Source organism: Sardina pilchardus, chromosome 2 (assembly GCF_963854185.1).
Source record: "Sardina pilchardus chromosome 2, fSarPil1.1, whole genome shotgun sequence".
NCBI classification, from domain to species: domain Eukaryota; kingdom Metazoa; phylum Chordata; class Actinopteri; order Clupeiformes; family Clupeidae; genus Sardina; species Sardina pilchardus.
In genome coordinates, this window is record NC_084995.1 from 11,899,855 (window position 1) to 11,971,943 (window position 72,089).

A 72,089-nucleotide genomic window follows, 5' to 3' on the forward strand; every position below is an offset into this window, starting at 1 on the left:
ACCAGCGCGGTGTCCTCGGGTTTTTCCATGAGCCGAACCTTCATATTATTAGGGCGGTCTATGTTGCCCCCTTGCGGTTGCAGTTTTCCCGATGCTTCGGGAGTCCCGATGTGCGGGAAAGAAAGGAGCATTCTCAACCCGTACCATCTGTAGTATGTGCTTACTAACCCCAAATGAGTTCAACGTTCTCAAAAGATACTTTTGCTGCTGACATTTCTTGAGAATGTCCTCTGTGTTGGAATTAAATTTCAGGAAATTATCAAATAATGTGACCAAGTACCTGTATTCCACCACTAATTCTACTGGTTCCCCGTGGATAGTGGTCTTAGCAGCCTCTGCTGTTGTCCTTAGTGAGTTGGAAAAAGTCACTACCATGTCCTTAGTCTTGTTGACATTTAGTTCCAGATGATTATTATCGCACCAATCCACAAACTCTTGGAGAGCTGGGCCATGATGTAAAGAAGGGCCAGAGAGGAGTGATAGGAGAACTGTATCATCCGCAAATTTAACTAAGTGACAGTTTGGCTGGGTGGTTCTGCAGTCATCAGTGTAGAGAATAAAACGCAGTGGAGATAGCACACAACCCTGGGGGGACCCTGTAGACATGTAGGTGAGATCAGAGAGTGTTTGGTTAACACGCACTCTCTGTGACCTGTTAGTCAGAAAGTTAATTATCCACTGGATCAGCTGATCATCCAGGTGAAAAAAGGATGTAAGCTTCTGGGCCAGGACGTTAGGCTGCAGGGTGTTGAACGCAGATGAAAAATCAGCAAATAAAAGTCTGGCTATAGAATTGGGAGTTTCCAGGTGTTTTTGAATCACTTCACTCATGAAAAGCTTAGCATCATCAGTTCCTCTACCAGTGCGATAAGCAAACTGGAGTGAGTCCATTTTTGAGTCCAATGACCCAGTGATGTAATGTTTGATGATCCTCTCCATTGCCTTCATCACAAGGGAAGTGAGGGCTATTGGTCTCAGATCGTTCAGGACAGTGATGTTGCTCTTCTTAGGTATAGGCACCACTGTAGAGTGTTTCCACACCTGTGGGACCCTACCACTGTCCAGAGAGCTTTGGAACAGGAGCTGGAATACATCTGCTAGCTGCTCTGCACAGTCTTTGAGGGTACAACCATTGATGTTATCAGGCCCAGGTGCAGAGTTCTGCTTAGTCCTCTTAAGAGAGCACACCACCTCTTCCCTGCTTATCAAGACGGGAGATTGCCCAGGTTTCAGTGATGACAGAATGGCATCTATTTGATTGCTGTTATTTGTTTCAAATCTAGAGTAGAAGGAGTTCAGGTCATTGGGGAGGGCGGCTAAGCTGATGTTGGGGACCTGTATGAGTTTGTGAGTGGTGGGGACAGTATTTACAGCAGCCATGTTCTTAAGGCCTTGCCAAGCTGAGCGGAGATTTCCTTCAGAAAAAGATTGTTCCATGTTATGACCTATCCTTACTGACAATATTTTTTTGGGCACGAATGAATGGGTTTGCCCTTAGTTTACAGTTTTTTTCTGATTGGTTAAGCACTTTTTTTGTAACTATTGGCTATTTTTGCAAAACTCTACACACAAATAGCAAAACCTTTCACCAAATTATCAAAACATTGTAGTTCTCTTGCAAAAGCGAACACAGCTAGATTAACTCTTCACACCTTTGTAAAAATGGTGTTTCTGTATCAATCAGTAAACACAAGCCATCATCTACTAAGCACACATTGTGTCAACTACACACTGATGGTATAAATACACATCTGGCTTTTGCTTTCTCTGTGCACAAGGTAGGCTACAGTATGTCAGTTTGAGGTCATACTTTTGTCATAGTTCTGTGAACATATAGGAATCCAAACTTCAAGTATTGGTGTTCACACTCATCAAAGCAAATACAAAGTCAAAACACAAAATAGTAATTTCACTGAGACAAAAAAAAAAAAAAATCATGACATCTCTCTGGGTACGGCCACAAAATTTCATCTACAGTACATTGCATGCAATGTCCTCCTGTCCAAGGCACCGGGCTCCTTGTCCTTGTCGTCCTCTCCCTCTCGCTCCTTCACCTCCACGTCCTCTTCCTAGGCCTCCTCTAATTCTCACTCTTCCTGCTCCTTCCATGTACTCCACACGGATATCTTACCTGTGCCTTATTTACACTGCTTAGGCTGATTGCAAAGTGAACTAATGATCTAAAGCAGTTTTCACATGTGAAAATGTGCCAAGACAGTTGGCAAAATAGTGTTAACACTAGAAGCGCCGGGCCGTTCTGACCCACTTATACCTAGAAGCGCCGCGCCCCGGTCATTTGACCGCTTTGACGACCTACTAGAAGCGCCGTGCTGGTGTGAACTATTTACATGTAAAGCGCGGTGAGGCGGTCAAATGACCGCTGAGTCCTTAGACTGGGGCGCTGTCACTTACACATAATGATAGCTAGATGGCGCTTCGTGCACGAATCAAATCGTTTGGTCATAGATTCAGTTTGCACTAAGCCATGTCTCATTCGTGTCAAACCGTGTTGATAGTCTGTAGTTGTTTCATTATGACATACAGCACGTTTGAGGTAGACTATCTGTTCATTTATTTGTGTTGTTTGAGGTAGAAACTCTGGAAGAGTTCTTGAACAAACCTTAAGCAAACTTGACTTTTTCGTAGTATTTTTTTTATATAGGCCTATTTCGTTTTTAATAAATATGAGTATTAGTTTTTAATATTTTGGAGATTGTTATAAAGATGATTAAATCAATGTCACACACGGTAGTTTGAGTGCAGTTAATCTACGAATAGGCTATAACATTCAGTTATCGGCTGAAAATAATCAAGTCGTTGCACCTAGTCATTAGGCTACCGTCAGAACGATCCAAAAAAGTGCTGAAACGTTGACCATTGTGATTCAAAATTGACTTGCCTATTGCTGTGACAGATAACAGTTTTGTTTTGGAGTGGTGGGAGAGAGAAGTAGCGGGCTTCTGCGATGTTTTCCGAGGGAATAGTGCTTTGGAAGGCTAATAATAAGGTTAATAATTCCTCCCAATAATATCAAGCTTTACACATGCAGTTTAATAAAAACAACTATCTAATCGTAAATTGTTTTTGAACGACAGTTGTAACTGGCAGCTTTAGACCTTTAGACACTCTTTAGGGGAGTCTAACAACAAAGTCTACCTCCCTGCCCCCACTGAAGTTTCGCTTGCCGTTAATGTTTTGGCCAAAACTTCGAATTTCAGCTGCAAATAATTTTTACACACGTAGGCTGTGTAAAAATCTTGTAGGGATCTTGTAGGGTCTAGCTACCTCGGAGGGGGGGAGATAGAGAGAGCAGCTTGTGCTGAGCAGGAGACTTAAAAATGATGAGTGAAAGATAATATCCGTTTGGGAATGTGTAGGCTATGTTTCGATGTCTGCTGAAAAAAAGCTATAGGCCTAGTTTCTACAATGTACGCTACTTCTATGTGAATTCGTGATTCGGGATTGAGTTGACTCACTGGTTAGAGCTTCAGCCCCCACGCCCACGGGCTGCTGGTTCGATCCTCGACCTGTGTATGGCATTAGTCCTTTTGAGCAAGGCATCAATAAAATATATTCTATTCTATTATTTTCTATTCACACAACTACACGCACGCTGGCGAATTCGAACATTCTGAAACGCGCATATGCGATGAAACATGATTGCGCATTCTTCCACGAGTTGCATGTAAACAACAAACCTACAGCCTGCACGGGGCAGAGAGAGGGGGTGGGGAGGCAGTGATGTCTGTAGCCTAAGATCATGTCCACACGTAGCAAAACGATCCCCCCCCCCCCCTCCGTGAACTGGTTAGACGTGTATGGGGGAGGGGGAATAATCGGTTTCCTGCAGCCGCCAAAGTTTTCATGGCTGATAATGGCTTTAGTTGTCACTTCATGTACAGAACATGCAACTGAGTCCTGTGTAGCCTATCGTAGCAACGAGCACAATACTGATGTGGTGTAGCCTATCCAGTGGGAATCGTTTATAGGCTATCGTTTATTTTTCGCGTGTGTCTCTATGATATAATTATTTTTAGATGCAAAAAGTCTAACTGACTTGGCCAAAGTTTGTCAGATGGCGGCTGAATTTGGATTAGAAAATGATTGGCTGATCCTACAGCCAGAGTATATGTTGGGGGATGTAGCTCTGAGTTGTTTGACATAAGACGGGGCACGAGACAGGGAGACCCTCTGTCTCCTTTACTTTTTACATTATCTATAGAACCCCTGGCACACTTAGTTAGAAATTCTCCCATAATCTCTCCTATTACAATTGGCTCTACATCACATTCAATATCACTTTATGCTGATGACATCTTGATCTATTTGGCAAATGTTCAGCATACGCTTCCTTGTGTCTTGACAGTACTGGAGAAATTTGGATACCTTTCAGGGTATAAAGTAAATCTTTCCAAATCTGCCCTTATGCTCATCAATACAGATCCAAATAAGGTATCTCTACCAGTTCAGATTAATGTCATGAAAGAGGTCTTATACCTGGGGGTTAGAATAACTAGTTCCCCTAACTCTGTGGCGAATGTAAACTACTCTTAATCTCAAAAATATTGAGGAGGATATAAACAGATGGAAACATTTACCAAGCTCAGTACCTGCTCGTATCTCAGTAATCAAAATGAACATTTTACCCCGCATTAACTTTGTAAGTTCAATGATCCCACTTGCACCACCAGCTGGATACTGGACAAAACTAGAGGCTATGTTAAGAAAGTATGTGTGGAATGGTAAGCGACCGCAATTACAGTTTTTTACGATTGTTTACACACTAAAATTATTTTTTTCACACAATTAGCAAAATTTTACTCCAAGGAGCAAAACACCTCCACAGATTTGCACAACATTACACACAATGTCTGCTTCACCCTTTTTGCAAAACATTACACACAGTGATTTGTAAAACTCTACACACATTTCCACACCTTAGACACAGATAAGGACTGTGAGGTTACTTCCTTGTCATTACAAAGCCCCGGATTGCCAATGACTACACTAATGAACAAATTGGATAATCACATCCATCAGGTGTGTAAGCACACATGTGCAAAATTGAAAACGCAGCACTCAGGTGTGCTATACAGTCTTGCTGCTTTTGCAGTAGTTGCTCTTCAGAGTCAAAGTGTGTGTACTTTATGCAGTAGTTTTTATTTGTCTACAGATTTTATTTGTTCAATTGATTTCATTGTTGGTTGATTACTGTAACTGATTATGGTTAGAAATACTGTAAGTATTGAAAGAAATACTTGAAATATTCAGTCTACAGCAGTCTTCAGTGTTGTACAGTGCAAGTGCAAGTTTATAGACCTATTTATGTACACTTTCCCTATGTCGAACTAATCATGAAGAATGTTGTGGGTTTGTCACTATTTTTTGGACATCTAAATGATCCCTTACATAACAATGTCTGGGCAAAAATCTAGCACATGCTATTTCCTAATTTTTCTTTTTACAAATGCGTTTTGCATTTATCACTGCAGTGTGAAACTGGCTGCAATAGTGTCTGATCATTGAGGACTGTGTTTGTCTAATGACAACTAATAGCATTTTTACAAATATGTGTATATGTTTTGACTGAAGTGTGTATGTTTTGACTGAAGTGTGTTTGTTTTGACTGAAGGGTTTCATTTTGCAAAGAATCTAGGAATTATGCAAACTGAGTGTGGCGTTTGGATACCTGTGCTTAAATTTTGTTAAAAAGAACTCGGTTTGAAAAATTGTGTGTAAGCAATTGAAAAAACTGTAATTCACCACATGATAAAATACTGTCATATAGCTTGACGCCCAGCAGCCTATGGTAGTCTATGCCTATCTCTGAATCAACATGAACATGCATACGATACATACGTTGCTAGAAACTTATTTTGCGGAGCTAGGCCTGCTAGTCGATGATTACAATGCAGGGTTTCCCCCAGAATTTTTTTTAGTTAAGGTGGTGTCTGTCCAGGGGAAGGGGGCGTCGCCGTAGCGTCCCCGCCGCATCGCCGCCACTGCCCTACGATTGGGGGGGGGGGGGGGGGGGAGAGACCGAGTGACAACGGCCGAGACCGAGTGACAACGGCCGAAGCAAGTCTGAGTCGAGACCGAGTCTTAAAGGAGTCAAGGCCGCATCAAGACCAACCAAAGAAAGGGGTTTTCATAATTTACATCACCAAGGATCATAACAGTTCAATTCCCAAAGGGTAGAGAGGGGATTGTAGGCTACAGGAGCAGTCTAGCACACACTTGTCTAAATAACTTCTTTTCTGATTTACTTTAAGACAAGGAGGTCAGCTGAAGTAAAAATTTAGTAGGCTGTCAGCATTTCATTAATGTTGAAAATGTTGAATTTTGACACTAATGACAGCAATATACCTGGATTTGACATTCATTGTATTAGATTTAATTGTATCAGCAACCAATTAAACATCATTAACACAATTTAGACAATATTATACCTTAAAAGTGTAAGTTTACAACTCCAATACAGGGCCTTTTGTATCTTTCAAAACGTTTGCACTGCTCAGCATAGCACCATAGGATATATTTTAAAGCCAGTCAATATTATAATATTCTATTAAAACCAAGAATATTTGTAATGGTGGATATTTTAGAATATACCATGAAATAAAGATGAAACTGTATGAAAATGTAACATTGCGACTGTATGGTAAAGTTAGTGAATTGTGATTTAGTAGCCTAAAGCTGCAATTCTTTGATTTAAGCTGTATATTGTGCGTGCCTGTTGCTCATATAGCCTAAGAGAGCCGAAAGGTTTTTAATGCTTTTTAAAACATAATTAGCGAGATCGTACCGCATTGAACGCTAATATTTTGTCACTAGCAACCAAATCTGTCATCTGTCAAATACAGTTGCATGTTATCTCCAAGCTGGACTACTGTAATTCTTTGTTAGCTGGCCTACCTGCTTGTGTATTAAGACCACTACAGTTGATTCAGAATGCTGCAGCACGACTGGTCTTCAATCAGCCAAAGAGGACACATGTAACCCCTCTCCTAGTTACTCTCCACTGGCTCCCTATAGTAGCCAGAATTAAATTTAAATCTCTCACTCTGGCCTATAGGACACTGACTGGATCTGCTCCCAGCTACTTCAGTTCTTTAATCACGATGTACATTCCCAACCGCCCATTGCGATCTTCTGAGGAGCGTCTGTTATGTCGACCAACCATACATGCTAGGTCAAATTCTTCAGTGGTTCCGTGTTGGTGGAATGAGTTGCCCAGTGCTCTCCGTTCCAGCAACAGCTTTGGATCTTTTAAGAGGGGTCTTAAGGCATATTTGTTCAATATGCACTTAGTCCTTTGAGTTTGTGATGTGTTATGGTTTGTATAATAGTATTGTTTTGTTATAATTTGTCCATTGATAGAATTTGACATTTATTTTGCTATTGTCCTTAAATTTAGCCATACCTTGCTTTAGTTATTATTATTATATATAATTAACTGAGTGACTTATGTGATTGCTATTCTCATTTCACTGTTTTTATTTCTCATTAGGTTAGTGCTTAAAATTATTGTTTTACTGATAATATTACTATTCTCCCTATTGTAATTGTTCACTGTTAATTTAATTTGTACTGTTATTTATTTGTATGTCGCTTTGGACAAAGGCGTCTGCTAAATAACCATAACCATAACCATAACCATAACCATGTTCAGCTCTGAACAAAAACATTCGGGAATTATTTCTACAAAACGTAAACGTGCGTCCCGCCCGGTCGGGATGAATGAAACTGGCATGGGAGACAAGAGGCTACAGTTTAAAGTTTAAACTAGCCTGTGTAAACCTCAGACAATTTCAGTATTTTACAACACGTGAATGAATAGCCGTCACAAGTTGTTGTTAGCTGTAGGCTAGATGGCACAAGTGTTTGTCACAACAAAATTACAAGATGCAGTGGGCTATGCATTCATAGTAGACGAGTGATTAAAAAAAAAGATAAAGCGCTCAAAAGTGTTATGCCGCTCATCCCACACATTTGGTAGATTCAACAGAGAACGATTCCTGTGAGAGTCGTCAAATCTAGCTAGGTTTAGGCTATTTGTGTTCGCAGTCACTCTGAGATATTCGTGGCAGTAGTGGCACCTGACCTGATATCAAATACTCATGCTGAATGAGCGCGTCGCCTGTGTGCATAGGCCAAATCGATTTGAAAAAGTTTATTTTTTTAATGCGTTCTATAGAGAAGGGAGACTAGCGGCTACGGTTTGGAATGACATGGAGAAAACATGACAGAGTAATACGGCGAATATCACTATACATAATATATTTATTTATTTATTTATTTATTTATTTATTAAAGACGCTAGTTAAGGTGGCAGCCCTGTGTTGTTAAGGCGGGCGCCTTAGCAGGAAAGCGCTGCGGGAAACCCTGCAATGAATCACCCTCACTGCCCTATCGCATATCTGACCATCCATTGTTACAATGTTACAAAATGCGCGATCTTCTCCATGCATGTAGCCTACGGTTATAAGTAAAGTGACAAGCATAGGCATAAAGAGATTTCTGTTAAATACATTTTATTTCAGTCATCAAAAGTGGTGGGGACAAAATCTGTGATAACAAGTGCTGGGTACATGTAGGCTACCCAGCGTCGCCGGTTAAAATGAACATGCCTCCGTTTTAAAATAGCCTATACACATTTCTAAGTATTCCTAGCATGTAAATGTAGCCAAAATGTCCATCTTGTCCATCTCTTTCGTCTTCGCCTTGACATTGACAATAATAGCCTATTCACGGAATGCGGTATTGTAACCGTAATGAATTCATGAATTAATCTAAGGTGGCCTTTCGAGTATTTCAGGTTGAATTGAAGGCTATTTCCTTCTGATAGGCCTATAGGCGATTTTCTAAAACCATTTTCATTCATTTCAACAATGGTTTATTGAAACGTCGTTTGATTAATTTCGCCAGTCATCACTTTCATTTTAATGATTACAGTTTTTTCCAATTGCTTACACACAATTTTTCAAACCGAGTTCTTTTTAACAAAATTTCAGCACAGGTATCCAAACACCACACTCAGTTTGCATAATTCCTAGATTCTTTGCAAAATGAAACACTTCAGTCAAAACAAACACACTTCAGTCAAAACATACACACTTCAGTCAAAACATACACACTTCAGTCAAAACATATACACATAATTGTAAAAATGCTATTAGTTGTCATTTAACAAACACAGTCCTCAATTATCAGACACTATTGCAGCCAGTTTCACACTGCAGTGATAAATGCAAAACGCATTTGTAAAAAGAAAAATTAGGAAATAGCATGTGCTAGATTTTTGCCCAGACATTGTTATGTAAGGGATCATTTAGATGTCCAAAAAATAGTGACAAACCCACAACATTCTTCATGATTAGTTCGACATAGGGAAAGTGTACATAAATAGGTCTATGAACTTGCACTTGCACTGTACAACACTGAAGACTGCTGTAGACTGAATATTTCAAGTATTTCTTTCAATACTTACAGTATTTCTAACCATAATCAGTTACAGTAATCAACTAACAATGAAATGCATTGAACAAATAAAATCTGTAGACAAACAAAAACTATTGCATAAAGTACATACACTTTGACTCTGAAGAGCAACTACTGCAAAAGCAACAAGACTGTATAGCACACCTGAGTGCTGCGTTTTCAATTTTGCACATGTGTGCTTACACCCCTGGTGGATGTGATTATCCAATTCGTTCATTAGTGTAGTCATTGGCAATCCAGGGCTTTGTAATGACAAGGAAGTAACGTCACAATACTTATCTGTGTCTAAGGTGTGGAAATGTGTGTAGAGTTTTACAAATCACTGTGTGTAATGTTTTGCAAAAAGGGTGAAGCAGACATTGTGTGTAATGTTGTGCAAATCTGTGGAGGTGTTTTGCTCCTTGGAGTAAAATTTTGCTAATTGTGTGAAAAAAAATATTTTAGTGTGTAAACAATCGTAAAAAACTGTAAATGAGACGGATATGCGGAGCATTTCTCTCCCTCTCCAATGACCAAAACGTTGCTCTGGCATCTCTGCTGGACTGACTGAGTTATAGGCTACGTCGAGTGAGAGAGCTGTGAGGTAGGCTGTAAAACATTCGAAAACTCTGCAACTGCAATCTAACATGCCGAGCGTCATGTCTCTTTTCTCCGCTTGTCACCAGCGCTGCGTCCTCTGGTTTTTCCATGAGCCGAACCTTCATATTATTAGGGCGGTCCATGTTGCCCCCTTGCGGTTGCAGTTTTAATTACAAAGTCCCGATGCTTCGGGATTCCCGATGTGCGGGAAAGAATGGAGCATTCTCAACCCGTACCATCTGTAATTATTCTCTTTTGGGTTACTTACCTGGGGGTAGGGGCGCTCCACCTGATTCAGCTAGACTTGGATAGAGTAGGGGTGAGTGTAAAATACATACATCTCATACACCACATTCCCTTCAGGCAGCCACTGGACACTCCTTACATCCTGAAGCCCACTGTAACCAGTCTATTAAGCCTGCATTTAGTCGGGGCTGCTGAACAGGACACAACTTGCTCGTGCATACACGGACATTGGGGCTGTAGCTATTGGGTGTGGGGGACCTAGATCCTGGCCCACTCAAGGCTCCCTAGGCAAAGTACTATACTATCCCCTACAAGGTGGCGGCAATAACTCCGACCGCCACAAGTAGTATGCCCAGTATGCCCAGAGAAAGAACAATGAGGACAGAGTCACATGACACTGTCCTCATTGTTCTTTCTCTGGGCATACTGTATCAGAGAGAGAGAGAGAGATAGTATGATAGTATTGCTTTCTTGTTCTGTCCTCATACATTTCTACTCATTGATGTTGACCGTCAACATTACGACTGGTAAGAAAAAAATATCAGGTTGAAATTAAAATGTTTTCAGTGGAAAATGTGTAAGATAGTGGTTTCTGGCATATTGGCAACTGTGCAACGGGCAAAAGATTGGTGGTGCTTTATTTATGATCAAAGATTATACAGTATGGGAAGCGCACTCAGTCATAGGGTGCCTTTCATTTGGGCTTTTATACGTCCTCCCTCGCTCCTCAGGACTCTACTCACTGATCTACATAAAGAATGATGGGTCAAAAACAATGGGATAGTCTATCCAGTGTTAGTTATAGATCAGTGGGAACGCCCCTTGAGGATTGCCATCTTTGTATCTTCACCATTTGTAAAGTGCCAATGACACAGTGTGTATATTTAATGACCTTATACATGTTGTTGATATTACTTAATGTCATGAATACTGCACTGAATTGATGGATAATGTAATCTGTATCTCATAGCTATGGCAGTGACCTGGATATGTCTCATTGTGCTTGTCACATGCAGAGAAACAACAGCAGGTAAATGTGCTCCATATTGTGTTCCATAGCTAAATTAGAGATCGTGCAATAGAACTGTTTATTGTCACTACAAAAAATGTCAGTCTATTATTTTGTGCTAATTGTTGTTTAGCTCATTAAAATTTGTAAGAGATTCACACAAGTTCTTGAACTGATTAGTGTTTGTCTATGTTTGTCTCTCTCCCTCTGCACTATAACAACTTTTATAACAATGGTTTCTCCTTTCTCTTTGCTCACATTGTACTCTCATGATCGTCCCACAGGATCCTTCTCCCTCCTGGTGCCGGAGGGTCCGATCTCTGCTCCATTAGGAGGTTCTGTGGTTCTGTCCTCTGTGGCTTCCTCTTCCTTTGACCCAGAGGAGGTGCGCTGGTTCCGACCCAATCAGTACAAGACCCCGGTTCTGTTGTATGAGCTTTGGAAAATGAACGAAAAGGCTGCAGACCCCCGGTATCAGGGCAGGGCGTTCTTCACAGCGGGACTAAAGAAGGGTGATGCGTCTCTGAGACTGGAGAAGCTCACACTAGCAGACAGAGGAGAGTATGTGTGCTACGTTCACAACGGAAAAGTGTATGAGGAGGTGACCATCTTTTTAACAGTCAGAGGTGAGTGGATCATTATTTATCAGGATTATCTGGATTAGTTATCAGGATTATTTGAGTAACACTGGACATGCTTTGGGAAGTTTGTTTTGTACAGTTTCCAGCTATACAGTGGGTACGGGTTGAGAATGCACCTTTTCCCGCGGGACTCCCAAAGAGATCCCGTAGGCTGTCGAGACGATTTTTTTCGAGGCTAAGGCAATGTACCCAAACAACCACCAGGTGGCAGAAAGTTTCAACCCGCATTTCAGCTGCATTTAATGACGAAGACCGCATATCCGTCTCATTTAATCACGAAGTGCCTGTATTACTCGCGAGAAACAAAAAAAAAAGACGCATTTCCTGTTTATAACGCGGAAGTGAAATGCGCGATCGCTATGCACAAATTGAAGCAGAAAAACGGCAAATGTTAAAAAACAAAGTCGTGTGTTATGAAGTCTTGGGTCTGCCATTCACCTACTCTGATTCTGAAGGAGAATATCTGCCTTTTGGAGATTATGATCGGTCGTTCATTGGCAGTGACAGTCAAGATGCGTCTGTGAATGGAGGTGGGTCTTTGCGTGTGTACGTCAATGTTTACCTGCAGCAATGTTGACCAAAGGGTTCAAATAAGCATGGTGTGCTTGGTGCCAGTGATAATCATGATGATAGTGTCTGTAATTGACATGGTACAGACAGCAGGTCTAGTAAAAATAGGGCTCTGAAGAACTACAAAGTCATCCGCGATAGGAACTGATTTGACCAGGCTACTTTATTATATAGTAACATAGGGATTGTGATAATACTAATAGTTTACTATTGTTGGTTTACATGTGGCTGTGGTCCTGTTTATTTGTTATGTCGGAGAAATTACAAAAATCAAAGTAAAACTGCTCAAATGTGTTCAACAATCAGTATTTACTGAAATGTGCATAATTTGACGCTATTGCCATCCTGTGACGTCATAATATGCAAATTAGATGAGTAAATTTACTCCCTTTATAAACTTTAGTTCATACTCAATGATTTTCACATTTACAGTAGGACTTTATCTCTGACCACTTTCAAGCCATGGCCTTTTGAATTTTTTATGCAAAAATCCAAAAAAACCCGGGCGGTTAGAGGGTTAAAATGAAGGTGATGACTGGCGAAAATAATCAAACGACGTTTCAATAAACCATTGTTGAAATGATTGAAAATGGTTTAAGAAAATCGCCTAGAGGGCTATCAGAAGGAAATAGCCTTCAATTCAACCTGAAAGACTTGACAGGCAACCTTAGATTAATTCATTAATTCATTACAGTTAGCTTACAAGACCGCATTTCCGTGAATAGGCTATTGTCAAGGCGAAGACGAAAGAGATGGCCAAGATGGACATTAGGCTACATTTATATGCCAGGAATACTTAATAATGTTTATAGGATATTTTAAAACGCAGGCATGCGTTCATTTTAACCGGCGACGCTGGGTACATGTACCCAGCACTTTTTATCACAGATTCCCCACCACTTTTGACAACTGAAAATAAAATGTATAACAGAAATCTCTTTAATACATGCCTACGCTTGTCACTTTACTTATAACCGTGTGCTACATGCACGGAGAAGATCGCGCATTTTGTAACATTGTAACAATGGATGGTCAGATATGCGATAGGGCCGTGAGGGTGATTCATTGTAGCCTAACCATCGACTATAGCCTGGGCCTAGCTCCGCAAAATAAATGTCTAGCAATTTATAGGCTATAGATTTCGGTATGCATGTTCATGTTGTTTCAGAGATAGGCATAGACTACTGTAGGCTACTGTGCGTCAAGCTATACGACAGCATTTTATCATGTGGTGAATTAATGACTAACGTCAGTTTAACATGTCAGAACGTTTGATCGGCGTTTCAAGTGCATGCCGCGAATATCAAATAAACTCGACTGGCTGAATCCCTTATATTTGTTGGCAACTGTTACTGTAATATATTCAAAGCCATGCACTGGTAGGCCTAAGGATAAACCGGATAAACGACCAATATTTAGTTTCACTGTCCTCCGCTGCTCACAGCGCAATTTCGAATAGCCACGGAGATGAAAAGATTTAAGCTTTGTAGGCTACTATTTCGTAGAGGGCCATGGTATTAACTTTGAAAAATGTCTCTGCCCCCCGCGAAAGTAGGCATATAGCCTACATTTTCATGAGGATTACTCTGCAAACTAAAGCATATTAAGTAGGCATAGGCATTACAAATAAAGGATCTTAACTGTGGCGCAAGTGATTCGGGCGCTCCCCTGCATGCCAGTGACCCGGGTTCGATTCCCGCTGTATCATCCATGCTTCAACTCACCAGAGAGAGGATAAATTTGCTCTTAAAAATATATATTTAAAAAAAATTAAAGATGTTTTAGTTTTGCGAATCTTTTTTATGTTTGCGATATCTGCTGAAAAGAGCTAGCCTATATTTTTCAGCATTCACACACCTTAGCATTCACACACATTTTCACATTTACATAATGTCAGGCTCAGTGACACGGAGGCAGTCGTCCTCAATGCACATAGGTGAAGAACTGGTTAGACGAATGTGGGGGAGGGGGAATGATCGCATAAGACAATTGCTCTTCATGAAGCTGTTACAATGGATAGTGTTATGTAGCCTACTGTAGGCCTAAAGTGCTGCGCCGACATCGGCCGTCTAGGCCTATAGGCTATACCGTCTTTAAGCGCCTTTGTCCGAATCCAATGGAGACTGAAAGTTGGTAGGCTACAAATATAACTGGGATGAAGTGGTAGGCTACAAAAGTAAATGTTTCAACACAAAGTCTATGCCACTGCTCAGGGTTATAAAAGCCTAAGGCAGCGATTCCCAAACTTTTTATTATAACGCACCAACTTCAACATCTTCATCTAGGCTTTAAGCCACACGCTAAAAAGGCAACATGGGTAAAAAGGCCCTCGTTTAAGACACGACCACACAACAACAGCATATGCTCATTCCCACACAACATTTAGAATTTATCATTACGTGAGCTAGAGCTATGAAACGTCAAGTCATGCCCTATGCGGGACATTCTAAAACGCTTAACGTGGCTTAAGGGCGGAAAACAACGGGTCAATCATCACCAAATTTCTCATGACCATATATTGTCATGGACACTTAAACCTGTCAAAAAAACTAAACCGTAATCCAACGATTATAGAAGATATCTCACATTTACGTCATCTTCTTCATTGCGCCTATGGCGAGAAAAAGGCTTTGGTTTAATGTTTCTAAACAATGATGTCCACCAAATTCTCTCTCATATTGCTCATCATAATCACTTTAAACTATAGGCTAAATATATCGAACTCAAACTCAAATTATTATGGACGTTATTATACGCTATGTCATGAAGCGTTTCTGCCCCATTGAAAGGAAACAGCTTAACGTGGTTTAATGCAACTAAACAAAGATCATTGATCACCAAATTTCTCTCATATTACTTCTGATAAGCACATCAAATTATCAAAAACTCGGACCCAAGCTCCATGGACGTTATCTGACATAAGCATAGGCCTACAAAGGAAAGTTCTCCGCGCTTCTGTTGTGCGACAATCTGGTGCAACCAGGCCAGGACAGAAGTAGGCTATACAACTATGATGAACAACTTATGTGCTATGACTCTGATGAAGACGTTTGTAATGTCGAAACGTTAGTCAATGTTTTGCACCTTTTAAATAAATAGCCTACAAAAGAAGACATCTGCTTTGCACCGGCATTCCTCTTCTTTTCATACAAAAAGGCTTAACGTGGAATAAGTTTGGAAAACAACGACCAATGATCACCAAATTTCTCTCTTATATTACTTCTCATAAGCACATGAATGTTTTAGAATGTCCCGGCAATGCTGGAGCCGATTTCACAGCGCAGCAGAGCGCGGGGTTAAATGTAACATGCACTTTTTATGTAGATGTAACACGCACAAGCCTTCTTAAACTGCATGCTTTAGAAAGTTGACGTAATGGAAATGTACAAAATAACTAGCCTACTTTTTGGCTAGCAAAGGCATCCCCGTTTATTGTCCTAAACATTGCGTTCGTTTTTGTGACTTAGCCTATGAAGCATATCCGTGATAAGTTGAGCAGACACTGCTGTTTCATTGAAAGAAGTTAGGCCTAATAAGCATTTCTCTCCCTCTCCATTGACCAGAGTGTTTTTCAGGCATGAGACAAACCTGCACGTTGTTAGGGCGGTCTATGTTGCCCCCCTGCGGTTGCAGTTTTAATTACAAAGTCCCGAACCTTCGGGATTCCCGATGTGCGGCAAAGAAAGGAGCATTCTCAACCCGTGCCATCTCTATGCATGAGCAGAGGAAGCAGGGTAGAATTTTTGAGTAGAGAGTTTCAGCCCTGTCTGAGCTGATGGTAGCGTGAGTGGTGAGCAGCCCTGTAGAAAGTGTTGTATCCCGACAAACAAACTCAAGCTTAATTCTGTGTAAGGTTCTGTGTAGGGATGTTAACCGGTGACTGTTTGACCGATGGTTGACCGTATCCACGTCAACCGATCAAAGTTTTCGCTAGTCGGTTAAAAAGAAAAAAAAAAAACGATCTCTAAATTAGGCTATTATAGACAGTGGACTAAGTGCTACCACAGCTAGCCATCTCATTCCAAGATCTTTTTTGTGTGAAGTTAACATACCTCACACTAAAATTTTCATAACTCGCCTGCTTGTAGGCTAGGCTACTTAATAAACCAATAAAAGCATTTGGCACAAGGTTTGAGCGTTCTGCCTTGGCTGACGCGTCTTTTGCAATCTGGAGGTGCCTGTTTATCCATTGGTTCGTGTTGCAATCTGGCAACTTTCCGCATAAGATGGGCTTAGATTTGGAAATACATTACATATACTGTACATTTCAGGAAGGGTCATCAATGGTAACAAATAAGGTAATGATGATGATCATTCTTTATTATTGTTAGCACTTCGTCTAACTAAGCGCCGTCTCTTCGGAGCTGTCATTTTCTTAAGTGAGCCGCGGCAATTTCTTTTTCAAATTAGCTTCTAACGCTAGACAAACGCCTTTATTTGCAACGCGATCACCTTGTACCCAAACCATTTCGAAACTATCTGTCCTCCATTTACTTGCAAGCTCCTTGGTTTGCGGGACTCATGATTCGCGCTGTAGGGGACTTTAAAAAGAGTGACGTGAGTGAAAGGACGGCGCTGGGGCTGTGTGTGAGCGAGGGACAGAGAGATGTGACAGAGTTGCGAAATTGCGTGGCTGTTATTTCAAATAGCGTAGCATATTTTAAACGAATCGGTTAACCGGTTTCAACCGGCTAATGGGGCTCGGTGGTCGGTCAAGAAAATTTGTAGTTTTCGCCATCCCTAGTTCTGTGTGTGTCCCCTGAGAACTACCCATTACATTTGTACTTTTGAAACCAGTGTGTTTCTGAATGTAAAGTTCAGTATTTAATGTTCATGATGTTTTGACTGCAGTCACAGGGTCTATTCCAGTAATGTCGGTTGACGTCACTGCAACAACAGGGCAGGTGAATGTTAGCTGTGTGTCAGATGGATGGTCACCTGAGCCCACACTCACCTGGACAGATGAAAGAGAGATCAAACTGAACTACAGTCACGTCCACTTTCATGGTACTTTCTGGTACTTTTCTCATAGAGTTTACGTGTAACTAGACATGGTAGGGTATGAACAGGACACCTACAGTACATTTTCTGAAGTGTTTGTATGACTATAGTATGTGCTTCTCTCCCAGATGATGTTGATTTGTTGAAAGTGAGTTCCTGGCTGCTCTACTCCTCCTCTGAGTCAGAGTGGCTCTCCTGCTCTGTGGGGGTGTCTGATCAGGAGAGGAGAGAGGGCCGGATCTTACCGTACATCTCCAGAGGACAGACACCAGACACAGCAGCCCAGTCCGGTAGGTGTACATTACATCATCTAGTGGTTTTAATGTTATTCTGTCAGAGTTGGGTGGTAGGTAGGATGCTGGTAGTGTCTGGACCCAAATGCACAACAAGATGCTTGCAGATTACAGTTTTTCTCAAATGCTAAAACACAAAAGCCAATCCTCTAAACCAAATGGCCAGTTGTCTAAACACATTTACTAAATCTAGCCTCAATTTTTCAATACCATAAACACATTTCACATGAAGACACAATTCACAAAACACAATCCTCCGTTCTCATAAATCTAAGCACATTTATCCTTGCTAAAACACATGTTGCAAAACATATTCTCAAATGAAAGCTCATGTGATGCAAAATGCTTGCCACAGTCAGCAATAACGGAACACAATGAACACACCTGGAGTCATTCATTACACACAGCGACTCAAAAATGAAGACACTTGTTGCTAATGCGCACAGTGACTGTGGTGTGTATGTGTGTGTGTGTGGTGTGAATGAAGAAAATAAAAGAACTTCACACCATGATCACGTTTTCTGTTGTGTACTGTTGTGTGCAATAGATTCTGTTTTTTGCATTGAGTTGTGTTACAGTAGTGTATTTGGAGAATTTTCTGTACTCTTCATATGAAACTCACAACTCTAAATGAAGAGCTCTTCTCCAAAACGCTATAAATCCATTTTATAGACATTACTGTACTGTAACAAATCATGTTACTGTATTTACAGTAATTGTGTGTTTCAGGTAATACAAATGCAGTTGTTTTTATTGAGTAAAGATAAATTACTGTAACTAAACATAACCCAATACAGTTTCACTGAGATTACTTGAAAAACAAAATTTAAAAAATATATTTATGAAAATGCATTAGTAAAATGGTGGAAATAGCATTTTGGAAAAGAACTCTTCAAATGCCTAATCCTCTGCAGTACGGAAGCCCTGAACCGCAAGTGAAGAAAAAAAAATTGAGATGCTATCTTGTTATTTCGAGATCATATCTCGTTATTTCAAGATAATATCTCATAATTTCGAGATAATACACATATGTCAAAAAAAATAAGATTTTTTTTTTCCTCTTCAGATATTATCTCGTTATTTCGAGATTATTTTACTTAGGGAAAAAAAAGTATTAAAATATATATATTTTTTTCTTACTTTCAGATATTATCTCGTTATTTCGAGATTATTTTACTTAGGAAAAAAAAAGTATTAAAATACTTTTTTTTTTCTTACTTTCAGATATTATCTCGTTATTTCGAGATACTACTGTAAGTCGTTATTTCGAGATATTATCTCGAAATAACGACTTAGTATCTCGAAATAACGAGATAATATCTGAAAGTAAAAAAAAAAGCATTTTTTTATATATATATTTTTTTTTTAAGTGTGTTATCTCGAAATAACGAGATAGTATATCGTAATTACGAGATATTATCTCGAAATAACGAGATAATATCTGAAGGAAAAAAAAAGAAAATCTTATTTTTTTTTTACATGTGTATTATCTCGAAATTATGAGATTATCTTGAAATAACGAGATATGATCTCGAAATAACAAGATAGCATCTCAAAAATAATTTTCTTCACTTGCAGTTCAGGGCTTCCGTACTGCAGAGATCTAAGAAGATCCGTTACTCTAAAGTTTTTAAAAATATGCATTGGCAGTTATGAAACGAAGAACCTTCTCACAAATTGAGCATTGTGTTTTCAATTGTTTTGCTGTAGTGTGTAATGATATTTATAGTGTTTACATTTTTGAAAGCTTCGAGCTGCTCTTTTGGTATGGAAGTTTGAGTTTTGAAGTGAGAAGGTGTGGCTGTGCTTATGTAGCTTTAGAAAAGGGTATTGTGTTTAGAGACATTGGGGAACATGGAGGAAACGTTAGTGAAATGTGTTTTAGCATTTAAAGGGACATTGTGTAAGATTCCCAATGGTTTGTTACCCAAATCAACATTTCCCATTCATAAATGTGGCCTCATTCATGTGTAATTACCACTACCACCAATTCGAAGCATTCCTATTGGCTCAGAAGTCCTCATTTGAATATTCATAGCTCAGACCCGGCTCTCCATTTGCGTGCGCCATCTTGGAATACGGGTGGGCGCTACGGACATATGCGAAATACTACAGCTCCGTCTTTGACTTCTGAAGGCAGAGACTATGTCTATGGCAGAGACCATATCTCGGATCTATCCATTTCCTACATTCAGCGATGTAAGTTATGAACCCGTTTTCAACAAGCCACCTGTCTATCTAACATTCCAACACTGAAATTGTATTTTCCAAATAAACAAATAAAGTAACTTTGATTGTGATCTGTCACTGTCTCCGCAATGGCCTTTAGTTTAGTTTAGTTTACATAGCCACTTAAAAGGCTTTCTAGACCCACAGACAGTTGATAAACTAACCTACCATAGTTTTACTAGAACTAGAAGTTCTACAAAGTTATACAAATTTGTAAACTGACTTTCGCCAGATCCTGTAGTTCGCTGTCTGCTTCACACAAGGATCTGGGACTTCTCGATAGGAGATGTATTTCTGAAGGCGGGTCCTTGTAAAACATCCTCGCATGTGATTCGATAAACCACTTGCCTGTTATCTTGAATGACGTGCTAGGCTTTTTCAAGCTCTTGCCAAACCCGGTCGGTAGAAGAGTAAAAACATCCTTGCCACCAATAAATGTCTTCAAAACTATTCTCTGTTAATCTTTTAAAGAATGAATACTCAATAGATTCGACAAAACGGTTGAAATAGCAGAATCAATGTCAGCACAAGACTCCTCGCTGCGTGCCGCCATTGTTATTTGAATCAAACACTCGCTTCGGCGCTCCTGATTGGTTGCTTATTTTTTGATCACTGGCCCAGGGGTTTGGATTGCCCTCGCGTCCAGACCCTTGTGTGGAGCTCAGCGAAACGCCTCTGGTGGAGCATGGCGGAACTACAAGGGTCTGGCGAGAGTCAGGCTAACAAATTTGCTGAACGGAGGAGGATGTTTCAGGTTAGTTGCAAAACATTCACGGGCACCATATTATTGCCCTCTTACGTGTCACAGTCATTTCTATACCAACTAAGACTGCAGATTCGTAAAGAAACGCAAGCACCCACATCATAAGTGTTTCTTAATTAGGTTTGTACCAAACATGACATTTTACCGTGACTCGAGGAGCTGTAAACAGCTGTGAGGTTGTGTACAAAACCGCTAGCTACCACTTCCCATTACGGTGCAAACGTTAGCGAGCTAGCTCAGTTAACAGGCTAAATGAAATGGTTTGTTGTGTCCAAAAGTGTGTCTTATTGGTATCACACATAAGCAATGACAATGGAGAAGTTTCGGTTTTATGTTATTTCAGGTTAGTTTGCAACAACAAGTTTAACCACAGTCCTTGGCTACCTAGCTAGCAAGCCTGACTAGCCCTTCCCATTAACTTTCTATGTAGGCCTACTGTGCTAGCTAGCTACTGTGCTAACCAGCTCGGTTAACAGGCAAAGTGAAATAATTTATTACGTATCCGAAAGTGAGTTTTATTGGCATCACACACAAGCAACGACAATAGAGAAAAGTTCTGTTTTGACTAGGAGACTGGAACTACAGATGGTACGGGTTGAGAATGCTCCTTTCTTTCCCGCGCATCGGGAAAACTGCAACCGCAAGGGGGCAACATAGACCGCCCTAATAATATGAAGGTTCGGCTCATGGAAAAACCCGAGGACACCGCGCTGGTGACAAGCGGAGAAAAGAGACATGACGCTCGGCATGTTAGATTGCAGTTGCAGAGTTTTCGAATGTCCGCATATCCGTCTCATTTAATCATTAAAATTAAAGTGATGACTGGTGAAATTAATCAAACGACGTTTCAATAAACCATTGTTGAAATGAATGAAAATGGTTTTAGAAACATATAGGCCTATCAGAAGGAAATACCCAGGTCAAAAAGAAGTATACTTAAATATACTAAAAACGTGTTTGGAATTCAAAGTAGTGTAATTGCAATACATTTGTATTTCCTTAGTACATACCTATACTGTACTTAAGTATGTAATTCTGAAGTACACTATCAGTATAGTGAAATTTAAATATATTTAATACTGCCTTTTAAAAATATGCTAAAATGTAAGCATACTTACAGTTACATTTTAGCATATTTGTATAAACCTATTTATTCAACACTTACTTATAGTTGCATTTAAGTTCATTTTATATACTTTTCTTTAACCTAAAAAGTATACTTTTAAAAAATGCAATTAAGTTCAACTTTTAGTAAGTGTTGAATAAATGTGTTTAAAAAAATATGATGAAATGTTGCTGTAAGTGTGCTAAAATTTGAGCATATTTTTAAAGGCAGTATAAAATATACTTTTTCAGTATTTTTTTTATATTCTACTGACAGTGTACTTTCTAGTTCCATAGTACAGTAGATTTTGCAAAATTTCTAAAACTTTTTTAATACAGTTAAGAGCACTTATATTCAACCTGGGATTTTAAAGGCAGACTTTTTAGGCATACTTTATTGTTGTTGTGCATTTATTATTATTTAGTAACATTTGTTCAGCACTTATTGTACTGTAGGCTACTGTAGCTAACAGGTAAAGAACAGTCGTTATTTGTACAGATATTGTATGTCCATGTCAATTCAGTATCAGAATCTCAGGACTTGGCAGTAGCCTACTCACTCTCAAAAAAATGAAATCTCACTATTGCTCATCTTACTGAATCATTTTTCGTAGGATTTACACAATAAAATTAGGTTTCTAGGTGAAATGGAGTCAGTTGTGCGAAACGCATTTGATTAGGTGTTTGGAGGAAATGTGTCCGGCAATGGTCGCCGTAGAAGCATTATTTCAAAACACACGAGGATCTCTGGCTGCCTCTTCCTAACCATGTTCCTAACTCGTGGATTGTAAGGTATGTATTTGCTATTCACACAGTCTTATTTTGAGTTTGGGGTAATTTTAGGGAGTTTAGCATAACAACAACTTAAATAATCATTCAGCAGATCTCATGTGTAAACTGTATCGATAAATATGTTAACTCGAGCAGGTAAAAAAATCATGGCGGCTAAGTTATCATCTCAGGGGGGTCATCCCTATGTTCCCCGGGTCCTATGTTCCCCAGGTCCTATGTTCCCCGCTCGGGGAACATAGGACCCTTTTTCAGAAAAAGGGTCCTATGTTCCCCATTTTTCCCCAAAAGGGTCCTATGTTCCCCGGTTGCAATACATACAGGGGATCATAGGACCCTTTCTCTGAAAAAGGGTCCTATGTTCCCCAGGTCTCTCGGGGAACATAGGACCCTTTTTTTGAAAAAGGGTTCTATGTTCCCCGCTGTGAGAAACTGAACTTTACCAGTCTCACCCACTGCATCCCTCTTTGATTGTAAAATGTTTTGTGAGTGGTAGGTGAAAGACTCTCCTGTGAGGCAGAGTAAGTGAGTATTAGATAGATAGATAGATGCTTTATTGATCCCCAAGGGGAAATTAAATTCAATTAGGCTAATACTTTAACTGTGCATTGTTTGTGCTATTTTTGTTGGTAAAATTATTATGACCGTCCTACAGCGCAGGTTTAGTCAGATTTTTTTTTTTTTTTTTTTTTCCATGCGCAATTGTCAGTCAAGGATTCCCGGGACCGGGGTGCACAAAACTTGTTGGACATGTTGGACCATATCTGAACTTTTTTTGTATGTTGGTCTTAAAGGACCATATCAACCCATCCCATAACCACTCATTTCATGTATAGAGCCACCTAGTTAAAAATGAAAAAGCAAAATTGAGGCATTGTAATTGCAGGTATCTTTGGTTGACAGGTTCAAAACTGCACAGAAAATTACGACACCCTCTGAATGTATGCCAAGTTTTGTGTAATTGAGGGACCATACAATAAATTAATGTGTGTACATTTAGCGACTGTACACTATGCACACGCATGCATAAACACATAAAGATACATGCACACACATGCAGGCACACACACACACACACACACACACACACACATACATGTACATGTATACAGTGGGGAGAATAAGTATTTGACCCCATGCTAAAGTTGACTAAAAAGAGGAATATGAAATACCCTTTTCAAAATGTATCTTAATGCCTTAATTAAACAAATGAGTACAAATCCAACCTTTAAGGACATACATTTTCTTTGTGAATGAAGAATGTATCATAAATAGATAAACACATGTTTTCCTTAAAACACAGGGGCATAAGTATTTGACTCCTATGTTAAATTCCCATAGAAGCAGGAAGATTTTACATTTGTTTTAATTTTTAAAGGCCAGTTATTTCAAGGATCAAGTTTCCCTTTGCCTTTGGAATCAAAATAGCCCCACATCACCACATAACTCATTGAGCTTAATGCAAATCAAACAGGCTAATAGGCCTAGGCTAACTGAAAAAAAACCACCATGCCAATCTCTAGGTATGGTGAAGGGTATGTGGTGATGTGGGGCTATTTTGATTCCAAAGGCAAAGTAAAACTTATCAGGATGCATAGTATCCTGGAAATAACTGGCCTTTAAAAATAAAAACATATCAAAAATCTTTCTGCTTCTATGGGAATTTAACATAGGAGTCACTATGCCCTAGCCTGACTCTCGCCAGACCCTTGTAGTTCCGCCATTCTCCACCAGAGGCTGAGCCTTGTGTGAAGCAGACAGCGAACTACAGGATCTGGCGAAAGTCAGGTTAACTATGCCCCCTGTGTTCCAAGGAAAACATTTATTTATTTACGATATATTCTTCATTCTACCCTCCTTACGGGGGTCCAGTTGAGTTGGCGACGGATCAAAACGAAAAACAATGGTTCCATGCTATGCTTGTGGGTCTACATGCGCACCAAGTTTCATGCACCCCGGTCTTTCAGTGGCCCGGGACTTCTTGACGGAAAATTGCGCATGTGAAACCCCCCCCCCCCCCCCCAAATCTGACTAAACCTGACCTACCCACCGCTTCGCTGTGTGGCGGTCATACCAATAGACTGGGGAACATAGGACCTTTTTTCAAAAAAAGGGTCCTATGTTCCCCCCTTTGTATGGGACAGGGGAACATAGGACCTTTTTTTTAAAAAAGGGTCCTATGTTCCCCCGGTCTCCTGGGGAACATAGGACCCTTTTTTGGAAAAAGGGTTCTATGTTCCCCAGTCCCATACTAAGAGGGGAACATAGGACCCCTTTTGGGAACAGTGGGGAACATAGGACCCTTTTTTAAAAAAAGGGTCCTATGTTCCCCGGTCCCATACAAAGTGGGGAACATAGGACCCGGGGAACATAGGACCCGGGGAACATAGGTACGCTCCCCATCTCAGGCTAACGTTAGAATTGTATCATGTTTCCCAGGTCAGTTTTACTCCCTGCCGAAGATGGGGATGGTTATGCCTTGATGGGATTGTTTCATAAAACATGAATGTTCATGGAAGTGACCAGGGGTGCGTTTCCCGATAACGATGGATAGACACTCTTACGAGGGTTTTCTACGATTCATCTTAAGATCGATCGTTAGGATTTGCCGACTGTTTCCCGAACATGCTCGTAGCGTGAACGCGCGTGCATTGCTCTTACGATGCTCTTAAGGGAGCTGTCCACAATAAAAGTTCTGAAATGTCCCCTAATTTGATGGTGATGTCAGGTGACTGCACGTCATAGCTAAGCCACCGTCTGAACTTCGGATCTATACATTAATTAACATCAATACGAAAATAGAAAACCTTTGACATCTGCAAGCATTCCAATTAGCCTAGGCCATATACCACACGCATACATACTTTTGTATTATTTAACATTAGATTGTTGCCCCGTTTTTATGTTTGTTGGAAGATATGTATATTAGGCTTCAGCTAGCTTATTCCTACATCGTTTATGCGAGTTCTTTGCTAACCTACTTGTGAGAGCACGGTGTGCTGCCTGTGCAATAATGTTTTGCGGTGTCACTTAAACAGACGTTTGAATAAAGAGGTTGATAAGAAAATGAGGAAATGTGTAGGCTTAAATAACATAGCCTAGCCTATAAGCTTAGATGTTGACGCAGAACAGACTATAGTCACATATTCCTTTCTCTGTTTTTACCTCATAAGCCTAATAAAAAAATAAAAAAATAAAAGGCTACACTAAAAGATAGCCTAATGGCAAACTTTTCTGGCAACGTCTCCTCTCATAACTTGTAGGCTTGTCCGGTTTTAATAACATTATGTCCATTGAATGAATGCTATTTTGCACGCTAAAATCTGAATCATCACAAGTAAATTTACAATAAAGAATGGTAACGTAAGTGGGATCATTTTATTCTTAGTTGTAATCCCCCTGCATATCCTGCTGGTGACTCCACTGAGGCATAGCGTTACGACGCTCTTAAGCAGTAACGAGAACTCTGGATCACTCGTAGATCTACGAGTGTTTTCACGATGCTCTTAAGCTACGATGGTTTCGGGAAACAGTCGGCAAATCTTAAGACGGTCGTAAGAGGGACTTTACGATCATCGTAGGCTTACGATGCTTTCGAGAAACGCACCCCAGGTCAGGATGACTCCACGTGTTTACTGTTTTATGCTAGCCGTTAACGGTCGGCTAACAAGGTAGCCACTAGCCCCGCACAAACCCAGCCTAGGTTTATGGCTTAGAATACTAATAGTTCGATTATTATCTGAAAAGTGTAATGTTTAAACGTAGGTATGGCCAGTCTGTTTGACCAAATTGTCCTTGTGTGTCATGAACAATTTGCATTGGTACAGACACAAGTTCGTCCAGAAACATTTGAATTATTTTAATGTTCGTGTAGCAAACTACATCTTGCCTAGTCTCTGATAACGTTACACAACCATTAGACTTTTCATTATTTTTGTATGAGGTGCTCAGCATTATTGTAGGCTATTGGCTCTCATTTGACTTATATATCAGTTAAAAGAGTAAAGCAAATTGCAGTTTGCCATTGAAAAGCTTTGTTGACAACCAAATATTTGGTAATTAAATAATTATAAGTTTTTCATGATCATGGGAGAGGCTGCCTACTTTAAATGTTTGAGTGATTTGTTAATCACAAACAGGCCTCAATGTAATTAAATGTTTTATTCATAGTTCTAAAATGATTCAGTAAACTAATACTATTATAGTTTTACATGGTGTAAATTTGTTGAGTTTGATATGCTTTCTTTCTCCACAGATGTGGCAGTGCAGAATGCAGAAGCATTCTTACAGACGCATCAGGTTAGCTCATGGTTACTTTGGTTGTAGACACCCATACCTATGTGCATATTCTCATTAAAAGCATGGAATGCTCTTCATAGTCACTTAAGCAGATATCATGCCAACAAAACGGTCCAAAAACCTGTTAGTCTGACTACATTAACCTGTCGTTTGAGTCACAAAAATGTACATTGCATGTTTAAGGGCTGTTTTTAAAGGAATGTTATTTGTATTCACAATTTGTTTGAATTTGAGAACACACTTAACTATTGTATTCAAGACATACCATGACACAGATCAATATTTTCTGTATGCTAATTGTTATTTTTTCTAGGTTGTTTTGTACATTCTTTCTGTCTCCTCTACCCTCGTATGATTCAAGATATGTGCAGAATTTCACACGCGTTGTGCAACTGAAGTCCAAGTTTATGCCAGAACTTGACATCATCTGCTCCAGGCTGTCTGCTGAGTGCCATAGGAAGGGAGGAGAAACAGGACATAAGATTAAGGAGATCATGGCTGCCATTGATTGGGTTAGTGAGAAGTAGTTTTGTGCCTCCCACTTTGAAAACCAATATTAGGCCATGAGCTACAGGCCGTACCATGCACCTGCCAACTAAAAATCAATGTGTTACAAAAAATCCAATCCAAGTTAACGTTGGGGGGGGTTGCACAGAAAGGCATTGTAAACATTAAGATGCTTAATTTGTAAGTGTAAGTAAAGTAGTGTTCAGTTATATTTCCCTGTTTTGCAGAATCCTATCATTGGCTCGTTGAGAGTTTGCCACCTGAAAGCACTTGTTGTGTACTTGAAGACCCAGATAAACTCATAAAGGAATACCTGGTAAGTGCAAATGAATATCCAAAAAACAGTGTAACTTCGGCGAAAATTGACCTCAGACTTCTTTTCTGCATGAAAACACATAAAATAAGCTGTGGAGATGGACAGTATTTTTCACTGATGAAGCACTACAGAGCTTGCATCGGTGTATACTATATTGCCAAAAGTATAGTGATGTCAATAGACATCCTATTCTTAATTCATAGGGTTTAATATGATGTTGGTCCACCCTTTGCAGCTATAGCAACTTCAAGTCTTCTGAGAAGGCTTTCTACAAGGTTTAGGAGTGTGTTTATGGGCATTTTTGACCATTCTTCCAGAAGCGCATTGGTGATGTTGCGCATTGGTGAGGTTACACATTGATGTTGGACGAGGAGACGGGCTCTCAGTCTCTGCTCTAATTCATCCCAAAGGTGTTTTATTGGGTTGAGGTCAGGACTGTGCAGGCCAGTCAACACTAAACTCTGTCATCCATGTCTTTGCGGATCTTGCTTTGTGCACTGGTGCACAGTCATGTTGGAACAGAAAGGGGCCATCCCCAAAACTGTTCCCACAAAGTTGGGAGCATGGAATTGTCCAAAATCTCTTTCTGTTCTAACATGACTGCATCAGTGTGCAAAACAAGGTCCATAAAGACATGGATGATAGAATTTGGTGTGGATGAACTTAACCGGCCTGCACAGAGTCCTGACCTCAACCATGACTTACGAAATTAAAATAGCCCCTCATCATCACATACATCTTCACCATACCTAGAGATTGGCATGGTGTTTTTTTCAGTTATTAGCTGGTTTGATGCTCATTGAGCTCAATGCAAATCAAACCAGCTAATAGGCTAACTGAAAAAAAAAAACATAATACCAGCCTCTAGGTATGGTGAAGGGTATGTGATTTGGGGCTATTTTAATTCCAAAGGCTGAGGAGACTTTATCAGAATGCTTAGTATCCTGGATCCATGAAATAAGTGGCTTTTAAAAATAGAAATCTTCCTGCCTCTATGGGAATTTAACATAGGGGTGCAAATACTTATGACTCCTGTATTTTAAGGAAGAACATTTATTTATTTACGATACATTACATTCACAAAGACAATTGGTGTCCTTTTTTTACTAAAGGCATTAAGATCAATTAAAAAAAATATGCTTTAGTCAACTTTAGCATGGGTTCAAATACTTATTATCTTTGCTGTATATGTTCTATTTTCTGACACAATGTGATAATTATTCTTTGTATCATAATGTGATACTGACCCTTTTTATATTGCATCCTTGATTTAGAGCTGCCAGATGGTGTCATCACTGAAAGCAGTCATAAACAACATGGCAGATTCATCCATTTCCTCCAGCCAAAGCGACTCACCACGCACTACCAGTGACACTGGCAGTGAAGACATGGAATTATGACTGAGGGACCTTAAACCGATCCCTCATTAGCATTGGTATTAGATTAACAAGAAATGTTATTTATTTTAGCTTTTGTTTGTTATTTTAGCTTTTGTGAATTGTTAGCCAGCTGGAAACCAGTATTTTTGATAATGTATTTGTTTGCCCTTTTTTTTCCATTTAAGGCGCCTAGTTTTAAAGAATATTGTGAATGCACTCATTAATATATAATAAATACTGGATTAAGATATGCTCATAAATACTGGATTAAGAGTATTTTTGGTATGTTTTAAGTGTGCTCCAAGTGTTAATAAAAACATGTTGAAAAAGAACGAGGTTGTATTGTAGCATTATTCTGAGACAACAGAAATACACTAATGTTTATGCTAATTTGCAGATTTAATGACATTTTAAATGTACTTAAACTGAAATATGATTTAAGTATAATAAATATACTTTTAGTTGTTCCATTTTAACACAAAATAGTGCATTTAATTTATAATTAAGCTGTATTTAAGAATATCTTTAAGTATGCTAATTTGCAGATCTAATGACATTTTAAATGTACTTAAACTGAGATATGATTTAAGTATGATAAATATACTTTTAGTTGTTCCATTTTAACACAAAATAGTGCATTTAATGTATAATTAAGATGTCTTAAAGAATATCTTTAAGTGCACTTAATACACTAATAGTTGTTCCAAAATAACACAATTAAGTATGTTCTTCTATAGCATGCTAAAAGTACAATAAGTATATGGCAAGAAAATACTACTTAAGTATACTTTTTTTTTACCTGGGTAGCCTTCAATTCAACCTGAAATACTCGAAAGGCAACCTTAGATTAATTCATGAATTCATTACGGTTACAAGACCGCATTTCCGTGAATAGGCTATTATTGTCAACGTCAAGGCGAAGACGAAAGAGATGGACAAGATGGACATTTTGGCAACATTTACAATACTTAGAAATGTGTAGGCTATTTTAAAACGGAGGCATGTTCATTTTAACGGCGACGCTGGGTAGCCAGCACTTGTTATCACAGATTTTGTCCCCACCACTTTTGACGACTGAAAATAAAATGTATTTAACAGAAATCTCTTTAATACATGCCTATGCTTGTCACTTTACTTATAACCGTAGGCTACATGCATGGAGAAGATCGCGCATTTTGTAACATTGTAACAATGGATGGTCAGATATGCGATAGGGCAGTGAGGGTAATTCATTGTAACCATCGACTAGCAGGCCTAGCTCTGCAAAATAAGTTTCTAGCAACGTATGTATCGTATGCATGTTCATGTTGATTCAGAGATAGGCATAGACTACCATAGGCTGCTGGGCGTCAAGCTATATGACAGCATGTTATCATGTGGTGAATTAATAACTAACGTCAGTTTAACATGTCAGAACTTTTGATCGGCGTTTCAAGTACATCTGCCGAATAAAGCCTGTTAAAGTTCACATCCAACTGTGGCGCAAGTGGTTGAAGCATAGGAGTCGTACGCCAGCGACCGGAGTTCGAAACCCAGTCGAGGCACCTCTCCGGAAATCATCAAAACAAACTGCATCGATTTATTAAAAAAAATGAAAGACTTTCTGTTTTGAGATTCATTTTATGTTTGCGATGTCTGCTGAAAAGAAAAGTTAATATGTTAATTCGTGGTTCAGCGCGCACTCACACACATTTTTACATTGACATAGTGTCGGGCTCAAGTGTCGTCCTCAGTGCCGCATATAGGCTATAATGTAGTGAACTGGTTAGACGAGTGTGGGGGAGGGGGAATGATCGCACAAGACAATTGCTCTTTATGAAATGAATCTCACAGGCGGCTGTCGATTTTTAAATGTAGCCTACTACACCACTTGCGAAATCGGACGTGGCACATAGCCTAATTATTAGGCTAGGCCTACTGCATAGCAAATCCATAGACTTTGTTATATCCTTGGCGGAGATAATAATTAGGCCTATCAAATTAAAAGCACACTACGACAGGTATACTTGTGTGATCACGCAACACAAGAGAGCATTTAGCGATGGGACAGTTGTGAATGAGTGCTTAACACCCTGGAGTCTAAATATCCCCGGGGGATTTGAAAAACTGTTCCAAACACACATCTCAATCTCTGCTTTTATCATATTATAGAAACACCATTAGAAGCCTTTAATCAACTCGTTTTCAAATATATAACCTATGTTTTAAGAGAATATGGCAATGATAATGGCACTTTCTAAAAACAATAAATTCTTAGGATTTGTCCTCTCACCTGCAGCAGGCCCATTCAAAAGCCCATCCACCTAATTTGCATTTGAAAGAGCCAATCACTAAAGTGACACATTTAGTCTAGCCTACTTTATGAGTTTTTTTTGACCCCTCTAATAAATTGCCTATAGTCCTACTACGATAATGGAGGAAGGGCTGCCTAACTGTTCCCCCTAAGAGTTTTTTCATAAGATAAAATGTTTACTCTATTTAAGTTTAGGATTTGGTAGACAAAACAACCTCGGAAAAGTTCTTCAGATAAACAATGTTTTATTGATTAAAGGAAAGAAAATGTATCGCCAGGGTTTCGGGGCTTGCGAAGGCATTCGTTGATCTTATCGATGCAGTCCTTGCGGCCACTTCTCCCCATCGTAGGAAACTTTCTGCTTAGTGTTGACAACACAAAGGTCTTGATGTTGTGTGGCAGTGCTTGCTTGCCCTTCGATCCATCCCAGTTGGTGGTTTTGCACCAGGCTCTGTAGTGCTCCTTTGTGGTGATGGCTCTGAAGAGCAGGCATCCGTATCTACCAACGTTGCCGCGACTCTGTTGGTGAATTCGAGCATGTTGTTCTGGGCCAACAGCAAGCAAAGTCACGTCATCGTGCTGAGAAGGAACTTGAATGCTGTTGTCGAATGTGGCAGAGAATACAGAAGAAGACTTTAACTATTACTTATATATTCTTATGACGAAACGCGAAGAAAAAATACGAGGACTGACCATCTCGCCTCTCCGCGTTTCCCCCAATAGGCCTACCATGGCGACAAAGAAATAAATATGATTTGACATTTTAATGTTTGTAGCGCGCCAGTTTACCCAGTGTGTGTGCATTGAGTAGTTCCTTAAAATACGGAACAAAGAGCGTCCCGTAGGCTATCTGTTCAATACAGAAGAAGACTTTAACTATTACTTATATATTTCTTATAACGAAACGCGAAGAAAAAATACGAGGACTGACCATCTCGCCTCTCCGCGTTTCCCCCAATATCATGGCGACAAAGAGAAATAAATATGATTTGACATTTTAATGTTTGTAGCGCGCCAGTTTACCCAGTGTGTGTGAATTGAGTAGTTCCTTAAAATACGGAACAAAGAGCGTCCCGTAGGCTATCTGTTTAATACAGAAGAAGACTTTAACTATTACTTATATATTTCTTATAACGAAACGCGAAGAACAAATACGAGGACTGACCATCTCGCCTCTCCGCGTTTCCCCCAATATCATGGCGACAAAGAGAAATAAATATGATTTGACATTTTAATGTTTGTAGCGCGCCAGTTTACCCAGTGTGTGTGCATTGAGTAGTTCCTTAAAATAGCCTACGGAACAAAGAGCGTCCCGTAGGCTATCTGTTTAATACGGAAGAAGACTTTAACTATTACTTATATATTTCTTATAACGCTGGCTGTAGGCGATTTCTATAACCATTTTCATTCATTTCAACAATGGTTCATTGAAGTGTCGTTTGAATAATTTCGCCAGTCATTACCTTCATTTTAAAGGAGTCATAGAACGCATTTTTTGACCATTACAAATTGATCTTTGAGCCTAAATAATGTCATATGTAAATTTGTGGGGCTGGAAACGCTCCAGGAGCACTGCTAGATCGCCTAATACAAGGTCATAAATAAGCCTTGCAATGAAACAGTTTGTTTTTCCCGCCCACTCAGCAAGTTCATGAATATTCAAATGAGATGCGCGCTGATTGGTCTATTGGCCGATATGTCCTGAAAGTTGATTGGCTCAATCCACCGGTCTGAAGCTAGAGCAAAGTGAAACTACGTTTACTGCTGGTAAATAAAGCCAAAGTCTTTGATAAAGCTATCAACAATAGATTTAAATAAGGAATACAGCCGTACATGTATAAACCGAGTCAGAAGAAGTGCAGCAGATTCCCCAACAGAATGAATGTGTTAGATTGGTAAGTTTTATCAGTACATTTCTTAGTATAGTAACTCTCCAAAGTTAGCTGTAATAACGCTAGCATTACAACGTCTCTAACATAGACCACATATCTAGATACTAGCATCGTAAGAGCAGTTTAACAAGAATTATTAATCGAAGGTATGCAAATGAGAGGGGGTGTATCTAAAGGGGGATGGGCGCCTATTACGTGTTATCTGAGCTCTGTTCAGATTGGAGCATTTCAACACGGCTGTTTCTATTTCCCAATTTGCATACGAAAGCAGGCGGGGGACGCGGTAAAGTCTTTGGTGTTGTCCTTTGGACACTGATCGCAGCCTAAATTCAACAGGAACAAGGTGAATGTGGTTTTGAATTCTAGGACTCCTTTAATGATTCAATGAGATTAAGGAGTCGACTATTGACGGATATGCGGTCTTCATCATTAAATGCAGTTGAAACTTTCTGCCACCTGGTGGTTGTTTGGGTACATTGCCTTAGCCTCGAAAAAAATCGGCTTGACGCACTGCGGGATCTCTTCGGGAGTCCCGCGGGAGAAGGTGCATTCTCAACCCGTACCCACTGTAGGGCCATTGTCTTGGTAGATTCACGACGAGATTAACATTATACTGCAACAACCCGCAACAGTTTTGTCTCGTCGCAGATCTTTGGGCATTATGTTTTTGACCTGAGAAGCTACCGTAGTCCGTATAGGCTGCGATATAATCCCTAACCGCTAGATGGGAGAATTTCACAATGAAATGTCCTCAAGCTTACACAATGTCCCTTTAAGAAAAACTGTAACTCAAGGGAATTGTACTCAACTGATAGAACTACAGAAAATCATCCTGTTTTTCAATGTCATGGGACAACAAACTTTCTATTGGAATGGCCATGTGTGCAGGCATATATGCGGGCACTGCACTAGTATTGTCTACTTCTATGAAAGTCTGATGTCTGCTGAAATCTGTATATTCACTGAATGTGTAAATGTGTTCAACATAATATCCAGAAACAGTGTTGTTATTGTCGTGTCAGGTGGTTGGACTGCTGCCGTCTTTATCACTCTGCTGCTCTTGTTGACTTTGCTGATAGGGATGATTATCCTGTTCAAAACAGGTAAAGGATTTATGTTAATTTTTTGTGATAATACTGGGTAATGAATGACACATACAGCTCTGGAAAAAAATAAGAGATGTCTTCCTATGATTGCTGAGTGAAAAATGAATTTGTTGACAGTCATTTGTAGTCAAGTTTGCATTGTAGTCTCCTAATTTTGAATATGACCCTTAACTCACTCAGCAACCGTAGGATGACATAAAGAAAATGTGCAGTGGTCTCTTAATTGTTTCCAGAGCTGTACAGTATATTTATACATAGTATGTCCTGAGAAAGTGAATAAGATACATGCCCCAGTGTCCCTTTTACTGAACTAGATCTTCAATCCTCCAGGTTTAATCAGGTTCAAGCATTCTGTCACTTTACCACCACCATTTGAGCGTTTTTGTGCCCCATGGGACAAGAGTGTTCAGAATGGTAAAGAACTTCACGGGATCAGTGGAAACAATTCTAACAATTATTATAAATATAGTTTTACATTAAATTATGAATAATGATTAATTTATATGTTTGCTCCTCCACTTGTTTTGGCTGAAGATGGCGAGAGCCCTGCATGCATTGGTGCAGGTACTGTTGATGTTGTTCTGTTCTTGTTTGTGTCTTTGTTATAACTCAAACTTGGACTGCGCGGTTAAAAGATGTCACAGATCTAATCATTTCATTGTTACTTTTTTCTTTCAGAGGAGTCTTTACTGCCTGAAGGTATTTCATCTTACTACACTGGAAATAACTTGCCTGCTTCACCTTACCGTCCTTAGAGCATATCTTGCATGGAGTCCACCGAATATTGCAACAACATTCACTGCATCACTCTTCTGATTTTAAAAGGTAACATGGAAGTGAAGCATGAAACAAGCAAGCAGACAATGAAACAAGCAGACAAAACAACAAACACAGAAGTGACAGGTAGTACTGACCAAGTTTATTTAACATATGTACTACAGTGTTGATCAAATGTTTACATGTTTCTCTCTCATACCCAGCAATGGCAGAGAAAGACACAAACACAATAGATGTCATCCTTCTGACACCAGGTGCATAATTCACCCTCTTGAGCATATCATATGTATCACAGTTAAAACTTTCATTGAATTTGAAAAGCAAATGTTGTTTTTGTGTTTTAGAATGGGACTTATTGAAATCTCATACAGGTAATTTCTTGACTAGAAACAATTAATCATTTGAGTTCAATTATATTGAGAATGTGTCTTGTCTATAAGTATCACTGCGTTACTTGTTTCAGTTAAGAGCATCAGTATGGACACCAACACTATCCCTCCCTTTCTGGAGGTGAACGATTTGGGGAAAAACAAAGAAGTAATGTGTCCTGATCCTCTGAAAGCCCAGGCCCATGTGAACAGGTCACACCATGTTCTGTGCGTGGAGAGATTCAGCTCAGGACAGCACTGCTGGGGAGTGAGGACTTGGACCGAAGGATTGATGTGGAATGATCACATCAGTGACAAGCAGTCATGGTATGTGGGGGTGTGCAGTGCCACAGCAGAGCGCTCTAAAAGAGTCCCTTTAACCCCACAGAACGGCTTCTGGGTTCTTCAGTATGAGAAAGGAATCGGACTCTTTGCCAACACTGACCCTCCAACTCCAGTGCAGGTGTCAACAATGTTTAACAAGCTGGGGGTGTTTCTGGACTGTGACAAACACACTCTCTCCTTCTATAATGTCAACACTAAATCACACCTGTGCACCTTTGAGAATGTGAGAGCTGCCAATGCTGAGACTGAATCACACCAGTGCACCTCTAAGAATGTGAGACCTCCCAACAGCCTGATTCCTCTGATCAGTCCTGGAGTCAGAGACTCTTTGGTCATGAGAATACGCAGAGATGTTGAGGAGAAAAAAGAGAAAGGTGAATAGAAGAGCAAAGCAAAGTAATGAGGACAAGGAGGAGCAAGAGGAGTACAAGGAGGGGAAAAGGAACAGAAAAAAGAGGAAAGAGAATTACTGATGACATCAGTGCTGCTATAGTGGACCATGCAATCAACCATAGAATGACCCTGCGGGAAGCTGGTCAACGGGCTCAGCCTAACTTGAGCCGAAATGTTAGTTTCAATAGGGCTTCTTTGGTCTCCAAATGGTTTACAGATCACCCACTCTTCATTGTACTCAACCTCCACTAATACTCTCCAGTCTTGAATCCAACTGAAGAGTTCTTCTCTGCCTGGTGCTGGGAGGTCTGTGACGGTCACCCCCATCAATGCATCAGTATGTAGTTGCCACATTGTGTGCTTAGTAGATGATGGCTTGTGTGCTGTTTGATACGAAAACACAATTTTTATGAAGGTGTGAAGAGTTAATCAAGCTGTGTTCGCTTTTGCAAGAGAACTACGATGTTTTGATCATTTGGTGAATAGTTTTCTTATTTGAGTTTTGAAAAAATAGCCAATAGTTAAAAAAAATGTGCTTAAGCAATCAGAAAGAACTGTAATCAGGAGAAAGAGGACAAGTAGCCAAAGGCAACATTGGGTGCCATCAGACAATCCAGAACCAGATCTCAGTGTACCTTATCACCCCATCCTACATAAATGTATCATCTGATTGATTACTTCGGCCTGTCACCAGAAAGTGAGCCTCATGGTTGAATGTTTTATGTGAAAATGTAACTGTATTCATGTCTGGTCGTTAATTGATCATGTTAGGGCAGCAGACTGAATGCATTTTCATTGCAATCTGAAGTATCTGCCACAGCTGTATAATCCAACCGGTCCTATTGTAAGCTCTGCCATGACCAGGGTTGGTGGAGGCAGATGTCATCTTGGACTATCAGGGGTACGAAGTTGGCTGGAGGCAAATGTCATCACATAAAAGAGTGTCTGCTTCCTCCTTCATCCTCTTCCTCTTACCCTCTGTTTTTTTCTCTCCTTCATGACTGATCCCTCCTATTCATCTCAGGTTTGAGTTGATGCCATTTTCAGTCTCATGCATGCAGTTTTAAAAGGTTTATGCGATGCATTTGATTTGTTGGTATCAAATTGGTTTCAATTAGTTTATTCAATTGTTTTTATTTACTGTAACTATTACCTGACGCAAAAAAAAGAACATTTAGGTTTTTAACTTTAAAATTTAAGTTGCCCATTAGTCATGTTAATAATAAGCTGTGCATTCATTATTCATTTATCTGACTCACTCCTGACATCTAACAGTTGGCCTATGCTGCTTGGTAGTCCTATAGATAATTTCAGTCCCGTAACATTCAGACACGTATTGCTAGAGCATTCAATTATTTCTTCTAAATAAACTTTCAGCACGCATACAATGTTGCCAATGCTTCATGTTAAGAACCTAATTACACATTTGATGTTGATGTTGTGTTCAGCTCTTGTCATCCCTGTAGAAGCATGCCTGGTTGCTAGCACTAATAGCGCTTTGGATGAATAGGTACAAACTGGGTACGTTCGGAATGCTTTGTGCACATGCTTTGTGTAAAATTTGAATAAAGAGTTTCCCTGTTGGGCATAAACAAGATATTAAATGTCTGAGTAAACCTGAAAGGAGCAGAATATAGCAGAACATGTTATATGCACAACACAACTGATGATCCAACCTGACTTGTCATATTTGCATGTTTAAAACCGTGTTAAATAAACTCTAAAAAGCAGATAAAATGGTAGCAGAGAAATTCCCAAAAGAGGTCTAGCCCAGTCATCATTGGCCCCCGAATTCGTGTTGTGTGTGTGTGTGTGTGTGTGTGTGCGCGTGTGTGTGTACTGTATGTGCGCACGTCTCTGTGTGTGTGTGTTTGTGTGTGTGTATGTGTGCGCGCGCGCGCGTGCGTACATGTCTCTGTGTGCGTGCGTGTGTGGGTGCATGTGTGCATAGAGCTCCAGTGGGGTCATTCTCCAGGAGTGCCTCTCATTTGGTGTTTTATACACCCTCCCTTCCTTCTTCGATCCTCGTCCTCACTGATCTAAATAGAGAATGACAATGGGATAGTCTATCCAGTATTAGTTGTAGATCAGTGGGAACGCCCCTCGAGGATCGAGGAGATTATTTGAGAGCTACCGTAGGAGTGCATGGATGTGTCCTCCTCACTCTGGCATAGAGGCCTCGGTCTGGCTGAGTGGAATCCTGCATGGAGCAGAGGATGGAGGCAGAGGCGGACTCACCTGCACCTGAAGCAGTCTGCACACAGAGACACAGAGAGGTACATCAGTGTGATGGAACTCTACCCACACAGCACATGATACCACTTTAGCACACATTAGTGCATCAACCTACTGCTAGAGGTCATCATCACCTTATTAGCACCGGCGTCATAATCAACTATGGTGGGCTGCAGAGTGCTGTAGAGGGTGGATGATGGACCCAGGGCTGGAGTTGTAGCCTGCAGCACACACACATTCAGAAAACAAGACACATGGCCACGTTTTGGGTTTATTGAGTTATACAGTGAACAATTCAACATTAAAAATATACTGTATGATGATAATGTTTTATTGTTTGATCTTGAAGTTGGAATTTCAAGATCAAATGTATCTGCTCAGTGTTCACAATATCATATCTTCATATGTTTGGTTGTGAGCAGAATGGAAACAGCTTGGTTTCCATGACTTCAGCATCTTCTGCTTGTGATAGGACTGCACCTGTAACTACACGAATATCATCATGATGAGTTATCATGCCATAGCTTTGGTGGTGTTGATGTGGTGTTGATTTTACAAATTGGACAGTTTTCATAATACCCATTAAACCATAAAGCATACGTAATCATTGCAAACACCCGGTGACAGATGAGTTTAGCAAAACATATGTATTTCATTTTAATTCTCAACTTTTAGAGGGGCAGCACTGGCCGGGGGCCCCCAGAGAGCCCCCAATAATATTATGTATTATATGCGGGGCCCAGAATGATTGTCTGGCATATGGCCCAGATGTTCTAGCACTTTTTAACCCTTGTGACCGGTACCTGTTGAATTTATTCTTATTTTCCAGACAAGCAGAATACTCCCAGTGGAACAGATACAACCAAACAGGAACAAAGGAATACTCTTAATGGTGGGAGTCACATTCAGCTCTGTAGGGACAAAGAAACGTAATATCATACATATCACAGAATATATATATATATATATATATATATATATATATATATATCCACACACACACACACACACAGAACATATAGAGGGATAGAACCTCAGTAAATACATGTATAGGGGAGCGCCGGGTCGATTGAGACATGGGGCAATTGATACACATCGATTTCCTCGAAAACCATGCAAGCTTGAGCCGTCAGATTTTGACACTACGTCCAGCACATAACACCTACCAAATCCTGGCAAAGCTCGTGAAATTACGTCACGCCATTCAAAAGTTATTAGCGGGAACCGGTTTTCGTCTACGGTAAGTAAAATCTTACATGCGGTAGTTTTTTTGTGATCAAAAGTTGTATTTTGTGTGCCATGCAATAATAATATGATCAAACAACAGATAAATTCATACTTAAACAGGCCCTAAAGTATGCAATGTCATCGTTTTGAAGTTTAGAGGCAAAACAGGTTCGATTGGTACAGCTGTTTAAATGTCCCTAACGCTAACCCGGAAGTGGCCACATTACACGATCAATATCTGTATAAATCACCGAATTAATAACTGTTTTGCAATGAACAGCAACTGATTTGAGTTAACAACAACTTATTTGAATGAACAACATATATTTTGAATGAACAAAACATGTTTATAGCAGGGGCTTGGAATCAACTGATGTTTTCTACAGTGCGCGGCTGCTTCACGGATTTTCCTTCGACCGCTTTCTGTTCCCTCATTGGTCCAGAGAAGTGACGTCTTTACAATAGAGCTAGAAAAAGCTGTTTCAATTCATTAAATTCTATTTTAAAAAGTGTGTGACTAAAGTTCATAAATTGAATACAGCATCAGCCACACTCATCCAGAGTAAAGAGCTGAACTTCTGTCTCTCCAGCACTGATCTCTCCTCTGTAGAGTCCATTGTCATTCTTCTGCAGGTTCTTCAACTCCAGAGAGAAGGTCTCCTTATTAAACTCCACTCTGCCTTCATGGGTGAATAGGAGTGTATTTGTGTGGTAGGAATTTCAACATTTTTTGTTGGCCAAAGTACCACTGTATGATATCTATACTCTCCTCCAGCTGCTGGTGCTGCTGGAACTCCAGAATGACAGATCCTCCAGTTTGGCTGAACACGGTGGTCGGCGACCCAGCTGTGAAAAGACAAGAGTTCTACAGTGTATCTTATATCTTACTCAATTTAACTAGGGTCTAGTTCAAGTATGTCTTTCTAAAAAAAATAAACAAGCTACAGTGCTTTGTCACACTAAAATGTTTCAGATAATCAAATATTAGACAAACATAATCCGAGTAAATACCATTTTTAAATGATGATTTCATTTATTGAAGGAAAAAAGCTATCAGACCCTATGTTAACAAATTATTGCCCCCAAAGTCACTAAATTAAACAATTTACCAACTGGGTTCAACATCACTAGACAACTCTCATGTATTTTCACGGCCAACCTTGTTGAATCTAAGCATCAATGTGAAGTTGCCTAAAAGGTCTTAAAAAGCAGCACATGAGGCTGTGATCTGAAGAAATTCAAGAAGAAGATGAATTATACAAGTCATTGACGTATACACTCTTAAAAAAGGGGGGTTCTTGAGGTGCTATTGTATATACTAAAACAAATGCCAGGGAAAGTAGGAAAGCCAGGCAAGCTGTTAAGATAGGCATTCCACAAAAACAAGCATCTGATCTATACAAGCAGTGGAAAGAAAATCCAACTTTATCATCCAGGATCCCTCCCACCGCCTCCAGGCAAGCTGTTAAGATCATAGGCATTCCACAAAAACAGGCATCTGATCTATACAAGCAGTGGAAAGAAAATCCAACTTTATCATCCCAGATCCCTCCCACCCCCTCCACCAAAGCTTTGAGCTATTACCATCAAGAAGAAGTTTCGGAGTGGCTAAAAATTCATTATACAAATCATTAATTCTCAGTGCAATACATAAAAAAAACTCATGTAACTGACACACTATAATACCAAAATAAAATGTTCTAACATATCTAACATTTCTAGCATATTAGATAATAAAGCTTTTTGAATTTTGATTTGTTGAATCTTCTGTCTTGCACTGCAGGTGAAACAAACACTTTTATCCCCAAAAATCTTTAAATAAGCAGATTAGTTATTCAGTGAATTAAGGATTTACAGATGCAAACAAGGGCAGGCTACAAAAAACCCCTAGTAAACCAAAATCTTGAAATTGACCAGTAGCTTACAATGGGAAACATGTTTTGATGTACAGTAGTGTCCTGCCTCAAACAGTAACTATCCATTCATATCCATCCATTGATTGTACTGTACGCTCCTTATTCAATAGCTAGGCCTATTCACTCTACTAGTTAGTTCTTTGCCAATTGATTTTCATACACGATACAGTCTTTATACAGTTTGTAGAAATATTTTGGGTATCAAACATTTGCATGAGTGTGACAGTATTTTTGATCTATCCACATGTCATAGATTTACCATTATATTGCCCATGTCTTTTTAATTCATTTTTTTCTTCATTTTTTAAAAATGTGAAGTGCCTTTTTTTCCACTTGAGCCCCTGCTCTTCAAAATGCCTGTGCAATGTGCACATCCCTGCATATGAACCATTCTTTATTCAGGGGGACTTTTCAGCAATGCCCTGCCTATGGCAGGAACTGATCTCACTCACCACACACATTTGGTTTTATTTTCTGACTGGCAGGAAACCACAGCCTCGTTTCTCTTCCACTGTATTTCTTAGCAAAGATTTCTGTTTTCAAGTAATTAGTCCTGTGAGGTCTTATGTACGCTTGACTAGCTGTTTTAGCTATTTTAGCATTGCAGCCCAACCAAGCAGCCTTACCTCTTTGCTAAAGTCAAAGTAAAACTCATACAAACAGTAACAAAGTACAGTGTACAGAATAAAGTGCATGGGCTTTTTATCTAACTTCCAAACCTGACTTTCACACCAATTATTGTCAAACGTATTGGTTCACCTGCCTTGACTCGCATATGAACTCAAGTGACATCCCATTCTTTATCCATAGGGTTTAACATGATGTCGGTCCACCCTTTGCAGCTATAACAGCTTCAACTCTCCTGAGAAGGCTTTCTCAAGGTTTACACGTGTTTTAAGGGGCTTTTTGACCATTCCTACAAAAGCTCTCAGTCTCCGCCCTAATTCATCCCAAAGGTTTTCTATTGGGTTGAGGTCAGGACTCAGGTGCAGGCCAGTCAAATTCATCCACACCAAACTCTGTCACCCATGTCTTTATGGACCTTGCTTTGTGCACAGTCATGTTGGAACAGGAAGAGGCCATCCCCGAGCTGTACTTGGCCCCTTAAGCCCAATTCACACCAAAGATTCCCGACGCGACGTGACTGAGTTGCAGCGGTGTGAATTAGAAGTTGCACATAGTTGCAAGCAGTCGCAAGCTGTCGCAGAGCATTAAACACGTTGAGTCGCAGTCGCAAGGTTTTAGAACGTCGCGGCTCGTCTCGTCGGGAATCTTTGGTCTGAACCCTACTTTAGTTGCAGTGAAAGGAACTCTGAATCATTCAGCATTAATCAAGAGATTTTGGACCATGCTCCGAGCATTGTGGGAACAGTTTGACCCCTTTCTGTTCCAACATGACTGTGCACCAGTGCACACAGCAAGGTCCATAAAGACAGGAAAAGGAAAGCTGAGTCCTGATGGAGGACTTCCCCCTGTGTCCTGCAGGAACAGTAGATGGAGCACAGAGGTGGAGAAGCAGAAGGAGAAGCAAGCAGGTCCACATGCAGTACCTACACAGACCAGGTCCACATGCAGTCCCACCTCTATACACAGACCAGGACCTAGGGTTGCCAACCGTTGCGTATAATACGGAATCGTCCCGTATTTGACACCTAAAAGTCTTGTTCCGTATTGAACTAATACAGAACGCTCTTTGTTCCGTATTTTTGCTAGTTTTGCTAGTTTTATGTGATTAGTCATACAAGTAAGTGGTGGTATGAGCGTTGCATCGTGTGCGCGTTTGCGCGACAGAAACTGAAACTACACAATAACGTTGTTGGCAAAGCTCCGCTACAACCTGTTGGAAGGCTATTTAATTATTTAACGACATTTAACGACGTGGATTCTTGCAACTTCCATGGAAACAGAGCAGAGACTATACATTGTTTAGCATAGAGTATTGTTTAGTCAAATTTGAATATAACATGGTCAACAGACCCCCCCCCCCCCCCCCCGGTATTTTGTTCCGTATTTTATTTTCTCGTAGTTGCCAACCCTAGACCAGGTCCACATGCAGTCCCACCTCTATACACAGACCAGGTCCACATGCAGTCCCACCTCTACACAGACCAGGTCCACATATAGCACCTACTCTATACACAGATGAGGTCTACATATATGAATACAGATAGCAGGGATAGTCCCTGTGTGTCTATGTGCGTGTGAGTCTATGTGCAGACCAGCTCTACATACAGCAATACATACATGTATGCAGCGTGAATAGTCTATAATTCTATTAGATGTAAAAAAAGAAACCCATTCAAGCCTGTATGGACATGGAACATAAAGATGTTTCCAAGGGAAGCAGAACAGCAGCAGCATATCAGCATTTTACAGACTGAGTGGAAGGTTTACTTGAAAAAAGGACACGTCACCTATAGCTGTATGAGTAAAGGTAAGTAGGCAAGAGCTACATGAGAGGTGTGAATTTCCAACCCCAAGGTCATGTCAGATGTTGTGAAACATGCAACATGCATACTGACTTCTGTTCTTATGATCCTCTCTTTCAGATATGCAACACACACACATTCATGCTCCTGCAACACCTACTGTATGCAACACCTCAGGTTCATCAAATGCAACACCTCGCTTTCATCAAATTTAAGCGCTAACAGTCAAATGATCAAGCAAGTTAACAAATACATGTACAATAAGCTAACAAAGAACCATAAACGTCGTGTCAACCAAATCATATAGTCAACGGATAGTTTAGTAACGGATTGGTTATCATGCAGTCAGGTCGGTAGTAACATGTGCCAATAACCGCTATGCCAACTCATTCAGTCCTTCTGCTACTAGACTGTTAAATGGACGTCATATAAGACTGTTAAAAGAACGCACATAACTACAATACTGGTTCTTGCACCCCGCTGCTCTGTTCCATCACTGGCAAGAGTGTGTGTGTGGCTGTAGACTGTAGGTAGGTGATGTATGACTGCTGCAGTACTTATTATGACCGCCGCTAGCGTAGCTAGCGAAGCGGTCATATAGTTGTTGTCAAAGTTTTTTTTTTTTTTTTTTTTATTCTTTTTTCCCGTCATTTTTCGTCAACGATTCCCGGGACACCGTAACACCGGAGCGCATGAAACTTGGTGGGCATGTAGCCCCAGTAGAGTTCTATGGAAAATTTTCGTTTCGTCCCCGGGGGTCACTCCACCCCCGCGCTGCCCCCGCCCGAAGCCCAAAAATGACAGTTTTTCCTACATAACTACCTGAACCGTGGCACCGAGGATGACAAAATGTTTATGGTATGTTGTTCACTAGAGCTTGCATCAACTTAGCTTATAACCAGTCATTTGTGATTTGCCCCCCCATCGTAAAAATTTAAAATGCAATGTAATATTGCTTTAATTGCCCATATCTTCAGATGAGATGTTATGAACTGCACCAAATTTCATGTGTATGATTAACCTGACACCCTCTGGGAGTAAGCCAAGTTTTGTGGAATTTCATCCATGGGGGGCTATAAAATAAATGGATTTATGTGTACATTCAGGACTGTATACCCATCGGCCAGTAGATGGTGGTATTATCTGGAGTCTAAATCCCCCCCTGGGGATTTCAAAAACTGTTCCAAACATCTCAATCTCTGCTAGTTTTTGTCCTAGAAACATATAAGTGACACCATTAGAAACCTTTAATCAACTAGTTTCCAAATATGTTTTAAAAGAGAATGGTTGCTCTGGGTGCAACAAACATGCAGGAACACACACACACACACACACACACACACACACACATAAATACACACACACACACACACATACCTACACACACACGCACCACTACATACACACATGTACATAAAACATTATACAAACACATGCACAAACACGCCCACACGCATGCACACATACACCCTTACACACACACACACACACACCTACACACACACACACACACACATGCACACACACATCTTTGAGTACATTTTGTGAGACCACCGGAGCTGAGAAGTGAGTGTGTGTGTGATGTACTATAGTGTGTGGGTGCGTTTCTGTGTGCCCATCTGTGTGTTTGCATGTGTGTATATGTGTGTATGTGCATGTTCTGTGTGTGTTCTCTTTCTTTCTCTCTCTCTCTCTCTCTCTGTGTCTGTGTTATCTGTGTGTATTCTGTGTGTGTTCTCTCTTTCTCTCTCTCTCTCTCTGGGTGTGCCTGTGTGTGTGTGTTTGTGTGTGTGTGTGTGTGTGTGTGTGTGTGTGTGTGTGTGCGAGTGTGTGTGTGTGAGTGTGTGCCTGTGTATGTGTGTTTGTGTGTGTGTGTGTGTGTGCACACGCGCGCATGTGAGTGTGTGTGTGTGTGTGTTATCTGATATTGGAGTGACAGTGACGGCAGAGAACACAGTGAACATATACTCAGAGACACATTAAACACACACACAAGCAGACACACACTCACACTAGACAGAGAAGCACTCATACACAAAAGCAAGCGCACACATGCACACACTCATTTACATACATAAAAGTTGCAGTAGGGATGGAGTAGGCGATGGAAACACAAGCGTGATTGATATTTGCGGAGAGAATGTGCAGGACTGAGCGGCGGTCATATTGTGTATCGCTTTGCGGTACATCTAGTTTATTTACTTACTTGTCTATTTATTATTCTTAACATTGCATGCATTTATAGTGTATGCAAATGCACTTTTTAACTTTAGCCCCTTCATTGATGGGTTGACTGTAAACTGAATTTCCCTCGGGACTAATAAAGTTATCTGAACTGAACTGAACTAAATAATCAGTTTCATTGTTCAAAATGTATAGCAATATATATTTTTTCATATAGTCAAATGTGTGCACAATTTAATAAAATGAGACCACTATTTAGGAAACTGAGACCACAATTGAGTAAAATGAGCTCACAATTGACTGAAACAAGTACACATTCTATTATATAAACATACAGTATATCTTACAAACACACCTCCTGTAAATGTCTTCATTCATAACCATTGCAGAATTGCATGGGGCAACAAATTGCGTGTGCTTTGTTGCCCCATGATCATGTTTAGAAAATCATTTCTCGCGTACCGTTTCAGATTGGAGAAAAAATAAACAGTAGTGATACAGGATGTGTGTTCATTGTAGTCAGAGTAAAACTCCCAGCTTGCAACACCACCGGTACCAAATACAAGAAGGAACTTGGGAAATATTCTCATTCCACATAATTCTAAATCACTTTCCTTTTGTAAATGAAAGCAAATATTTTTACCAACTTAGAGGGGAATTCTGGCAACTCAGTGACCTTGAGAAATGGAGATCTATGTGAAAGATCACTAATATCCCTTCAATACAAGCCATTTCTTACCATCACTTTAATACATGAATAGAGTACCATAATGTGAGAAAATTTGACGACAACTTACTTAAGTTCTTCACTCTAATCACTGTCTCTCCTGGTTAAAAACAGATTGCTTAAAAAAAAAACATGGGGAGGTATATGGAAGTCATATTATCTATTGGTCTCGGCAACAGGGTAAAAACCTGTACACTGAAGGAGGGCATTTTGAAGCTGTCCCAAGTTGTATGTTTGGCAATCATTGATTCAATTAGTAAATTAAATCAAATTAATTTATTATGACCATTTGTTAAGTGTTGTGTGAGCTCATTCATTTATTTATTAGTCTATAGAGCTTTACCATCCGTTATACAATGGGTCTGACTCATTGCATAGTGGCCATTGGGTGTGACTGCATGGACTGCACACACCTATTTAAATTGGGGGCACAGCCGTGGAGAGAATTAGCTGCTTCAGATTCCTTGCAACTAATATCACTAATATCATGGCTGTTCACACCATATAGGTATTGTCACAAAGGCAGCAGGACAGTGTTCTTTTTTCGGTGGCTGTGGAAGTTTGGTATGGATGGTGAAATACTGACCAACTTCTACCGCTGTACCACTGAGAGTATCCTGAATGACATGATTGTATGATAACAGCACAGCTTATGATTGCAAAGCTCTGTAAAGAGTGGTCAGGTCAACAAAGTGCATTAGAAGGACTGAGTTACCACCTTTCAGGACATTTACAGCCAGCTCTGCAGGAGAAAGACTGAGCAGATTTTCGCCGCCCCCAGTCATCCCAGCCACAGTCTCTTCACCCTCCTACCATCTAAAAGGTACAAGAGCATGTGGACCTGTACCATCAGATACAGAGACTGTTTCTATCCACAAGGGTATCAGGATGCTGAACTATCCAATTCAGCATACCTATAAACTCATCAACGTCACACTTCCTCAGACCCCCCCCCCCCCCCCCACCACCACCCACCCGCACAAACACCATAACACCCCTCCACACACCTTTACACCATTCCCACCGAACACACACACCATACCCCCCCCCCCCACCCCCCCACACACACACACAGACACACACCGGTACACCTCCCCTCACACACACACAATTAATATAACTTTTTAATTACTACCATTAAGTTGAACTGGCTCTTGAGCACAAGAAATGTCATTACTGATACATCCTTTTATGAGTACACATCAATGACACACTTGAACTTCAGTTGACACAAAGGCAATTCAAAAATTCTATACAAATGCACAGTTAAAACGAAAATTCAAAATTAAACTAGTTAAAAAGGTAAAGTGCACTACAAGACATTGAACCACATACAACTTGCTTAGGCCACCAAAATAGCCAGCAGTGGCACTGTGCAAATGTGCAGGTAGGTGTCCAAGTGTGTTGCTTATCTTAGCAACTGAGGTGGGGGCTCTTGCCATTCCAACATTTGCTGTGAGTTTGAAGTATGGCATCTAGTGGCCACTGATATAGACTCCAATAATCAGATGCTTTGAGTTGTGACCAATGTGATATGGATTATGCTATTTAATACAACTCAAATCATGTGATTGTTATGTTTCTTCACCACTGAGTAAATAGTCTCACTATTGGAGAGTGCCTCAAGCCTCTGCTCTCCATAGATGGGGTTTTCCACTGACTCCTTTGACCCTTCAGGCGTAAAACAAAAGAACAGAAAGGTCATGTTACTTACAGAAGCATTTGTACAGTTAATCCCTAGGGATTTTTATATTCCGTAGCTTTTTCTATATAGAGTGGAGCACATGTATTTGATACCATGCTAAAGTTGCCTAAACAGAGGAATATAAAATCGTCATTTGACAATTGATCTTAATGCTTTAATTTAAAAAAATGAGTAAAAATCAAACCACTAATACAGTTTTTATTTTTAAAGGCCAGCTATTTTATGGATCCAGGATATGCATCCTGGTAAAGTTCCCTTGGGCCTTTGGAAGTAAAAGAGCCTTCATCACATACCCTTCATAGACCTCTGAAGTTCGCCTACAAAATAGCTGCCATCTTTGAGATTCGGTATCTAGCGATTTTTCCAATGGGAAAATAACATGGGGATTTTGAATTATCGCACCTGTCAAACTCTCGCGGGGACGATAAAGTCTTAAATGCAGACGTTTTCCTGAACACACTTTGGTCCTCTGCCTTCTTGTGCATACTGTGATCTCCAGTACGTGAAGTCGGCACACTTTAAATTTTGCTACCCCAGAGCTAACTGGCTAACTAACTTGATGGCAAGTTGCATGGCAAGTTAGCTCTGGGGTAGCAAAAATCAAAGTCTGCCGCCTTCGCGCACCGGAGATCACAGTATCTTCTCGAAGGCAGAGGACAAACGTGCGTGAGTTTAACAGGTATGATCATTTAAAACCCCCATGTTAATTTCCCATAGGAAAAATTGTCAGATACCGTATCTCCTTATATGGGCAAAAATGGTAGCATTTTTGTAGGCGAACTTCAGAGGTCTATAGCTAGAGATTGGCATGGTCTTTTTTCCAGTTGGCCTATTAGCCTGTTTGATTTGCATTGCGCTCAATGAGCATCAAACAGGCTAATAGACTAACTGGAAAACACACCATGCCAATCTCTAGCTATGGTGAAGGGTATGTGATGATGTGAGGCTATTTTAATTCCAAAGACCAAGGGAACTTTATCAGGATGCATAATATCCTGGATCCATGAAATGAAATGTGAATTGAAATTAATAATAATAAAAAAGTTGGTTGTCTAGAAGAAATACAAAAATGACAGCTTCTACCAAGTACATACCTGAAAATTTGAGACCCTGCTTTTACAGGGTATTTTGTATGTAGGCCAAGAGGGCATGCATAAATTATGATGAGTATTATGAGAATTATGAGTATGATCTAAAAAAAGAAACTATTCTGTACCTGTTTGTCTCTTTTTCCAGAGAAACACAGCTGTACAACAGGCACACAGGCCTAACAGTACTGGTATTAAGCACCAACAATAGTTTATAGTTGATTCCATATCTGTGAAGAAATCATTACATTTAGATTGCTAAAAACAAGGACCCAGTACAAATGTCTGACAGGAATAAATAATCCCATATACACTATCGGTCACTATATATATATATATATAATATATGCCATTCTCTCGACCCTAACACTGACATTCAATGAAAATGTAGACAGTGAAAAAGCAGGAGCTTTTGAAACACTTGATTTTCTGCATATTTCTGTCTGTCATCAGTACTCTGATGCTGACACGCTATGCTGCCAAACTCATGTCTGCTTTGCAGCACTCTGATGTTTACATGGTATGCTGCAGCACTCATGGTGTCCTGCACCTTATCATGAGTAGCCTACACATGGCATGGATGAAACAGTGTGCTTGGATACTAGCATACAGTACACAGTAGAGATATATTACTGTAACTGATAAAATACCTTGTATCTAACTTGTATCTACGTATGGCTATAATTATTATTATCATTATAATTATTACAATTATTATCATTATTGTCATTACTATATTTTTAACAACTTCTCCTTTAAATGTAGACAGAGAGAATGTCTTTGGAACTATCCATTCATATCTTTTTTTACCTAAATAGTAAGGACATAGTGTAGCGATGCCCATTGAAGTATCCTTTGAGCTAACAAGATTGCTATGGTTACAGGTGATGATATCATCTTTAACAGAGAGGGTGAGGGTGGAGTCATCAGTGGCTACTCCCTCTGGAAAGCAGGTGATGTTTTTACAGGTGGAGGTCAGAGAGAGGTCACGACCTCTACAGGTCACCGTCACATTAGATAAATTATCACAAGATTGTTTAGAGACAATAGACAAGACAGGGGCCTCCACAGGATCTGAAACACAAACACAAACATACACACGTTTACATTCGCAAAAATTCACTGGCATTTCTAAACATGCGAGAGTCCTTCAGGAAAGTATTGGTCCCACTCACCCAGAACAGACAGTCTGTACTCAGCTTCAAAGTCTATCTCTTCAGCAGTGATCTCTCCTCTGTAGATTCCACCGTCAATCTTCTGCAGGTTCTTCAGCTCCAGAGAGAAGGTTTCCTTATGAAACTCTAATCTGCCTTCATGCCCGAGTATTTTAATGGTTTCCTTGTGAGGGAGGTATTTCATTATTTTATCTTGCCCAAACTTCCACACTACGGATCCAACACTCTCCCTCTTCAGCTGCCGGTGTTGCTGGAACTCCAGGGTGACAGATGCACCAGTTGTTCTGAACACAGATGCAGGGGATCCAGCTGGAAATAAGAAAAAATACTGTATGCTCATGTCTTGATTATCTATCTTTCTGGTGTAGTGCAAGGCTTTTGAACACATACAAAACATTTCAAGTATACATTAAATCTGATCATTTTAAAACAATTTTCTATATGTCATATGTTACCATAAATGAACCTACATTTTATTAAGTGTCATAAGGTGGCCCATATTGGGAGTATGCAAAATCGAACATAATATAAACCCAGTAGGCTATATCACTGTCATGTAGGCCTGAATATACAGTAAGACCATGTAGGTCTGCCATAACAGTACAGACATTTTAACTCATTTTAACTGGTTAAAATAGTAAATTACTGTCATGTAGGCCTAAAGTAATTTCCTGTCTATTAGCTACATTGTGTATTTAAGCCGCAGGACAGTGTGTAATGCCAAAACTTAAAAGAAGCAAAACCATATTAATACCATATTAACTGCCCCCGTGTATCAACCTCATAGCTGAAAAAAAATTGCGAAGTCAATGTATAAACCGCGGCTAATTGTTGGGAAATTACAGTACATGGTTGCCATATTCATCCAGACAGGATTACGCAATTGCAGTGCTATAAATTGTCAGCCAAGAGGAACAAACATCTTCTCAGTGTGGATCATAGACATTTGTGGCTCGTACAATTGAACCAAAATTTAGATCGGCAGAATTGTGTCAGTGTGCTGGTACGGTTAATTTTTTCACCAGGTATTTGAATTTTTTATGTTATTTCTTATTTTATTTGTTACTGTTGAGCTTTCATATTCTCATGCAACTGGCACCCTATGCCCTAGACATTTTGAGTAACCCAATATATTTATACCATTGAGTGTACACAGTCAGTGATTTATATGGAGCACAGCCAGCAATAAGAAAGGAATAACGAAGTTGAGGTGTTCCGATATACGGAATTAATGGACATGTAGCTAGATTAAGGGTATGCAGGCAAGTCACGCCACTCTGTCTGGCAATTTGTGCATGTTTGGATTTTTTATTATTATTTTCAAAATGTGATGTATTTTTGTTTTATTTTGGTATACTTTAAGCTTATTTGCTTTGCATGGATGTCAATTAAAATGTGCTCCCTCCTGGTCGAGTCTGCAACAGGCTGACTTTAACTAAAATTGACGTACTCTTGATTGACAAGCAGGCAGAAATGCATTGGACTCAAATGGTGTGTACCGTATATGTTTCTGCCTTCCTGAAGTGTCGTGTGTGTGGAGTGCTTTGAGATGCACTCTGTGCATACAAAAATGTGCCATATAAAAGTGACTTATTTATTTATTTTCACCAGATGGCACACATTCTGACATTTAGCATGTCAAATTTATGACATTGGTGGAGACATCCAGTAAGAATTCTATAAGAATTGTACAAGGGCATTAATAGCTGTGGCACACAATTTCAAAAAATGTAATTAGCCTACTTCTTTATGAAGAATGACTATTCTCCAGAGTGGATTTAGCTAGGCCTATTAAAGGTTTTCTCTTTTTTTCTCAGTGTGAGATTAAGATAATCTATAAATAATCACAACTTTATTGATTTAATTAATTTAACTAGACACTACCAATTATAGAATACATTGAAATAAACTGATACATTATCAAATAAATTGATACAGAGAAAATAAATAGCCTAGGGAACTGCTACTATCAATACAAACATGCCTTAAGTTTAGCCATAGCTGTGCAGGGCTGATTCGATCGAACGTGCATGCTGATTTGATGATACCAGACCCGGCAACCATGGAATTTTCTCCCTACAGATACAGGTCTTGTTTAGGCTGGGTGGGTGAACCCTGCCTGAAAAAGATTGAGTTTAGTATGGTGAAAACCAGACTAGGTCTTGTTATAACCTCTCTGTATTTGCCAGTAGAAACCTTCATCACACTGCCACAGAAATTTATTCTGAGCATTATTAGTGGTAGGCCTATATCTTGCCAATGGCAGCTTTAAAGAGACCCTATGCAACTTTTTCATAGTCATGAAATCGCTTAGGAATCGTTGTTTTGCTTGACTGACCAGTTTTATCGAAAACGCCCCCAGTGTCCCTATCCGCTATTGCAACCTTGCAGTTTGTCTAGGAGGTGATCGCTCCTTGTTTAGCCTACATCTGGAAGTCTGAAACGCATAAGGAACAAGAAGAACCATGCTTGCAATGTATACATATACAGTACAGGCCAAAAGTTTGGACATACCTTCTCATTCAAAGAGTTTTCTTTATTTTCATGACTATAGGCTATGACTATGAAAATTGCAGATTCATACCGAATGCATCAAAACTATGAATTAACGCATGTGGAATTATATATTTAACATAAAAGTGTGAAACAACTGAAAATATGTCTTATATTCTAGGTTCTTCAAAGTAGCCACCTTTTGCTTTGATTACTGCTTTGCACACTCTTGGCATTCTCTTGATGAGCGTCAAGAGGTCACCAGAAATGGTTTTCCAACAGTCTTGAAGGAGTTCCCAGAGATGCTTAGCACTTGTTGGCCCTTTTGCCTTCACTTCAGTCCACACGGTGGTTGGAACCAAAGGTCTCAGATTTTGACTCATCAGACCAAAGCACAGATTTCCACTGGTCTAATGTCCATTCCTTGCGTTCTTTAGCCCAAACAAGTCTCTTCTGCTTGTTGCCTGTCCTTAGCAGTGGTTTCCTTGCAGCTATTCTACCATGAAGGCCTGATTCAGGCAGTCTCGTCTTAACAGTTGTTCTAGAGATATGTCTGCTGCTAGAACTGTGTGGCATTGACCTGGTCTCTAAGCTGAGCTGCTGTTAACGTGCGATTTCTGAGGCTGGTGACTCGGATTAACTTATCCTCCGCAGCAGAGGTGACTCTTGGTCTTCCTTTCCTGGGACGGCCAGTTTCTTTGTAGCGCTTGATGGTTTTTGCGACTGCACTTGGGGACACTTTCAAAGTTTTCCCAATTTTTTGGACTGACTGGCCTTCATTTCTTAAAGTAATGATGGCCACTCGTTTTTCTTTACTTAGCTGCTTTTTTTTTGCCATAATACAAATTCTAACAGTCTATTCAGTAGGACTATCAGCTGTGTATCACCCCTGACTTCTGCACAACACAACTGATTCCCAACTCCAAGGCAATACATCCCACGTATTAAACCTGACAGGGCACACATGTGAAGTGAAAACCATTTCAGGTGACTACCTCTTGAAGCTCATCCAGAGAATGCAGAGTGTGTGCAAAGCAGTAATCAGAGCAAAGGTGGCTACTTTGAAGAAACTAGAATATAAGTCATATTTTCAGTTGTTTTACACTTTTTTGTTAAGTACATATTTCCACATGTGTCAATTCATAGTTTGATGCCTTCAGTGTGAGTCTACAATATCAATAGTCATGAAAATAAAGGAAACTCATTGAGAAGGTGTGTCCAAACTTTTGGCCTGTACTGTATATATAGCCTATATGTATAAATATACATGATAAAGCTGTAGGGGACGCTCTGCAGAGAAATATGCAAGCACGAGCGACAACGAAAAGCGAAAGCGAAAGCGAAACAGTCGCCAATCCTGCATAGTTTCTCTTTAATGTAATTTTGCTCACAATCAAATGTCTGAATTTGTTTAGCCTACTGCAAATACAGCTGGTTGTTTTGATTTGTAGCCTACTTCACTGAAAAAAAAGACACTCTACTTCAGTTTTTGTTTCCGATTCATGACTGTTTCTTTTTTCTAATGAATAGAAACAGTGATTTTTCTTCCACTTTCTTTTTTAGACAACAATATTATTCAGCTATAGGCAGTCTTAAATTGCGTAATGAATGCATTTGCGTACACGAATGACATTGTCAAAAGTTAACCGCAAATGTTTCCAGAAACATTTGCATATGAAAATATGATCTCGCCGCAATTTTGCGGCAACTGCCAGAAATGTGGGGAGAATAGCAAGGGGCAACCAGTCAAATCACAGCAATAATTGTCTGCTTAGAAGAGCCTATCTTGCCTATCTGGTTTCATACTGAGTTTTCAGTTCTGTTGTACAATTTATAGTCAAAATAGACAAAACCCAAAAGCACAAAAAGCTTGGATTACGGATAGCCTCCATCAGCATTTTCAGAAGTGTAAAATCTCGAGAATCGTACCTGAACGAGGAACCAGAAGGAGCAACACAACAGAGATCCACATCTTCATGTCGCCGGCTAAAACGTTTCTATGAAACTGGAATGAAAGCGAAAGTAGACTGTCTGATTTCAATGGTCAGCATATTCTGTCGGGAATGTAATGATATCATGGTCGTCATGCCTTTTCCTAGCAGCGGATTGTGCTTCCATTTGGATCTAATAAATGCTAATAGGCCCTACACTCTACGTGCGAAACAAAGCCGTGCATTGAGCTGTTGCGTGGAATTAGTTGAGAGATGTGAAACAGATGCCAACTTTAATGACCGCAGCGGCAAAGGGCATTTCCTCATGGGCAAAGGGGGTTTACAGACATGGGCTGCTGTAAAAGCTTGTCATAAAAATGAAATCTAGGTAGGGCCGGGGTGCCAATACTTATGACCCCAGTATTTAGGGAAGAACATTTATTTATTCATGACATTATTCATTCACAAAGAAAATTGTTGTCCTTAAAACTTTTTCCTCATTTTATTAAGTCAATTTCCAAAAGATGATTTTATATTCCTCTTTTTAGTCAACTTTAGCATGGGTGCCAACACTTTCAGCCATGACTGTATATACTGTATAGGCTACATACATAGAAAATTAAATTAATTGGTGGAAAATGCTTCTGTGAGCCTTTCAGATATCTGCACTATTGTAACCTCACAGTAGGGGAAATTCAAATACCCCCAGAACCATATGGGGCGCTAACAAACATCAAAAATATCAATCAAATAGAATCAAATCAGGCTTAGTGGCCATTGCGTATACAAGGAACTTGGTCTCTGCATTTATCCCATCCGTGAATTAGTGAACACACAGTGAGGTGAAGCACACACTAACCTGGAGCAATGAGCTGCCTTCATACAGTGTGAGGGGTTAGGTGCCTTGCTCAACCAGTAGGCCACGGCTGCCCCCACAACAGCTATAAAAAGTTATACACGGCATGGCAGAAAGTTATTTGTTTAACATCCAACGAGGTTATATTTAATCAACAGTAGCCTACAAGATGTCTCACGTCTGCAGCAGGTCGGCGTGATACTAAAGAAGCCAACAACGCACCAGGTATTCATCATGTCACGGGCAGAAAAAAAAGTTTGGGTCTCAGTTAAAACGGTCCCCCCCCCCCTCTTAATCACCCATAGATAGGCCTACCAGTAGGTCTAGTGAGGGAAATTAGCTTTAGGCTATTTGTTATTAAAATATGATGAGGAGGACCCCAACAAATGTTCTTCCTTTCCTTCTCAAACTACGTTGAAACTGCATCTTTAACAGCCCAATTTTCAAAATTTCCCCCGGACCCCCGTAGGGTGAAAAAAAAAAAAAAAAGTGACTAGTGACGCCTCTGATTCTGTGAAATGACTAAGTAGGAGGAGTATTACCATGACAATATAGTAATATTTGCAAGTGTACGGATGGAATTTACATACATGTGAATGGCCACTGCCTACCCTGCCACAGACCTCACCGCACGCCACTGAAACACAGTATGATGGGGGATGCGACTCAAACTTTCCATATGCCCAAATCGCTATAGGAGGAGGTGCGATGGAAAACAGAAGCCCTGACTTCGCATCACATTACTAAGACAAATGTTTGATGTGAGCCAGAGGGAACGGAAAGATACATGGTTACCATTTGTGTCTATTTATGGAAGGCATAAACACCACAGTGCTTTTCTGACTGAGACTTGTGTGGGTAGCTGTTGATACCTACTGTATGTCAACTCACAAAACAGAAGAACATGCACAGCAGAAATGCAGAAAAACAGCACTACCTAACACTAGATAATATAGCTGAGGATGTAACCTCTGTGTCATCTTTGATTAATTGAGTGATTGGTTGGTTGGTTGGTTAATTGATGGAACTTAAAGCACTATCATGATTTTATTATGTATTATTATTACACAGTGATGTAATTTATTCTGTTATTGACACAGATTTTAATGAACATAAATTGTCATTTATTTGTGAGTCTGGAGTAAAGAATTTAATAACCTGTTTGTAGCATGTAAACCAGAAGAAGCAGCGCACCAGACTTTTCCTCGCTGTACCGAGGCACACACATGAGTTCCAAAGACTTTGCTGCAACAGAGGGACTATTAAAAGACACAGCAGGGAAATGTTGCAAACAGAAAGTGAAACTGTAAACAGCATACATCATCCCTTCTGCCCTCTACTGTATACTCGGTGTGGGTCCAACCAACAGGTGATATTTCTCTGAAAAAAACTTGCAAAAATGCATCTAAGGGGGTATTCACACCTGCCTTGTTTAGTTCGATTAAAACGAACTCAAGTTCGTTTCTTGCTTGGTTCGGACCTTTTTGACTGGTGTGAATACAATCACTCGAACTCTAGTGCGGACCAAACAAGCGGACCGAGACCCAGCTGAGGAGGTGGTCTCGGAGCGGTTCCTATCGAACCCTGGTGCGGTTCGTTTATGGTGTGAAAGCAGACCGACCTCGATCCGACCCAGTTACAGAAATCTACCTTTTTTGGATTTGACGAGCTCCCGTAGTTTTTGCGCATTATGGGAAATGTAGGATAGCTCCGTGACGCACAACAGCTGTAAGCAGCAGTGGGCTAACGCTTTTTTGCCAACAATAATTTGATTTTGCATCTCCTACCGTTCCGTCTTCCGTAGGCCTGCTGTTAGCATGTTGGACACACAAGAGAGCTCTTCTCAGCTGTTTTGTTGCACGTCTTCGTTGTTGCAAAATTACGAGCATGATATTGTTAAACTTGCATCAAACGGTCTTGACGCTCAAGCACTTCTGCAAAGCTGTAACTGTATAAACTATATTGCTAGGATAATAACGAGTACAGTACGCAAACATAGTATTTACGTGGGCCAACTTTGACTTTGGCTTCCTATTCTTCACCCCACCTACACGTTTACCAGCCAATGGTTGAACGACCTTAACACATGTGCTTTTGTTTATAAATTCTGGTCCGGTTGCAATTAATCACGGTGTGAAAGCGAACCGCACTAAAAAAGAAAAAAAGAAAAAAAAATTGGTCCGGACCAAATAAGTGAACTAACGGACCTTCCTGGTGTGAATACGCCCTAATACTAGCATGACTTTCAAGCAACACTAAAGAGTTTGTAGAACTCGACACTCAGGGGGCATGACAGGGTTTCATTTAAAATGTCCAGACTTCTACAGTAGATAGATTTTTTCTGACCATATTCTTGACATTGTGGCCCCAACTGATCTGGGATAAGTCAGTGATAACAGCATGGACAGCCAAAGTGAATAAAAAAATACTCTTTATTTTTGTCCATTTATTCTGGATTTTTTTCTATGAGCCAGCTGGCAGTTTGTAGGCTACAGTTTGTTGAGCCAGCTGGCTGTTTTTTCTGAGCACTTTCCCATCTATCTAGCGCATCATAGTTTTCAATAAATACATACAACCACAAGGTCTTTCATTGAGCAAAGCTCATAGACTGTTCCATATGCCAAAAGGAATGTTGTTACTGCAATGTCGGGAATGTGACCTCAAAGTTGCAAAAAGAATCTGAAGCTATTTTTGTATAGAGGCAAAATCTATTTGATTCTGATTTGAACCTGCTTTGAAAACAAAGCAATTTGCAAAACGATCAGATGGATTTATTTCTCTTTTTGAGATGCAGTGCTGTGGTTGAGCAGGGAGAGTGAGGTGTGTGCCATGTGCGGAAGCAGGGGTGATTGCCCCACGGTGCACTGAGGCGCTTTCTTCAGTAATAGTATACAGGACGGGGGCTGTCTGACGGGGCCTGGGAGGTGAGGCAGTCTGCACACAGAAACACACAGACATACTGTAAACACTGTAACGGCAACGGTATTTTACTTTTAGTTCAGTGTAATTTACAGTAAAATACCAGCAGCTGTGGTTGAACTTCACAGTCAAAAACGTGACAATAGCAGAAGACAACAAGGTACAGTATGTCTGACTGGGCTTTACCACAGCACCTGATGCATGCCTTAGAAGTAGGGTTCTGTTCCGCTGACACAGGCTTCCCCTTGCTGTGGCGTTGGCTGGCTGGTAGACCTGGAGTGATACCCTACAATGCACACACACAGGTCAAGGCAACGCACACAATCTATTAGCATTGTGAAATTACTATATTATACATTAATATATACAGGCAAATAAGTATTTGACCCCATGCTAAAGTTGACTAAAAAGAGGATTATAAAATCATCTTTTGGAAATTGATCTTAATGCCTTAAATATAACAAATTAAAAAATGAAGAAATAGCCTGCCTTTATGGACACCAATTTTCTTTGTGAATGAATAATGTATTATAAATAAATAAATAAGTGATTTTCCTTAAAATACAGGGGTCATAAGTATTTTGCATGTCAAATTCCCATAGAGCCTAAATGCCTATTATTTCTTGGATCCAGGATATTCTGCATCCTGATAAAGTTCCCTTGGCCTTAAAGGGACACTTCACCGATTAGCATTAAGCTTTGTATCTTTAGAAAACCAGTCATGTTTTTGAATGGTCGTGCATCATTCCCTCAGTTTGCCTTGAGATAAGTGAAATATGGATTTCAATGTTGGACTTCCTGCTTTCAATGATGTAAAAATCATCATTTTACATAATTGAAAGCAGGAAGTCCTATTCATGGGCTTCATTGAAATCCATATTTCTCCCAGCTCAAGGCAAACTGAGGCAAACTGAGGGAATGATGCATGACCATTCAAAAACGCCTACAGAGCCAACAGATCCACGGAGGATGTTGTGAATATGGCTCTGCATTACGTCTTACAACACCTGGACACTACAGCGACCTACAGTGTATGCCAGGATCCTGTTTATGGACTTCAGCTTGGCTTTTAACACAATCCTGCCTCACATCCTGGAGCGCCAGCTATCCAAGCTGCTGGTTCGTCTCCACATGCAAGTGGATAACCGACTTCCTCACCAACAGGACCCAGCGGGTGAAGCTGGGGTCTTGCATCTCTGGCTCCAGGTCCACCATTACGGGCTCTCCTCAGGGCTGTGTCCTCTCCCCCGCCCTCTTCACCCTCTACACCAACAGCTGCACCTCTCTTGACCCATCAGTCAAGCTCCTGCAATTTGCAGACGACACCACCCTGGTGGGTCTCATATCCAGGGGGGATGAGTCTGCCTACAGGAGGGAGATTGAGCGGCTGCAAAGCTGGTGTAGCCTGAACAATCTGGAGCTGAATGCCCTAAAGACAGTGGAGATGGTGGTGGATTTCAGGAGAAGCGCAGCCCCGCCCCCACCCCTCATGCTGGGGAACACCCCAGTGGCCACTGCGGAGTACTGCCGCTTCCTAGGGCTAACCATCTCCCGTGACCTGAAGTGGGGCCTAAACACCTTGGCCCTTCTGAAAAAGGCACATAAGCAGCTGTTCTTCTTGCGACAGCTAGATAAATTCAGGTTGCCCAAGTCAATACAAACCCGGTTCTACACGACCATCATCGAATCCATCATCACACAGTCCATCATCACATGGTTCCCCGCTGCAGTAGCCAAGGACAAGGCTAAACTGCAGCGGGTGATCCGCACAGCTGAGAGGGTGATTGGCACCACCCTACCCAGCCTGGAGTTACTCCACAACACCAGGGCATTGAAGAGGGCAAGAAAGATCATGGAGGACCCTTTACATCCAGGCTCCGCCCTCTTCCAAATGCTCCCCTCTGGGAGAAGGCTACGGCTCCCGAGAGCAGTGAAGTCCCGGCATCGCCTGAGCTTCTTCCCTACAGCTGCCAGACTTTTCAATCATAGCTCGAACTCTCTCTAGTACTGAATGCACTGATGCACTGTTTGCACCTTTTACTGTTTGTCCACTGCACTTTACTTTACTTACTGCTCTCTGCCTGCATATCATCAGCACTTTCAACATTACTACCTCAGCTTCTATTGTCACTATGTCATGTCTAGGCCTATTTTATGTCTGTTGCTGTCAACCATATTCATACGTGAATGGCTGTAAAACATTCCCATTGTGTATCTTCACTATATGGCAATAAATCTAAACCTTGACCTTGACCTTGGCCTGAGCTAATAAAAAAAGGCCTAGGCTATATTGATAATCACCCTGTTTTATCAGTTAGTTTGAGTTTTTTGGCAGACGTAAGGAGCCGCGACCGCACAGCCCAGGCTGCAGAAGTGCCGCAAGGGCGCAGCAAATTATCTTCAGAAACAATATATTTAAGCTCACGATATTCACACCGGCCCAAAACGTTAACGGTCCACCGGGAATTCTCCCGATTAGCCACTCGGGCCTGCACACACACGCACGCACACACGATACATGCATAGCCTAATTGAACCTGTAGGGGGAACACGGGGCGCTGTGTGTGACTTGTGCGCTTATAAAGGGGTGGGTGATCGATTTGCCTGGCATCGATTGATTCAGTTTCAGCACCATCGTGGTGAACAGCTCTCGTTAAGAGCTTCTTAAGAAGCTTCTTTGACTTGATCTTAACGTGTAAGTTTGGCGAAAATTTAAAAAAATGCTATTTCCTGAATGAGAATACATCAACTAAGCCGTGGAGGAAGTAATTTTCGCTCATCACGCAGTACAGAGCAGTACACGGGCAGGAGCTACAGCCCAAAATCGCAAACAGTGGGTTAGCATGGGGCAAACAGCCACACGCTTTCAAACACGCATTTTTAACGTATCGTATGGCCTTATTGTTTATTATTTCGGTCCAGAACACATTTAAAACTGCAAGCAATCAACAAAGCCTGTTGCCTATTTCAGTATTTTAGTAGCAGTAAGGCCGTTTCCTTTGGCTATTGAGTTTTGAGTGCTAGGTAAATATTATCGTAGTGTTCGCCAAGTTACGATTCTGATTACTGTAGCAGGCTATACCCTGTTAGCCATCTGTCTTACAAACCCAACCAGGCTATAATTAATGTTTGGGTACAACCCACGTCGTGGCTTAATTTAACTTCCTCTTTATCCTTTGATTGTATTGTCTTATTTTCGCGGAGATTACAATCAAGTTGTCAAGTTGTCTATTAATGAAAGTTATGTTTTGCTTTCAGTCAGGGCTGAGGAGGGTAGGACTAATGCTTCTGTGATGGTCAGGGCTAAGGCATATCCCAGTATGCGTAAAAATTAGCAAGCTTGCAGGGTACAGATAGGTTAATTATGTCAAATAGCATACTATACATTTTTTACTAAACAAACTGAACACTTTGAGGTCAGAGCATCAACAGGCTTTGCAGAAAGACTTAAACGAGTTATAAACATGTTTTAAATATATATATATTTTTCAGGTTGAATTGTCCAGTAGGCCTACTGATCAGCAGATTCAGCAAACCAGCTGTGCTTGTAAAGCAGGTCTTGGGCACTGCTCACACCTTATCGGCCTCCTTTATACTCTTGCTCATTACGCTAAATTAGGATACAAATCAGTCCCCATCACCAAAAGTAAAACCTCCTTACCCCAAACATGGCACATCCCTTCTCGAGATTTAGGCCTACAGCCCAAACCTGTCACCAAAAATTAACAAGATAAAATCCAACAAGACCTACAGTCATCACAGTTCAGTAGGCCTACAACAAAATTATGGCATTGGCCCAAAGTTGTACTCCCCCATCCCTTTACCCCTACCCTGTGAATCATTTGCCAGTTCACTGTTAGGCAACTTAAAGTCAATTCAAAGCAACTGACAGATGTTAAGACTGTTGGAGAACGACACTGGTGTGAAATACATCCCCACTGAATTTGGGAATCTTCCATTTGGATCACCCCTCACATATCAGACCCTAACCACCCCTGATCTCTCAAACGATTTGCCCACTTTTATATGTCCCGCACAGCCATCTGATTACTCTTATATTTCAGATAAAACACTGGGCAAAACATATGACTCATTCAAAATTTCCTCTACAATTAGAAGAACAAACAAGGCTCCAAAACTATAGCACATTATGGCACGATGTACGATCTCAACGGCTAACCGCCTCAAATTTCAAGCGAATCTGTTCCCGGCAAGCAGATTTTGAGTTTCTTGCCACTGGGTTACAGAAGAAAACGATCCAAACTAAAGCCATGAAAAGAGGAATTGAGTTAGAGCCAGTGGCTGCAAAATTCTATTCTGATATCACAAGAAATGAGATTTTCCCCTGTGGATTTGTAATTAACATCAACGCACCCCATCTAGGATGCACACCTGACCGAAGAGTCACTGACCTGAATTCGGATCCCTGCCATGGCCTCCTCGAAATAAAATGCCCAAATCAAGAGTCTTATGCAAACTGTGCATACCTGAAAACAGTGGGTGGAACCTTCTCCCTCAAGGATAGCCATGAATATTACTTTCAGGTTATGGGACAGATGGCTCTTACAGGAGCAAAATGGTGTGACTTTTTTGTAATGTGCAAGGAGGACTACCATCTGGAGAGAGTGCACTTTGATGCGGTGCTTTGGAAAGAAATGAAAACCAAACTTGAACAGTTCTTTTTTGAATATTTCTTGCCAACTCTTGGCTATTAAGTGGCCACAGCTCCATTGTTATGTACATAAATGTTATAATTAAAAATGTATTTCTTCATCTGTTGGCTATTATTCACCTTATTGATGTCCGTGTTGTAAGCCAATCTAGCATCAACATTTAAAGCCAAAGTTTCAATGCATTACAAGTAAAAGAACTACATTGTGTTGCTTTAGAATCTATTCAGTTTATTTCATTTCCTGTTAGGGATGTGATACAGTATATCATGACTGACATAACTCTATGACTAAAAGAGTGGCCCTTGAAAATTGGTCAGCATGGCACAAACAAACCATAGTTGGTTGACAGTTCCCAACAGAGAAAGGGGAAGGACTCCATCAAACACATGATGCTGCTTAATTCTCCCTATAGATCTCTCTACATGTACAGTATTCTGAGTCTGGCAATTTGTTGTGTTGTGGTGACTTCCTCCCTGGTGAACTGTCTCCTCTGATTAAGAAATGGTGGCATAACAAGTGAAGCATTTATAGGTGACAACAGATCTCCAATAAGGAAACCCTTGTCTGCCATTACCTCATCCCCCTCCTCAAGTAGTGACAAGATGCCTGACTGTTTGGTAATCTGCTTGTCACGGTGCGGACAGACTTGCACGACATATGTGACGGAAGGTGTCGCGCCCCTCCTACAATTTGTACTGTACGTTGATGGGCGTTCCGCTTTTGAACCAGCGGCGGATGTTGTGGTTTTGCTCGGGACCAACCAACCTAATTTCTTCCCTCTCGAATTTTAAAAATTGGAGGGAGTAGTGATGTGTATTACACATCCTGTACCTCCGGAGGAAGAAGCCCCGTCGCCGCCACTGGGTTCACCCCATTCGGACTGAAGCTGCCCAGCGGGAGTGTGGGGAGTACCACCGCCTAGTGATGGAGCTCCGGCTTCAGGGAACATTTCCGGCTGTCCAGGGAGCTGTTCAACGACCTGCTGGCGCGAGTGGGGCAGCGGATTGCCAAGATGAATACCTTTTTTCGTCAGGCAATTGGTCCTGCTCAGCGCCTTGCTATTTGTCTACGGTAGCCTACTACTGCTATAATACTCTAGTTATGATTATGGCGGGTTGATTTATTATTGGAATAGGCCTACATGGCTTTATTTGAAACACTTTAATTGAGTGGTGGACGTTCACTATATGATTTTAAAACAACTTTGTTTCATTGATAGCTAAAACACTGTTTACTGGTTAATGTGCACTATCTGAATAAACTGCATGCAAATGTAACTCAATATGTCTTCATATCTTCACAGATACCTCTCAACAGGGGACTCGTTCAGAACCATATCCAGAAGCTACAGGGTGGGCCGCAGCACTGTTGGAGAAGTGGTGAAGAAGGTCTCAGCTGCCATCTGGGATGCCCTGCTGCCTGAATACCTGCCTGCACCATGCATGGAGGACTGGCGTGACATAGCAGAAGGGTTCAGCTATCTCTGGAACTTCCCCAACTGTCTTGGTTCGGTGGATGGGAAGCATGTGGTCATCCTGGCGCCAGGCAACTCCGGCTCCATGTTCTATAACTACAAGGGCGCATATTCCATCGTGTTGTTGGCAGTGGTGGATGCTGACTACCTCTTCAGGGTAGTTGACGTCGGTGGATATGGCCGGACGAGTGATGGCGGCTCCCTCCACAACTCTGCCTTTGGCGAGGGCCTCCGAGATGGCACCCTGGACCTCCCTGAAGATGCGGTCAGCCCTGGGTCTGAGCATCGTGGTCCAATGCCATATGTGTTCGTGGGAGATGAGGCATTTCCCCTCCGCCGGAACCTCATGCGCCCTTTCCCTGGCCCCCATGTCCCTGGAGAGCAGAGGGTTTACAACTACCGCCTCAGCCGTGCCAGGCTCGTAGTTCAGTGTGCTTTTGGCATTCTGTCTTCACAGTGGCGAATGTACAGGAGAGTGATGGCTGTCAGCCCCTCCACTGCTGAGACGTGTGTCAGAGCCACTTGCGTGCTCCACAACTACCTGCGGGTCATGACCCTGAGGAGAAGGCAGAGTGCAGGTTGTTTCCGCAGGCCTGGCGATGGTAGTTGCCTCCGGGGAGTTTCCAGGATGTCTGCGAACAACGCCACACGGGAGGCCATGAGAGTGAGAGCCAACTTCTCCTCTTATTTCAGCGGCGAGGGTGCTGTTCCTTGGCAGGTCCGACCATGAACCGATCCAGCAGCGGCATTAACACAACGGCTCTTTTAAGAGCCACTCACATTGTCCTTGAAAAGCATAATTCCAAAGTAGCACAAGCATTATACATGCAGTACACTGCTCTTTAACAACCTGTCTAAATCGATGTCTAAATCCCCCCCCCCCCCCCCCCCTTTTAAAAGCTTTTCCAAACACACATCTGAATCTCTGCTTGATTTTGTCTAGAGAGATATAAGTGACACCATTAAAAAACTTGAGTCTTTAAGTTTCTAAATATATAAATGGAACAGTGTACCTTCCACGGCACACCTCCCTCCCTCCCCAACATTCAACATTTTATGAACCATAGTGCTATGCAGTAATGTTATACACCATTTGAAAGCTTGGACTCTTGAGAATTCATAACTCTTAACCCACCCTTGTCATTCAACTCACCTGTTATAACCCAACTCTTCATTGTGTGTATATGCAATTCACATCTTGTCAGTTTTCTTTTTTCCCACTTGCTTTTGTGTTGCTTTACCTCTGAAGTTTCTCTTTTTCAGGTGAGTATCAACAAGATTCTTCCAAACAACATTATATTAAACTTCAGTTACAGTAAAGCTATCTAATATCTAATATCTGTCAAAATTGGATTAACTGCAGAGCAAGCATAAACCCTACAGATAAAAAAAAATGATAAAAATGATAGTCATGCACATCATTGAAGCCACTCCATTATTTATTAAACAAAAATATATTAGATGCACAGATTGGCAAACGATGTACATAAAAAACAAGCATGAACATAAATAACATAAGATATAAACTTAACCTAGATGAACATTTAAATAAACTAAAAGAAAATCAATCCCTTCCCTCTACTTCTGCCTCATAAATTAAGCGATACATTTTAAATTTCACCTCGGCCCGCTTGGCCAAGGTCATTCGGCATGAGGCTTAAAAAAAAAAACTCGTCCTCATCTGTTGGGGACAGAGCAGGAGGAACAGGAGGAGCAGGAGGAAGAGGAGAAGGTGGTGGTGTTGGCTCTGCCTCCTGCAGAGTGTCCAGGAGCTCACGCTCAAAGTGCCCTTCCCTCTCTTCTTCCTCTGTGGAGGGCGAAAATGAGAGGTGGAAGGGCCTGCCTCCTCCTGGTCTCCAGCCTCCACAGGTGGGAGGGTGGGTGCCACCAACGGGGTGTGCACAACCAGGGGGGTATATTCAAGTGGGGTGGTGGTGGGCATAGCCAGCGGGGCAGATGTGGGTGTGTGCACGGGCACAGCCAGCGAGGCAGATGTGGGTGTGGTGATGGGCATAGCCAGCGAGGCAGGTGTGGGTGTGGTGATGGGCATAGCCAGCGAGGCAGGTGTGGGTGTGGTGATGGGCATAGCCAGCGAGGCAGGTGTGGGTGTGTGCATGGGCACAGCCAGCTGGGCAGGTGTGGGTGTGTGCACAGGCACAGGCAGGTGTGGTGATGGGCATAGCCAGCAAGGCAGGTGTGGGTGTGTGCACGGGCACAGGCAGCGGGGCAGATGTGGGCGCAGCTGAGGGGACAGGGGTAGCCCTGCGGGGCAGGTTGGAGGTTGTTGGCCTGCTCTCTAGGAATGGGGCCAGGAACCCCATCACAGCCATATACCTCCATGGCCGAGCTGATGAGGCCCCAGCCCCACTCCCGTTCCTCTCCTTCTCCTTCCTTTTCTCCCGTGTATATTGATCCCTGAGGCTTTTCCACCGGGCACGGCACACATCCTCATATCACATACCTCATATCCTAATATCACACACACACACACGTATGAAAATGTATGTAGGTTATGTACATGAATGCTAGTTCAACTACTGCTGATTATGTTGTTTTTTCCCTCATAATCTCTCTCTGCTAACATTGCAATAATCCCATCTCATAATCTCTCTTTGTCCCTCCTGGCTGGGAATGAGACATACATCTTAAGCTATGTAAACTTCCCACAACTTCAATTTTTGACTACATATCATGAATGGTACTTCAAATATGTGTTATTTTAGATCGATTGATCGCTGATGGGCTATACAACTCATTACCGCCATGTCTCGCGGTTATGAAAATATCATGCGCTATGCCATTATAGCATTATAGCATTTTGGCTGAGCAACGGAGGTTAATATGCTCTATGTTTTTTTTGTGTAAAATGATGTCTGTCTATCGTCGTTGCACTCTGAGAAAACAGGAATGTTTAATTCGTTCTGCGTGATGTCTGCAGATGCACGTGCTTTCAGCTAACATTGCAACTGTTGATGAATATTTTAATTTTACTACACAGTGCACTCATAAAAACCCACCAGGGACTCCAACCACCGCTGCCACTGCCCTCCAAGCAGCATTTCTCTGTTCGTTGTCCCTGTAGGACAGCAGGGTAGAGTCATAAAGATTCGGGTAGCCTGCTACAGCGACAATGATTCTCTCCTCCATGGCTAGGAACTAAAGTTTTGTGGGATCTTTTGTACTACAACCTCTAGTACAGAAGACCTGCGAGAGAACTTCCCCTTGTCGCCCCTGTGCTCTACTTCTATTGGATAGTAGCCTCGCGTTCAACAGACTCATTTGCATAGAGCTGGGGATCGGCCAGCTTTTCTGTTGCGCGACACTTTTTCAAATGCAGCGCTGCCTTCTCGGAATGCTTTGCGGGTCCGTTAAAGTCGCTTGACGTCACCCATAGGGAAATAGTGGGTTACGACACGACAGAGTGAAGTGGCGGACAAGTGTGTCCGCACCGTCAGAGATCGATCCCTCATAGAGACTGCTAACAAATGTTATCTCACCAGAAGGGGACACACCAATCAATCCCTTCAGAGTTGTTGATCCCTTGTAGTTAGAATAGGTTTCAGAATTTATAACCATAGAACTTGCTCTCTCAATGTAAATTTCAGTGCAGTCCAAAATGACCCTTGTTCTTGGAAATGTGTCCACTGTGGCATAATTGCATTCACCGCTGATCTGTGTAGCCATATCGGCAATGAACCAAGCATAAAGAATAAGTAATTTGCCCATGTTATTAGTGTCCTGCTAACTGTGGATTGGGACAGTGGTTTTCAAAGTGGGGGCCGCCAGGGGGCGCTAGGGGGGCCGCAGCAAGTTGAATGAAAATATAGGCTACTGTAAAACCAAAAGCAAAAAAAAAAACGATACGACGGTAAACGATGATGTTTACGTTATGTTGCGGTTCATAACCACGGTCTGGAAACCAATTCCTTCCAGCTTCATCCGAGCCTGCTTTTGACATAGGCCTGGTAGACTACTATGAAGCAAAACTGGTACCTTACTGGTTCTGTTGTCTAATATGGATTTAACCACAATTCGGATTAGGCTACACCTTTTAAAAGGCGGAACATTTTCACCGCAAACGTGCGCTGTGTCTTTCTGCGTCCTGACCAAGGAAAAAGTCAACGGAACAACATACAATGCCACGGTAACCTACCTAAATCATAGAATTTAACATTGCAAGACACTTATCCTTTCTATGACACCAGAAATATTTTCTTTACCTTGTGAGTTTTTTTAACATTAATTTTATGTAATGAAAACACATATCCTTGATCCATGCGTGACTGTTTTCCTAAAACCGAATGAAACCTTATTACGTTCACATACTTTTTAAAGTGACAGGCACTCAAGACCTACACACACCCCTGTGATATCATTAAAGACAAGCATAATCAATGTGAAGTATTCAAATTACTGAATATTTTTAGCTATAAGTAATTATGCAGATCCTAAAATACTATAAATGTTAACAAAATATATGAAGTTTATGAATTCAAAATATGAAATAGAAACAAGGCAAGCCATGTTCTCTGTGTGTGTGGAGGGTTGAACAGAGACTAGGATTGTCACTGCTGTAAAATACCACAATAATACCAAAAACCGTGATAATTTTGGTCACTATAACCGTGTAAAACCGTTACATCCCTAAATACATAAGTGTTATTATTGCAAAGCCTATAAAAGAAGTAGATTTTCACCTACAGTATATAGGCCTATTTTATTTACTTATTTCTACATGTGCCATATCGTTGATGGGTTCAATACGACATCATGCAAAAGGGGGGCCTTGGCCACAATCTAGTGGTATTTGGGGGGCCTTGTCATGGGAAAGTTTGGGAACCCCTGGATTGGGACACCTGAAAACGCTCTGCCAGTGACCACCGGTCAATGAGCTGGACCAACCATCTGGCCACCCTTGCCCATCTGACTTAGGTTCTTTGGTTTAGACCCTGGCACAGCCCCCCACTTTGGTTGATGCTAATTTGGTTGCCCCATTTCCCACAGAGACACCTCTTGACTCTCTTCCTTCTCGGCCCACCTTGACCGGCACCTCTAGTATTTACCCAGTAGTAAGCTTACATACAGTAAATTGCCCACCACTAATACAGCTGAACTTGATCTTAATCTGGATGTCATTTCACCTTCCTCTTTAGGGTCAATGGAGCCTGGGGGGGACTTCTCAGAAAATTACATCTGGCAATGACCTGGTTATGAGTTGGGCCGGGATGATGGAGCCAAATTGTCAGATCTCCGAGACCGATACCGGGCTTCTATCTGAGTCCACCTCCTTACCCAGGGATAGAACTGATGTACCTCTGGGTATCCTTTCCACTTTCCTTCCGACACACCAAGGCTAATGACCATAATGCACCCTGGTCTCGGTCCATCACTAAACCTATAGTCTTCATTGGCGATACTAATCTCTGTAGAATTCCGTCCTTTGCCCAATCTAACATCCAGAGTGATAGCTTTCCAGGGGCAGCGTTCCATCACCTTTCCCAATTGGTCAGTGCTATTCAGATTCAGGATCAGGTAGAGCACTCATTTTCCACACCTTTATGAAATACCACATAACTTCTTTACCACACATTCAGATGACAATCACTGGATTACAGACACAGCACGACACACATTTCACTCATGGTGCCAACAGTTAAATTTAACCCAATAACAGTCCCACACCAGGATACCCAAACACAGCCCTCACAATTAGGGTTGCCAACCGTTCCGTATAATACGGAATCGTCCCGTATTTGACACTTAAAAGTCTTGTTCCGTATTGAACTAATACGGAACGCTCTTTGTTCCGTATTTTTGAGAAACTGCTCAATGCACACATACTAGCCTACAATAAAAAAAAAAAAAACACACACAAAAAAAACTCCCTGACACAACGTGGAGCCTGCTGGTCCGCAAGGCATGGAGTGAGGTCCGGTGCTTCACCTGATAATTAGCAGCGCAATTGATCTGGAGCAACCGCGGCCCGACAGAAAAGAAAACAAAGTTTCTGCAATTAGGGGGAAATGCTGGCTAGTGTGATGTGATTAAACAGAGTCATACAAATAAGTGGTGGTATGAGCGTTCATTGAATGCATGCGGTTGTGCGTTTGCGCGACAGAAACGGAAACTACACAATAACGTTGTTGGCAAAGCTCCGCTTCAACCTGGAAGACTATTTAATTAGGCTACGTAACGACATTTAACAACGTGGATTCTTGCAACTTCCATGGAAACAGAGCAGAGACTGTACAATACATTGTTTAGCATTGAGTATTGTTTAGTCAAAATTGAATATAACATGGTCAAAAGATAGTAGCTTTAGTCTTTCATTTAAAGATCTCCAGATAGGTGATTTACGCCTATATGCGCGGCCGTTTACCATAGACAAAAGTTGATATTATGTTTCCTGGATCTTTACATTCAGGCATTCAAATGACATTTCATTATAAAGCATATAATTTTTTTCTCCATTTGCCTACCAGAGTAGGCCTATGATGCTTGCATGAGGGAAACATCCCAAAACAATAGCACCCATATAATTGCTGTTTTCAGAAGTATTTCTCATGCAACCATGCAAAAGCAATGAACTATTGTAATATATCTTACATTATTAAAGCAGGCCTCTGATGTGCATAGGACATGTACACACATGCATAG

The 72,089-nt window shown here is 40.9% G+C and overlaps 1 protein-coding gene and 1 long non-coding RNA gene across 2 annotated transcripts; one reads left to right on the top strand and one right to left on the bottom strand.

Moving 5' to 3' along the window:
• Positions 1-27,369: 27,369 nt before the first annotated feature.
• Positions 27,370-29,250, top strand: LOC134100712 (uncharacterized). The gene is made up of 3 exons (XR_009941304.1): positions 27,370-27,536; positions 27,759-27,847; positions 29,122-29,250. It is a non-coding gene; the product is annotated as an uncharacterized LOC134100712 (long non-coding RNA).
• A 19,169-nt stretch (positions 29,251-48,419) lies between these two features.
• On the bottom strand, positions 48,420-55,557 carry LOC134098059 (uncharacterized). The gene is made up of 5 exons (XM_062551010.1): positions 55,509-55,557; positions 51,087-51,395; positions 50,722-50,985; positions 50,040-50,141; positions 48,420-48,789 (listed from the first exon to the last, which is right to left on the bottom strand). The coding sequence occupies exons 1-5, from the start codon at positions 55,555-55,557 to the stop codon at positions 48,677-48,679; spliced, it is 837 nt and encodes a 278-aa protein (XP_062406994.1). The 3' UTR covers positions 48,420-48,676.
• Positions 55,558-72,089: the final 16,532 nt, after the last annotated feature.

Bases quoted from the DNA above. Each gene is read 5' to 3' on its own strand.
- LOC134098059 (XM_062551010.1), bottom strand. From the start codon at position 55,557: ATGAAGATGTGGATCTCTGTTGTGTTGCTCCTTCTGGTTCCTCGTTCA. The intron at 51,396-55,508 runs GTACGATTCTCG...TCTTATTTCCAG, and splicing joins CCTTCTGGTTCCTCGTTCAG to CTGGATCCCCTGCATCTGTG. The intron at 50,142-50,721 runs GTAAAAAAAGAT...ATTTCTTCACAG, and splicing joins ACTATGTCCTTACTATTTAG to ATATGGAATCAACTATAAAC.